Source organism: Phragmites australis, chromosome 9, assembly GCF_958298935.1.
Source record: "Phragmites australis chromosome 9, lpPhrAust1.1, whole genome shotgun sequence".
Taxonomy (NCBI): Eukaryota; Viridiplantae; Streptophyta; class Magnoliopsida; order Poales; family Poaceae; genus Phragmites; species Phragmites australis.
The window spans coordinates 18,938,906-19,010,994 of record NC_084929.1 but is presented as its reverse complement, the minus strand read 5'-3'; the positions used below and the strand labels follow the sequence as shown (position 1 = coordinate 19,010,994).

General features: G+C 42.6%; 3 protein-coding genes across 3 annotated transcripts in view; 2 read left to right on the top strand and 1 right to left on the bottom strand.

The window, feature by feature from the left end:
- LOC133928726 (ran-binding protein 1 homolog a-like) overlaps positions 1 to 383 on the top strand; it is a 3,580-nt gene extending 3,197 nt beyond the window's left edge. The window contains exon 4 of the mRNA XM_062375186.1: positions 1 to 383. This exon is cut by the window's left edge and continues 169 nt beyond it. Coding sequence (XP_062231170.1) covers positions 1 to 40 — 40 coding nt within the window. The 3' untranslated portion in view covers positions 41 to 383.
- A 42,322-nt stretch (positions 384 to 42,705) lies between these two features.
- Positions 42,706 to 55,660, top strand: LOC133928725 (uncharacterized). The gene is made up of 16 exons (XM_062375185.1): positions 42,706 to 42,908; positions 43,976 to 44,495; positions 44,752 to 45,004; positions 45,446 to 45,744; positions 46,036 to 46,212; positions 46,415 to 47,152; positions 47,225 to 47,319; positions 47,422 to 47,475; positions 47,571 to 47,659; positions 47,756 to 47,821; positions 47,985 to 48,533; positions 53,183 to 53,257; positions 53,394 to 53,464; positions 53,548 to 53,605; positions 54,240 to 54,441; positions 54,628 to 55,660. Exons 2-16 carry the CDS (start codon positions 44,098 to 44,100, stop codon positions 55,269 to 55,271), a joined length of 3,768 nt encoding a protein of 1,255 aa, XP_062231169.1. The 5' UTR covers positions 42,706 to 42,908; positions 43,976 to 44,097; the 3' UTR covers positions 55,272 to 55,660.
- A 3,842-nt stretch (positions 55,661 to 59,502) lies between these two features.
- LOC133928046 (transcription factor MYB77-like) lies at positions 59,503 to 60,691 on the bottom strand. The gene has a single exon (XM_062374336.1). It carries the CDS (start codon positions 60,689 to 60,691, stop codon positions 59,723 to 59,725), a length of 969 nt encoding a protein of 322 aa, XP_062230320.1. The 3' UTR covers positions 59,503 to 59,722.
- Between the last annotated feature and the right edge of the window lie 11,398 nt (positions 60,692 to 72,089).

Below are 72,089 nucleotides of genomic sequence, written 5' to 3'. Positions count from 1 at the left end.
AGAGACAGAAACCAAGGCTGAGGCAACCACATCGGAGTAGTTGGCACATTGCACCTGAGCACACTGATCTGCGGAGTGGCGAGTCAGTTTGTCAGTGCTTCCCTATGGTGGAAGTTGGTACCCGTTAGCCGTGCAATATGCTGATAACTTTTGGGGGAGGATGCTCGTGTCTGCAGTAACTTAGTGTTATAAAAGATCACTGCATGGAGTTCAAGGTTGGCATTTCGATCTCGTGTGGGGTTGGTTTTGTTTAAAACTTTGTAGTCCGTTGGTATGAGTTGGAACCTTTGTCCTTTGGGTTGTACGCTGCAAGTATTTGACGCATGGGTCGTTGTGGATTGCGTTATATTCATATAAATACATGTCATTTGTGTTTTTTTGTATGTTTGATATGCCAAAATTATTTGTCCGGATCACTTTTCTGTTCATGTCCTCTTCTGTCCGTAGAACATGCAAACGGGGAGGGTAGGGTACCATGCAGATGTGTATCTTCAACGTCAGTTTGAAAATCTCAGTTCCTTCCCAATCCTTTGATCTGCTAATAGTTTGATCAAACCAAAGAGCGTTTACTTTAGCCTTTGTTTCTTTAGTGGTTAAGGATTCATCCAAAGGATCCCCACTCCCTTTCTTTTGGATTTTCATTCTATTTAGATATGGTATAGACCTAATTCTTATACAAAGAAAACGCTTTCACTTCATTTTGTCTCGCTTTCCCTAGAATCTCTAGAAAAAAGAATTGATGATTTGTATACCTTACTTTAGTATCCGAAGGTACGAGTACATAATTTTTCTTCTGTCATTGAACAATTTCAGGCTCAGGTAATATGCCCTCTCGGTTGAGGTTAGGAAGTTCTCACGTACAGCTTAGTTGGGAGCCGCCTCACGCTGACATTTTGTTCTTGGTTTTCCAAAATTATTGATCTACAAGAAAATTGCTGACCTGTTCTAAATTTGATGAACTAGGTTCAAAAGTTGTTTTCAGGTTTTTTAAAAAAATTAAAAAAATAGATTCAGAAACTGTTGACAAATTTTACAAATTGATGCACTAGATTCAAAAACTCTTGCCAGGTTTCAAAAAGTCAAACTAGGTATAAAAAATTTATTACTTGGTTTTCAAATATTTTGAGGCAATGTTCGCTACATAATTATGTAAGACTGTCCCCAACAATATTCTCTTCATTTCGTTCCCTTCCCGATTCCCTTCCCCATTTTCATTCCCTTTATTTCCTCTCATCTCCAACAGCTTCCCTTCGAGGGGAATCGCAAAGGGAAAGGAGAGAGAATCCCGGGCTGGAGGGAATGATCCTGGGAATCCCTTCGCGACGAGAACCGTGAAGGGAATCCGTTGGAGCGTTGAAGGGAACAAAAATCCCGTCGTGAAGGGATTTTAGCCCCTGAAGGGAAACCGTTGGACACAGTCTAATGAACCACCAGATACAACTATCCAGTACATAGCATAAGATAGAGCCACCCTACTTTTATGGCTCTTTTATGTCATTACAAGCACACATACATATGACATCACAATGCATACAAATACATCACAAACCACTCATTGTTGTGGAAAGCAGTGCAAATTGCACTCGTTTTAATTGACCCACCGGCTGTCCATAAAAATGAGAGCTAGCGCCCTTTCTTTCGATGTACCACATGCTAACCCACATTTAAGTGGCAGCTCAATGATGGATTAGATCAATTAAAACAAATATATTCTGGTATTTCCCAATATGCACCTCAAGATAGGCTGAGGATCAATACACATCATTTACAACATAACTCTATCACAAGACATAATCAAAGTACAAATTTTAGAATAAGTTACTAGTCTTGATCCATAATATAAGTTCATGAGTCCAAGTGCAAATTATGAACTTAACCTGAGAGCATCACATACACAAGTTCAAGCTCATAACCCTATTAAACAAAAGCTAGATATTATATTACAACATGTTTTTCCCTAGCACTTGATCATATAGTATGATATGGAATTCATTGCAAAGTAAACAAAAGACCAATAGTACTCAGTCCACAAGCACTACCAGGGTTAGCATCACAAGGACATCCACTACTCTTGTCTTTCCCTAGCATCAGTGTGATCAAAGTAGTCAAATACGACTTCTCCCTAACCTGTAAAATCTCAAACATAGTACTGTGATTATGAAGATACTCGCAAAACTTACACATATTGATATACATAATTCTGACTCCAAGGAGAATGCATTTGTATGAATAGCAAGGAATCAGCCACAAGGTAACTATTTGCATAAAGGCGAACTTTAATTCAAACATGAGAACAACTAGACATGATAGACAAAAGCAATTAAAACACCTTATGGACAGCACATATACCTTCCTAATTTCCAAACATATTGTGACAAGTAATCATAATAGTTTCATCCACAACCATATCCACAATCTCAACAAGCCTCGTCATGAATGAAACTTGACAAACCATGATAAACACCATAAGATCAACACATGACTCTACAATTGATGTCCAATGTACAAAAGCATGTTTATGACTGAGAGCATGGCTATTCCAATAGTTATTACACCCTGTAAGAAGGTATATCTTTACCCACATGTTACGAGTCCAATCTTTTAGCCCTTAGACAACCTTCTCAAACCTATTACCACCTTACTTCGACACATGCCTATGGTGCCAAGGATACATAGGTCCACTCTCGACCATCCCTAGGCTCATGGCATCCCAAACTTCTCCATTTCCTTTTTTACACACCATAGGGCCATGAACCAAAAAGCGTAATGGTTTAAGATAATCGGCTCATTCGTACTATGATTGAATATGTGAAAGTACGAAAGTGCTTAAGAGAACTACATCAACGATTGTTGATTAATCGACCCAAGCGAAGCTATAGTGTTCGAGACTCCTTTCCCGAACACTCCTATCCTTTGCCCAAGTCTCATAATCCAACAATCATCCATATCTCAGAACTGAACATATCCCACGTTGCTCTCTAGTTTTTTTTTGTTTTCTAACAAATGAAAAAGTGTCACAATGAGCATAAATCAAATACTATGAGAAATGCACTATTCCAGAACCCCTCGTCATTGCTAGTTCAAAAACTATTTTACCACTAGTTTTTGAACTGTTAGTGATTAAACAACAGTGACAATCATAGATTATCACTGTCGGCTCCGGAACTTGCAGTGATGACCCAACTATCAATGCCAGTTTTATGCCTTGAACCGATAATGATAAATGGGTATGAATAATGCAAAATTGTTTTACGAGGAGATCTTCACTGCGTATGGGGATTTGAGATAGATCCCCATGCTGAAGAGCTCCTGATAGAGCAGTTTTGCACAACAATTTTACATCTCTTGCTATCTGAAGCTGTCGAACTTGAATGTCAATAGTAAATCTAAATGAATGACAAAAATACAATCATCTTAGAACAAATGTGTTTTCTACCACTCATTTAGATATCTTATTGCCACAATCTCGAATGAGGATAACAACGAGGTTGATGACGAGACAAGATGGGCCCGAAGGAGTGAGATGGGGAGATGGGGATGGCGGTGAGGTCAGCGTGGCGTGGCCTCGGTGGGCAACGGGGATGGCGGCGAGGTTATTGATGTAGAAGACGGGCCTGAGGGGTAGCAACGGTCGAAGTGGCGACGGTGACCATCACACCACTTCAATAGCCACTACCCGTCGGGATGGATATTATGGAGTGAGATAGGGAGTGGAGTGAGACGGGGAGTGGAGTGTCTGAGATATTTATAGAAGGGCGCCTTATCACTATTAGTCCATAATGGCTCAATCATTGATCAGTCGGCTAAGCTTATAGACCAACAATGATAAAGAAGAATCACTATCGGTCCATGACACCAACTGACACTGATGTATCACTATCAATTTGTGTCACAAACCGGTAGTGATAAAGAAGTATCATCGCCGGCACATGACACCCACACGACAGTGTTGTATAACTGTCAGTTCATAACACATAAACCACCAGTGATAGTGGGTGATGAGGACATCACTCTTTCGGATACACACACACCGAGTATTCCTCCAACAATAGGTCCATTGACACGAGCTCGTGCACATCAACTAAATCATGAGGTGAGGTCGTTCCTTAATGTTCCTTTATATTTTGATAAGGATGGGATGCTACTGAATAATTGTGATGTATTGTTACTTAGGAACACGGGAGAAGAACAGCAAGGGCGTCCAAGCCAAGGTGGAGGTCCAATCAAGTTCGAGTCCGTTTCGGAGTCCAGGACCAGTCGGTACTAAAATCGTCGCCCAGGACGCATACGGACTCCGTTTTCGATGTTCTACACATGGTTGGAAAGATAAGGAGATAAGCTTTCCAACGGGACTGGTCCCATATCCAAATACTATCTGAGTCAACAGAAATCATCGAAACAAGTGGACGTCCAGAATCTGTCAGGGTGCTACGCCACCATCTTTTGGGCAGTTGGGCTGTGTAACGTGTTGGAGTCCATTAGGGACACGTCCAGGGGTCCTTGGCCGACCCTAGTCTTTTATATACAGTAGCTGCCGCCCTAATTAGGGTTAGGTTTTGCTTAGATATTGATCTACACACAGATTGTGAGATTTTCGCTCTTGTTCCGGACCGACTAGGCCGCCGCAAGTGTTTGTAGAGCCCCAACTTCGAGTGCTTGGATTCTATTCGCAATATTTTAGATTGCATTTTCTACGTTCTTGCTTGTGTTCTCGATACGCCTGCAGGGATTGAGCCTACTTGGCGAGGTCAACCGTGTGACACGGTTGATAACCAACGGAGTTGTGGTGTAGTGATTGCAAGGGAGACGATCTGTTCGGATCGAAGCCTTTGGATCATCAACGTCGAGTTCTTCACCCACCGACTTATTGCTACCTATCGGAAGATCAGGCCAACATTACTCATCAACTGGTATCAGAGCTTCAGGTTGCCCGTTAGGTAATTTCGTTTTCCCCTTTGATTAGTCTGTTTTTCATTACCTAGAGTCCAGAAAAAGCCAAAAAAAATCCATCAATTTCCGCTGCCCTAGAACCCTTTGTGCCTTTGCAATTTTTGTTTTCAGTTGCGCGTTGTTGAGTTTGTGTCCGTGGTCGAGTCTTGTTGCTGGTTTTAGAGTCGTGTTCTTGGTTTTTAGTCAACACTCCAGCTGTTTTGATCACGCCGCTATCCCATCGCCACCATCCTCACCAACAAGTCGAGCCACCACATTACTCGATTTGCCACCGCAAGCCACCTTGTGTTACTTTCCGCCACGCCAACCCTAGATAGGTCGCAAGCCGCCTTGTATCAATTGCCCTGCCACCGCTGCCCTCCTTGTTCATCTCGTGATCCTATTGCTTGCAATACCTTAAAGAGGTCAATTTTTGCAAGAGATGCTTTGAAAAAAACCCTAACTCGACAAGGGTTCAGTAAAACGGCCATAACTTCATAACTTTCTCATACGCACTCGGAATCAGGCAAAAAAAAATTTCACGGACATCTACAGAAAAAGTTACATCCGTTGCTCCCCTTCTTCGTCGGGTTCCGCCGAAAATTTTTTCCCAAATTCGGCTCGGAAGATTGAGTATTCGAGCCGCGAAGTTTCCGCACGCTTTTCAAAGAACGTGCTTGATTTTCTATAGGCCACATCTTGCATCCGTTTGCGCTGAAAATTTCTGTGGTTGTTTCTTGTGTGCTCCTAGTTCAGAAAAAAATATCAGAAAAATACGAAAAAAAAATTCGTGATTCCTACTAGCGCTAAAAAACAAAAAAGAGGAGCACATAGAGAACACCCAAATCATTGTGCTATTTGCTGTGTTTTTCTCTGATCATCCTTTTTAGCTTTGTTTCAGCTGTTGTGCTAAGACTAGGGACACGTGATAGACCAGCAACTGTGATTCATACTTTGGACACTTATTTAGCTTTGCTCTTCTGATTACATTTATTGCTAATCCTTGCTACCATATTGTGCCTTCCAAGCTCCACCTCCTTTGATCCGAATAGGTTCACTCTTGCAATCATCCCACGCTTCCAGACTCATCACCGGTTGTTCCGCCTTGCTGCATTGGTAAGAACATTTGTAAGAGCGTGGTAAAACGCTTGAGTGTGTGTGATTCCACCTTCCACAACCTAGTAGTTGATAGGGATAATATTGTGTTGTCCTTTATTTTCTACTAACCATGTCAGGTGATGGCTCTCCGTCAGATTTTAAGGATTGTGTGTCCAAGAAAGAACTCAACAAAGCCTTGCAGGATCATACTAGACTATTGACAGACATTAGAACAAGCATTGCTAACCTCGTCACGCGAGTCAACGACCTTGAGTTGCGACAGCCACCATAGGATGATGACCATTCACGTGATGATGATACTAATAATGGTGACCAAGAAGATGGTGAGGTTTTTGTTGGGCAAGATGCGCGTGCTGAGCAACGTCCTCGTGCTGAACAATTACGTCGTGACCAACAACAATGTCGTCAAGGTAATGGAGGTAATAATGTTAATCGCAACGGTCGCGATGATCCTTATTCTAAGATTAAGTTTTCAATGCCTCCTTTTGATGGTGCATATGATGCTGATGCTTATTTGAATTGGGAAATGACGGTTGATCAAAAGTATAGTTCTCATATGGTTCCTGAAATGCATAGAGTTAGACTAGCCACTTGTGAGTTCACGAATTATGCTATTATTTGGTGGAATGGTTTAGTTTCTAGTGGCTTAGAATCTGAATCATGGCCTAGACTAAAGCATGCCATACGCAATAGATTTATTCCTCCTGATTATACACGTGAATTAAAAAAGAAATTGCAGCGCTTAAATCAAGGTTCTAAATCTGTGCATGATTACTATCAAGAGCTTCAAATTGCTATGCTTCGTTGTAGTATACAAGAGGATGATGAGGATACCATGATTAGTTTTTACTCCGGGTTGAGACGTGAAATTCAGGACCTTGTTGATTATAAAGATTACAATACTACCAATAGGTTGTTCCATTTTGCTATCTTGGCAGAAAAAGAACTGCAGGGTCGACAACAGGTGCAGAAATTGCGGAACAATTTTGGGAGTACATCTACTTCACGAGTAGCACCGGGACAAGCAACAACATTCCCTTCTACATCTACACGATCTGCTGCCCCCTCCTCCAACACGCGGGCGCATACAGCAGGAGCACCACAACCATCACGTGAGGTGAGCAAATCTATTGTTTCGCAGGTTCCAATGCCAAGCTCTTCTTCAGGTGCAGCTACCACGGGTCGTACAACGGGCATTGTGTGCCGTCGCTGTATTGGCCACGTCATGAAGGATTGCCCAAGCCAGCGAGCATACTCCGCAACAGCAGATGGTGGATATGTTAGTCATAGTGATGTCGAGGAAGAATATGCATTTGAAGCTAATCTTGCAGCCGATCATGACATGGATAGTGAGGGAGGGAGATTAGTGATACCGCTGCCACGGAGAGTTATGCAGCACGCACCTTCATTGTGAAGCGAGTTTTGAGTTCTCAAATGGGGCAAGCGGAGCAGCTACAACGCCATAATCTGTTCCAGACATTCCTCATTGTCAAAGATGCACGTGTTCGTATCATAATTGATGGCGGGAGTTGCAACAACCTCTTGAGCTCCGATCTTGTGAAGAATCTTTTCTTGCCAACACGTGCACATCCTCATCCATACTACATTCAGTGGTTCAATAACAGCGGTAAGGTTAAGGTAACACAATCTGCGAGAGTACATTTTTCTATTGGTTCCTACCATGACTATGCTGATTTTGATGTAGTGCCTATGCAAGCATGTTCACTTTTGTTAGGCCGTCCTTGGGAATTTGATACCGATGCTACACACCATGGTAGAAGTAATAAATACTCTCTCATACACGAGGGAAAGAAAATCTCTTTGCTTCCTTTGACACTTGCTGAAATTGTGCAATGTGATAAAGCTTTAGCTAAAAAAGAAAAGAAAGAACGTGTTTTGGAATCTAAAAATCAGCAAGTAGCTCAATCTATTTTTCCACCTAAGAAAGAGAAGAACACACCTAGGTCCGAAGGCATTAAGTTAAAGGGTGGTGTTATGCTTGCTACTAAATTTGATCTTGCTAAAATTCAAGATAATGATACTTTGTGCTATGCTTTGGTATGCAAAGAGGTTTTATTTTCAATTGATGATATATCTAGCTCTTTGCCTGCTGCTGTCACTAACCTTTTGCAGGAGTATAAGGATGTCTTTCCAGCTGAGATACCCCCGAGGCTGCCACCATTGAGAGGGATAGAGCACCGAATAGATTTGATCCCGGGAGCGACTTTGCCAAACCGCGCTGCATATAGGACCAATCCGGAGGAGACTAAGGAAATTCAGCGACAAGTCCAAGACCTTTTGGACCGTGGGTACGTACGAGAGAGCCTTAGTCCTTGTGCTGTTCCTGTTCTTTTAGTTCCTAAGAAAGATGGTACATGGCGCATGTGTGTTGATTGTAGATCCATTAATAATATCACAATAAGGTATTGTCACCCTATTCCTAGGCTAGACGACATGCTTGATGAGTTGAGTGGTTCTATTATTTTCAGTAAGATTGACTTGCGTAGTGGTTACCACCAAATAAGAATGAAATTGGGAGATGAATGGAAAACTGCTTTCAAAACTAAGTTCGGTCTATATAAGTGGTTAGTGATGCCTTTTGGTTTAACTAATGCACCTAGCACTTTCATAAGATTGATGAATGAGGTTTTACGTTCTTTCATAGGAAGATTTGTGGTGGTGTACTTTGATGATATTTTGATCTATAGCAAGTCACATGAAGAACACATTGATCATCTACGTGCTATTTTTACTGCTTTGAGAGAGGCACGTTTGTTTGCTAACCTTGACAAGTGCACCTTTTGCACGAATAGAGTTGCTTTTCTTGGCTATGTTGTTACTCCACAGGAAATTGAAGTGGATGAAGCTAAAATTGAAGCCATCAAGAGCTGGCCGACCCCTGTGACTATCACACAGGTGAGAAGGTTTCATGACCTTGCAGGGTTCTATCGACGTTTTGTGAGAGATTTCAGCACCATTGCTGCCCCACTCAATGAGTTGACAAAGAAGGGTATTCCGTTCCAATGGGGGCCAGCACAAGAACAAGCTTTTAATACGCTGAAAGATAAGCTTACGCATGCACCTCTACTCCAACTTCCGGACTTTGGTAAGACTTTTGAGTTAGAATGTGATGCTAGCGGCATTGGAATTGGAGGAGTGCTACTACAAGGAGGTAAACCTGTTGCTTATTTTAGTGAGAAATTGAATGGGCCATCTCTTAATTATTCGACTTATGATAAGGAGTTGTATGCTTTAGTGCGAGTTTTAGAAACATGGCAACATTATCTTTGGCCCAAGGAGTTTATTATTCATTCTGATCATGAAGCTTTGAAACATATTAGAAGCCAAGCCAAACTGAACAAACATCATGCTAAATGGGTTGAATTTATAGAGTCATTTCCTTATATCATTAAACACAAGAAAGGTAAAGACAATGTCATTGCAGATGCGTTATCTAGACGTTATACCATGCTGTCCCAACTCGATCATAAGATATTTGGTTTAGAAACAATTAAAGGATTATATGCTACTGATTTGGACTTTAAAGATGCTTTTGAACATTGTAACGAAGGAAGAACTTGGAATAAATATGTGCTGAATGATAGATTACTATATCGTGCTAACAGGCTATGCATCCCAGCTAGCTCTATTCGCCTATTGTTCTTGCAGGAAGCGCATGGAGGTGGTTTGATGGGACATTTTGGACTGAAGAAGACTGAGGATGTATTGGCTGCTCACTTCTTTTGGCCTAAGATGAGGCACGACATCAAGCGCTACGTGGCACGCTGCACTACTTGCAATAAAGCTAAGTCTCGCTTGAACCCACATGGACTTTATATGCCTCTTCCTGTTCCTAGTGTGCCTTGGGAGGACATTTCTATGGATTTTGTTTTAGGATTGCCTAGGACCAAAAGGGGGAGGGATAGTATATTTGTCGTTGTGGATCGTTTTTCAAAAATGGCACATTTTATACCTTGTCACAAGAGTGATGATGTTACAAACATAGCTGATTTGTTTTTCAGGGAAATCATTCGCTTGCATGGAGTGCCTAACACCATTGTTTCGGATCGTGATACAAAATTTTTGAGCCACTTTTGGAGGACACTTTGGAATAAACTTGGGACAAAACTGCTGTTTTCGACGACATGTCACCCTCAAACCGACGGACAAACGGAGGTTGTGAACCGCACATTATCCACCATGTTGCGGGCTGTTTTGAAGAAAAAATTGAGGATGTGGGAAGAGTATCTACCCCATATTGAGTTCGCTTACAACAGATCAGTTCACTCCACCACCAAGGTAAGTCCGTTTCAGGTAGTGTATGATTTTAACCCCCGTGCCCCTATTGATTTACTTCCTTTACCAACATCCAAGAAATTGAATTTTGATGCTAAGACACGTGCTGATTTGATTCTGAAAATGCATGAGTTGACTAAGGAAAATATTGAAAAGATGAATGAGAAGTATAGAACTTATGGTAGCCAAGGTCGGAAATATATTACTTTTGAAATTGGTGATCTTGTGTGGTTACATTTGCGCAAAGATAGGTTTCCTGATTTGAGAAAGTCTAAATTGCTGCCTCGAGCTGATGGTCCTTTTAAAATTGTGGAAAAGATCAATGATAATGCATATAAGCTTGAGTTGCTTGCAGATTATGGGGTTAGTCCCACATTTAACATTTCAGATTTAAAGCCTTACTTGGGAGAAGAAGATGACATTGCGTTGAGGATGACTCCAATTCAAGAGGGGGAGGATGATGAGGACATCACTCTTTCGGATACACACACACCGAATATTCCTCCAACAATAGGTCCATTGACACGAGCTCGTCAACTAAATCATGAGGTGAGCTCGTTCTTTAGTGTTCCTTTATATTTTGATAAGGATGGGATGCTACTGAATAATTGTGATGTATTGTTACTTAGGCACACAGGAGAAGAACAGCAAGGGCGCCCAAGCCAAGGTGGAGGTCCAATCAAATTCGAGTCCGTTTTGGAGTCCAGGATCAGTCTGCACTAAAATCGTCGCCCAGGACGTATACGGACTCCGTTTTCGACGTTCTACACATGGTTGGAAAGATAAGGAGATAAGATTTCCAACGGGACTGGTCCCATGTCCAAATTCTTTCTGAGTCAACAGGAATCGTCGAAACAAATGGACGTCCAGAATCTGTCAGGGTGCTGCGCCACCATCTTTTGGGCCGTTGGGCCGTGTAATGTGTTGGAGTCCATTAGGGACGTGTCCAGGGGTCCTTGGCCGACCCTAGTCTTTTATATATAGTAGCTGCCGCCCTAATTAGGGTTAGATTTTGCTTAGATATTGATCTACACACAGATTGTGAGATTTTCGCTCTTGTTCCGGACCGACTAGGCCGCCGCAAGTGTTTGTGGAGCCCCAACTTCGAGTGCTTGAATTCTATTTGCAATATTTCAGATTGCATTTTCTACGTTCTTGCTTGTGTTCTCGGTACGCTTGCAGGGATTGAGCCTTCTTGGCGAGGTCAACCGCGCGACACGGTTGATAACCAACGGAGCTGTGGTGTAGTGATTGCAAGGGAGACGATCTGTTCGGGTCGAAGCCTTTGGATCATCAACGTCGAGTTCTCCACCCACCGACTTATCGCTAACTATCGGAAGATCAGGCCAACATTACTCATCAGTGGGTATCACTACCGGTTCTTAACGGATCACTAATTGATTAGCCGTTGGAGCTTGTGAACTGGTAGTGATACCTTATCACTGTCGGTTATTTTCAAACCGATAGTGAAAAGAGGGTACGGATGACTTATTCTGTAGTAGTGATGCTCCAAATGCATAAAATTTGGTGGAGATGTAGTTCATAATGTTATGAGTACAATTCAACAAGAGTTACTGAAATTGGAGTTCACATGCTAATGGTATAAACATTTAGTGCAGCTTTGTTCAAAAGGACAGATTGCTAACCTAATTGTTTCGAAAAGCATAAATTCTAATTTAGTTGATGTTAGGAATGAACTTTTCATCCTAACCAGTATTTTTATTGTGTAGAGCATATCTTAAGAGGATTTTTAGAAGTAGTTTGTATGAATTTTATAAGTTAAGGAAGCTTAACTAATCATAGCTATTAAAGGCATGTTAAATAGGTGTAACATGGAAGCTGGTATTTTTCATAGATGTTAAAGATCATACAAAGAATAAAAAAAATTAGTTTTACCAATTTTGGATATGGCATGATTTAATTATGATTTATTGAAATTGCAGCACTTTTAATCAAGTACATGCATTTCAGTAGCTATTTCATAAGTCTTAATATTTTTTAACATATAAAGTATGGCATTACAAAAATAAAAAATATTGGATTAACAATTTTTGGTATACAATTTATTTTCTATGATTTATATAATTTACTATAATTTCTAATGCAACAATAATCTCTTGTCTAATTTTCTAATCCTTTTCCCTAAACTTCTTACACGTAGCCTTAGCTAGCCACAAAGATAAAATGTGAGGCTCGAGCCCAACTGAGTTGACTTGGTCAACTTGAGCTCATGTAGCTATAACAACCTCTGTGGCGAGCTTGTCAGCGGTGAGTGACAACGGTTCGGTCCATGGTGATGGCAACTGTTGGGCAGAAGAGGGAGGAACAGGAGGGGCGTTCGAGCTTCAGTGCTCCACGGGGATGCTCACCATGGTTTTGGCTTGGGTCGAGCAGCACTGGGTTGTGCCATCATCCTTGTGCTTCCCTCGACTATAGATGGTGACTTTGTAAGGCAAAAATAGTTGTCACAATGGTAAGACAAGGCGAATTGCCTGACTACCTTCACACATTTTAGGTGAGGTGACAGCATACTCACATGAATGTACAAGCACAATTTTTGAAACAAGAATGTTGAATAGCATCCCTTGATGAATGATGGCATTGTCCTTTCTTTGCTCTTCTCTCAAGTACCATTCATCCCCCCCCCCCTCTAACAGCAATGTTGCCATGAAAAAAATTGTATTACCAAACTATCAACATGCAGCAAGTAAGCATCACTCTTTCATAGTTTGGCTCACAACGACAGTAGCAAAGAAACTTTAATACAAGTACATAACAAATGGCACCACAAGTCTATAGCTATAACATCAATAGTTCAACATGACATTTTAAAAGAGAACTAAATAAGTAATATTAGAGTACTAGAGTAGTTTAGACGTCACTCCACAGTGCACACAATCCAAAAGAGCAAAACACCAACAACCAACCCAACACTCTCATCTCTCAATATTCATCATCATCAAGGTTGAATTCATCCAAATTGTTTCCATCCATATTCTCTATGTCACTCTCTTGAGTAGTGCCATGTAGAGATTCACCATAATCATAATCATCATCATCATCGTGACGAATAAAATCTTCATCCTCATCTTCACTTCTCTAATCTGAGTGTGGCCCATTCTCTTGAACCATCCTTTGTGTAGAAGTAGAAGTTGGATGCCGAGAATAGCTAATGAAATCACCACAAGCTATTCTGAGAAGATTGCAACTTTAAAGAATGTGTGATGCACCAATAAAATCATCAACATGTTCCCATATAAGGTCATCAGACCCATAGTGACCTTGAACCTATTCAGCCAATGGGTCCACCCATTTATTATCCCAATCAAATTCCTTTATGACTAAATGATCATATTTGTGGCCTTCCTCACACCGTTTTAGAAACCTACTTTTCATTTTCTGGTTATATTGAACATAGACCAAATCACTCAATCTTTTGTGCTTCAATCGGTTCCTTTTCTTGGCATGGATCTACGAATGACAAATGAAGCAAAGAAAATAAATACATTAGATATATCTAAAAGGTGCTTCATCTCCACTTACAAACTCAAAGGTAGTCCGATTGTGCTCACAACCTAAGGATGAACAATAAATACTAGTGACATGCTTTTCAAATCTTCATAGTTCTATGGCTCGGCTAGCATATGAATGCCACCAATCAACTAAAATGACAATAAGAGATTCAAATTCAGAAATTTAAGTCATGCTGAAATTAATTTTGAATAATGAACACACAAAAAAGTTTGTACAATACTATAGCACCTACGGGGATTCTTTGATTCTTTTTTTTATTGCTAATTTATTTGAAAATGTGTCTCCTTGCTGGTTCACATAGAGAATGGCTACTCCATCAATATTTTTCCAAAGATATACATCCAACACACCATTGAAACACACTCTTAGCTCACCAAAATATGCACCATCTCCTCTTTTTATGATGGGAAAGAACTTTCTTGGATTCAAGAAGATTGTAGCCCCATACAATTTTGCTCCATTTACTTCACCCAACATGTGTCAACAATTGTCATGATTTTGTTGAGCAATCATGACTTGTTTTGGGTAGGGAAAGCTGCTTTGATTTTCTCCTTCATTTAAGCAATAAATGTTGCAACCTCTGGCGTGGTTGGCTTCTCGTCTCTATCAACCACCTCAACACAACAAGTAGAGGTTGAGAAGCCCTTAGGCAATCTTCAACTGAATTCCATAATTCCTTATAAAGCACAACTCATACACACTTTTTGTATGCCTTAGTGTTTGCCAATTTGGACCTAGTCCAATCTTCACCAAGAAATACATATCTTGAAGTATCTTTGTGTTTGTGCAAACTCCACAAAGTTAAGAAAGATGTGGCAAAATGAGTAGCTACAGGTCTCATAAGATCCCTCCCATCTGTCTTCTCCCTCATTGCACTAAGAAGCCTCCCATGCCAATAAATAAATGTGATGATTCGTTTGGCACGTGCAATAGGCTTCTTAAATTTGTTTAGCTTCTCAATGTCTAATAACATAAGTTCCAAGCAAAGTGTAGCACAAGAAGTCCAAAACAATGCAGGTGTCCTCTCCATTAGAAGCTTGTCTCTTGTCTTGTAGTTGGTACCATTATTGGTGACAAATTGAGCCACTTTCTCTTCGTTGATGTTCTTAATTATCTTCTCAAGCAAAGCTGCTAACATCCTTACATCATGTGCTTCATTTGATGCATCAATGGACTCCATGAAGAAGGTTCCCTCTGGACTGTTGATAAGGAAATTAATCAAGTGGTATCCCCCCCTATTTGTCCATTCATCTAACACGAGTGTGCATCCATATCGCTTCCAAGCCTCCTCATGCTTCTCCCTCAATTTATCTATTTCTTTCACTTTCTTTGCTAGCAATGGCACCCTCAGCTCATGGTAACTAGAAGGCTTGTATCTAGGACCGTACTGTCCAATGGACTCACACATGATCTCGAAGTTCCTTGAGTTTGCAGCATTAAATGGTATGGCACACTCATATAAGAACTTTGCTATATGCATATTCATGACATGTCTTTCTTTCTTAGTTCTTAGCTTTGACTCAATGGAACCTTGAGAATAAATGCTATTGGGATGCCTTTGCTGAACAACATCTTCAGGGCTTGTTCGAAGCATAGTAGCAATAGACTTGTTTTACTTCACTTTTGGTGCTCCAACCATGAAATTAAGGGCAAATTGCTTCCTATTGGCTATTGTCCCATAACATGGCACACCAATAGAGGCAGCGATAGATCCAACAATGCTTGCTACCTCAACTATATCATCCCATGCTTCATCATCATCTAAGTTGGGTGGTATGTTTTTTCTGTTCTTGTTTAGATAATCTGGCATTTCTTTCATAATTTTTGTTATAGTCTTGGCACATTTTTGTGCATATACATATCCACCTATGAGATGTTGCTTCAGTCTCTTGATTCCTCCTGATAATTTCTTGTCACAAAATGAACATTGTGCCAAATCTCTATTACCAATCTTTGGCCAAAATGCATATTTCCATCCTAGGTCTTTAGACATTGCCTTCCTTGTAGGATCCTTCTTTGGATCATACTTTCAAATTTGCCCTCTCCATCTACACTAGCCATGGCACTTGATGCTCCTGTTGCTACATCACTATCATGCATCTCTGAGAGGCTGCACTTGTGTCTTTCCTATTCATAGAGGACCCCACAATGTATACTAATAAATTGCTCATCATAGTGGAGGAGAGGGAGGTGACGACATACTCACACTTGAGCATGGAGCAGAGGAGGGATGGGGAAGGGGAGGCAACAATGGCAGTGCTAGTCTACTGGAGGATGAAGTAGAGGAGGTGGTGGGGAGGTGGCAATGGCAGCGATAATAGAGCAACGAAGGAGGTCGGAAGGTGGCAACAGTAGCGTGCTAGAGCAGAGGAGGTGGTGGGGAGGGGCAGGCGATGGCGGTGCACCAGTGGTTCTGGAGCAGAGGAGGTAGTGGAAGGTGGCGACAACAATGATGTTGGAGTAGAGAAGGCAACAGGGAGGGGGAGGCAATGGCGGTAGTGGGGATTAGTTTTTCCTCATGCTGTCGCACGCTTATACTTCCTTAGTTGATTTCCCCCGCGTGCGCTCTCTCTTCCTCTCCCCCACATGATCTCTCTCTCTCTCTCTCTCTGTGTGTGTGTGTGTGTGTGTGTGTATTCCTTTTCCCTGTGAGCGCTCCATTGACTTTGCAGCATTCACCTTGCACATTACGACGTCGATGGGCGATAAAGAGATGACTAGGCGATGCCATGCTCGACAAGGGAGATGCCATAGTGGAATTAGGCAAGGTGAAAGTTATGGCATTCACTAACGAGTGTCGCAACACCAAATCAATTATTTGGCGATACCTTAACAAGCATGAGAGCTATAATGCAGAAGGAGGTGGGGTCAATGGTCAGGAGGGCACGTTAGGTCATGAGGAAGCCATGGACACGCTGAATCGTCTTTCGGCTCACAGTGACAATGTGCTTCACGGCAACAGTGAACTTGGTGTAGCATCGGGCTTTGGGAAGATGGCTACGCATGAGCAAGCTCAGCGACAAGAAGGGGGAGATGGAGGCCAGGGATGGATAGAGAGGCTCCCAGGGATCTTACTACAACGGATCTTGGTGGTATGGCAAGCGAGGAGGATGGAGAGGCTACCACAGTGATTGGGAGAGAGAGAGAGAGAGAGAGAGAGAGAGAGGAGAGGGTGCTGGTCTTGGGAGCCTTGAGGCCATACATTGACAGTGGAGTGACGGCGATCGATGACTGTGGTGTGTCATCTTGTAGGGGAAACGAGTCAGAGCTCATTACACGTAGACAGCATCGAGCTCAGGTAGAAACTGGTAGAGGCATGTCGCTACACTCCTGCGCGTGGTTAGGAGGTGGAAGAAAGAGGTCCCAGAGGAACAATACCGAGTATATTCAACATCTCCTCCCTCACATTCTAAATTAAATTGAGGCATCTATAATGCTTCAAAAACTATGCAATTTTAGTGGTGATGCAATAATTAACAATGACTTCATTTGAGTTGGTTTGACTCAAAAATCTTGAGCCGTTTGGTAGCAACTTGTGCAGAAACTCTCCGATAACTACGGGTAATGTTTGGTAGCAACTTATACAGAGCCTCTATGACAACTTTAGGTAATGTTTGGTAGCAACTTAAGCAGACTCTACAACAACTTCAGGGAATGTTAGGTGGCAATTTCAGAAAAGGTAGCAAGTTAAATCAATATTTCCTATCAATTTATGTGAAGTTTGTGTTGCAACTTCATTGAATTTTTACAACAACTTATATGGAGATTGAGTAGCAATTTCATACGAGGTAGAAAATTTATGTGAATATTTTGGTAGCAACTTATATGAACACCTTTATTAGCAAGTTTATGCATAACTTGCTAGTACTATGACATGTAATTTGTTATAACACATAAAATCTCTCCGAAATATATGTAATGTGGGTCTCATTTTGTAGCTCTCGTTGTAAGGAACACAATGGTACAAACAGACCTGAAAAATAGACACCTAATGAGAGAGTTATGATCATTTAAAGTAGAGATGATAAACTACTACAACAATGAAATCTTTTCTTGCTCGTCTCCGAGTGACAGCCTGAACTACCTTTTGCCATCTTGTGATTAAGGAAAAACATATTAGGGTAGATGACATTCATCCCACATCCTATGTCAGAAGAGCACACCATCCAAGTCGCTTATCCATTAATGTGCATCCCAGCATCAGCCTGTTGGGCCAGCGTGACCCATCGCCCAGGTGTGACACCCCATGCGAAGTCACGTGATTGCTTGGAAGCGTGACCCATCGCCCAATAGACTCATGTTTTCTCAAAATTGCAAAAGATTGTGGTAACAAAAAAACACGTGGTATTTTACATCTGAGTTGAAAATTGTGGTTTGAAACTCTATGGTTTGTAGATACGATAACATCCAAACATGTTGTAAGGATTTGACTAAGGTTTTATATTGAAGTAGCCAGTGGCGAAAGCCATAATTTTTGGACAGCATGGGCGAACTTTTAGAGAAATATTTATTAATAAAAATATGCTCTAATTAATAAAGCAACATTCAAATATTAAAATTTTGAAAAGAAGGAAAATATGTTCACATGAAAAAATATAAAGGAAATGCTAACTAAACAAGCCTACAATTATGCTGCAATTGCATTTTTTTTTTTAGTCTTGATGCCTTGGAACCGCCAAAGAATGGATTCTTCATCAAGTGATTTAAATAGATCTCACTAATTGTAAAAATCATCGAATCATTGAACCATTTATCTGACATCTTATCGCACAATTTATTATTTTCATTATTGAGAATGCTCTTTCGACGGTTGCCATTGACACATGCGATACTAAAACAAACTCAATTAGCCTATAAACTAATGGGCTCCCAAGGCTTCCTTACCATTGTTGATCAAAAGAGTCCAAGACAGAATGAAGGAGAATAATGAATTATGCAGCAAGTACAATCATTATGATGTATATCATGTTGGAAATGGTACACTTGAAGCTTTTTGGGTGTATTCTTTTTCTGTAGCTGCCCTTTTCTCCTACAACTAAAGCTGATGAGGCCACTAAAATTGTTGTTGCTACTTAGCGTATCACGGCCTCACCTCACAACAGATGAATTTTGTGATGACAATTCTAGGTTAGAACACATGCATTGGATCTCGCTTGTTGGTGATCAAGGTGGGAATGTAAGGAGAGAATGGTTGAGACAAGGAACAAGTGGACTGACCACAATCCACACTTATTATAAGGCATTGCTCACAGAAATAAAGATTGTTTGCAAAGCTTGATCATTTTTTTGGCCAAGCTCTCTTGTCTTTGAGTTCTTGATCTCTCCTACACTGCACTAGAATCACTCCATCTTCCATCTGATATCTTCAAAAACTCCAATTGCTTTCCCTCAGTGGCTGCTATAACCTCACAAGTCCATTCAGCTTCCCAAATATAAAAACAACTCTTCCTAAAAATAATAGCAATAAAAAGATCAACCTGCTCTGCCTGGATCTCTCCTATTCAAATATAAACGCTTTCCAGTGCGACTTCTTCCACAGCATGCCTAATCTATAAGGGCTTATGCTTGTCAAGTGCTCCAACCCTGCTGAGTTGCCACCCTCCACAGTTGCGCTATCTAGTTTAAATACACTAGAGCTGATAGGGACCCAGATAAAATCTTCCCATTGAGAAGGACTAAAAAATCTTCGACCACTGAAGCTAATTGACAACAAGAAATAATAATTCTCGCTCACAGGGTCAATGTCTAAAGCACGTGGCTTGATCAATCAATATATTGAAGGGTGTGAGTAAAGTGTGGAGGAAGAGATAACATTAGAAGGGCATTCTATCCTGAGATCATTCTCATTAATTAATGTGCTCCTCCTAAGGTGATTTTCCATGCGTAGATGTAGAAAGCTAGAGTGTGTGGACATTAATGAGGTTGGTGGTTTCGCTTCACCCCTGCAAGGTTGTAAGACGAACACCTCTCAAGCTCTTCACTCTAAATCTGTCAATCAGATTCAAGAAACCAAACCAAGATCCCTCACCTTGGCAAGGTGGAGCCACGGCACATGCCCCATCCTCGACTCCTCGGAATCCGGCTATAGGCAACTCTGGGGAGCTCACCTCCTCTCCACCTCTGACCTCTACCACCAAGGACCCAATGCTGTGATTTTGTGAATGAAATGGGAGATTGAATCTAAGCTCCTGCATGGGTGATTGCCAACAGCGCATGGCGGGCTGGTGCCTCGGCAGCGGCACAACTTATGTGCAGACTTGGGCCTGGGCGGCCAATGGTCGACAGAGCCATGAAAGTTCTGTGGCATAGTGGTAGCGTCGTAGTGCCTGGGCAGATCTAGGCCTAGGTGTCTGGGCGGAAGCATGGCATAGCGGGAGGTTTTGCAGGGTGCCAGTCTGCGTTTGAGGCCTTCCCATCTTTGCCTAACTTTTTCCTGATATATCAGAGCTTTTTTTATTTTTATATTCTTTTGATTAAAAATTTAAATAAATATATTCTTCGTAAAAAAATTACAAACTAGATGTATACCAACGGGCGGTCGCTTACCGCCTTTCATGAACAGTAAATATCAGTGAACAGTACTCCGAAGTTCAATTTACCACCTATCTTCCCTATTCAAAACAGTAATGTTCTGTTACTCCAAAAATCCTAAAACTTTTTTTAAGTGTTACATAATCCATGTGGAACCCATTTTAATTGAATTCACCCAAAAATCCTGTGTAGAATTTAAACTAAAATTCTCCAAAAAAAGGCTACTTTTATAACTTCTAGCAATTGTTAGGGCTCAAATAAATTTCTAAAAATCTGGTACAATTCACTAATATTATTCTTATGTGATGTGATAATTTCTAAAATTATTTTTATCCCTAGATTATATGGTAAAAAAGTGAATTCCTTTGTAATGCACCATTTATATGTATTTTTATAATTTCATGTGATATTCTTCTTTTTACTTAATTTGAATTCAAACATGTATAAACCTAGTGCTAAAATACTTTTATAAATCATCACATCACATAAGAAAAATATTAGTGAATTTTAACAGATTTTTAGCAATTTATTTGAGGCCCTAACAATCGCTAAAAGTTATCAAAGTAGTCTTTTTTGGAGAATTTTAGTTTAAATTCTACACATGATTATTGGTTGAATTCAATTAAAATGGGTTGCACATGAATTATGGAACACGTACAAAAAGTTTTAGAATTTTTGGAGCAACAGAACATTACTTTTTTGAATAGAGAAGGTATGAAACGAAATTGAACTTCGGACTACTGTTCATCGACATTTACTTTTTATGCACTGTAGCTTATCCTTCGGAGTGCTATAAGCCTACCCGCGGTGGTAAGAGTCTGTGTGACTGTTTATCGCTCTCTCATAGGACGGTTAGTTCCTTATCGTCTCCTGAGAGGGCGGTAGGCGTTTAGTTTTATAATTTTTTTCATGAGAAATCTATTTATTTAAATTTTTAATAAAAAATATAAAAAAACTTGATATATCAATTCCACCTCTTGGGCTATGCATATCATCCATTGTGGGCCGAGGCGGATCCCGAGCAGCTGCATAGGGTGGTCAGGCTTTGACTTCACCCCTAGAAGTAATTGTACTTAGTTTTTCTTAGTAAGAATGTTTTACGTTGAAATGTGTTGCAAGTTTTGAGTTATCCAAGCTCAAATCCAGCTCACTAATTCAATGTCTAGCAAACTGGAGGTCAAATCATCACACACAAGATTGCATTATCCGGACATTTTAGCAAAAGAATGGGTCAAATCGGAACTACGGTTGACAAGTTACGGCTTACAAAAGATTAAAATATGATAAAAAATTAACTACAGATGAAATTATGTGATTAGAAATTTATCTTCAATTCGAGAGCAATCTAGGATTTTTTAGAATTTATTGAATTATAAAAACATTAAACATAATTAAATAACATTACTAAAACTATTTTCTAATGTATTCCTATTTTCCAGAATTATTTTACTAAAGGAATCCAAAACATTAACATAATTAATCCAATTATTTAACTCTATTTATTATGTCACTATTGATTATTTTGACGTCATCAAACACAAAATAAATAAATCAAAAATCGATGTGACTTTGTATGCCACGCAAGCAGCTCTTTCCAACGTGGCACCACCACATGGCTGCCACCTCTATCATAGCGCCTACGTGGCTCTGATGTGGTCGGATGACGTGGCCGATGGACGGCGGTAACACCCACTGATAGCACCGTCATCTTTATTAAATCTAGGCGGTCGAGATTGGATATAACGGCTCAGACTTGTTTCGTGAAGGGGTATGGGATCTAATCTAATCGTAGCCATCAAGAGTAGATCGGGCGGTTTGACTCACCTCCTTGGTCTTCGGTGAAACCCGACAGCGGCGAAGCTTCACTCCGCGGTGGCGCTTGGTCGGATATTCACCAGAATCATGTCGCGCTGCATGATGTTCTCGGATGAGTGGCAGAAGAGGTTCAACAGATCATCGTGACTCCTTTTTGCACACGTGTCATCGGCGGTGGCCTTCAGAGTGGTCTAGCGACGGCGAGATGCAGTGGCAGACTTTTGAGCTCGGCGACACTTGGCTTCTATGGTAATCTTGCCTTGGTTCAATGGGGAAAGGAGCGGTGTGTCAAGAGGAGGGGCAGGGGGTGCACATATATACCCGGGAAGCAAGAGCGTTCGAGTTCGAGTCCAATTAGGGGTCGGGTGAAGTTCGTCTTACGCACAGCTCGATCGAAGTCGATCTCCCTCGTTTGAACTTGAATCTGGCTTGGCATGGAGGCCTTCCACGGTGGTGTCCCCGTACAACACGATGATGCTCTTCTAGAAGACTTCATCCATCCGAACCAAATCGTATTTTCCCGGGATTTCCGATGGGTTTCGGACCATGAAAAGTAGAGAGGAGGAGAGGAATGGCGGGAGGAGGAAGATGAGTTCATCTGTGCTTCGATCTCACATGCGCGGTGGAGTGGGCCGGATCGGCTATTTTGTCACGGCCCAGCAGAGAAAGAAAGGGGAGAGGAGAGAGAGCGGTCGGGCTGGCAGTAGAGCGGTCGGGAAAGAGAAGGAGAGAGGGAGTGGGCTGGCTTCGCGAGTTTCGGCCCGGTGCAAGTTTTATTCTTTTTCTTTTCCTTTTCCATTCCTTTTCCCATGTTTTTCCTATGTACTAGTATACATACATGTATATTATACTATACAACATGTATACTTTATACTTATATCCTATAACTCAAAAACAAACATATATATAACAGCAAGGATTTCAATCAACCACTTGTGTGTGTGTGTGTCTATATATATATATATATATATATATATATATATATATATATATAATATTTGTAGTCAGCTATGGAATAGCATATTCTATGGCCAGGCTGCTGACCGTGCCTCCCCTAGAACGCCTGGTCGAGCTGCTCTTGGTTCCTTTCCCTCGTTGTTGAGCCGAGGCGATGAAACCTTGGTGAGCCAATGCATGGTCCTGATCGTAACTGAAGGGATGACGGGAAAATCGTATCTGATTGGACGGTTTCTCCCTTATTCCCATGTCCATGGGCGGAAGGTAAATGGCATCCCTGGCGCGTATTGAAACAAAATCGTGCTAGCATTCATACAAGGCCAATCGTAATTGGCTTCCTTAGCCAATATGATCGGCACGTAGGCCTAGATCGCACGCGCTCAAACTAGGACACCGCCGATTCCTTCACAACTTGGTTCTATTGTGACCTGATCTTGCTGCGCCGTCTGGTTCAGCGACGAGCTCCAATTTCCTATGCGATGGTGGAAACCGCTTCCACCAGCGACGCGACGCCATCGTCTCAGATCATAACTCATGCGGTGACCTCACAGTGCCTGCAATCGGTGCAAGATCAGTCATTGGCAACACCTGAATCCTCTCCCCACGGTACTGATGTGGTTGCTATGACATCATGAATTTAGCATATTAATTAAATAGCAAAATTTAGTGCAAAATTAAAATTTAATTAGTAAATTGAAACCAAATAAAATCAAGGAAGTATGTGTGTGAATATTAATACTAGTATTAATTGGCTAAGTATTCCCAAAATGCTCCAAATTTATTTTAAGGTAATCCCTGCCTTAAGTTGATTCATACACATTTGGTTTATGGTTTTTATGCATCTTTGAGTGGAGATTTGAATTGAATATCTCTCAAATTCAAATCTTTTCTTAAAATTCTTTCCAACTCAAGTTCAAATTCAATTTAAATCCTTTGATTCAAATCATATTCCCAAATCTCGGAGCTTTACCTCTATCTCATAATTCAAATATTTCCAATTGAATTGATCCTAATCCAAAGTCAAATTCAAATTCAAATCTCTCTTTTGAATTTAAATCCATATCCATTTTCTGTTTCCTTTTCACCCCGGGCCGAATCTCCTCTCTCTCTCTCTCTCTCTCTCTCTCTCTCTCTCTCTTCAACCCGCCAGCCAGCTCATTCTTCTTTCTCTTCTTCCTCGCTTTTTCTCCCGCGCACGGCCCACTAGCGCACCAGTCGGCCCAACCGATCGGTCGCGCGCGCCAGCGTTGCCCGCACCCCGCTTGTGCTGCGTCGTCCACATGTCGCACACGCACCCAGCCCCCGCCCACGTGATCTCCTTCCTCCTCCAGCTCGACACCGCGATTCGCTAGCGCTCACCACCGCGGCACCAGCGAGCCACCTGCCCTCTCCCCCATACCACAGTCGTCTCCATTTTTTCTCTCCCTCTTTTCTCTCTCTTCCCCGCAGCTCGAGGGCCGCACGACTTTCGCGCCCCGCCCGCGCGTGGTCGGCGCAGAGCGCCCACGCCGCGGGAAAAATGGTGGGCGCCGCTCCGCCACCTCACCGTCGTGCTACCAGGGAGCTTCAGGACCTTACCGTCATCCATTCGCTAGAAGCCCGATGAGAGCCTGCTCGCGCCAGTAGCCACACAGCGCCACCACCACCTCTTCGGCGAATCACTGGCCTCCATCCCTCTCCTTGTCGTCCTTGAGCACGGTGAGCACCCCAAGCCCCTAGTGCCCCCTCCTAGATAGCGCGTAGACGCCCCCAAGCTCTCTCTTGGTCAGCTGCCGTGCGCCGCCGTGTGCTTGACTTCCGCCGCTGTGCTCTAGCTCAACGCCGGCGTGTTAGTACTCTGTGTGCGTCGCCGATCGTCGTGTCGTGATGCCTAGAGGCCTTAGGCCCCTCTTCATGTGCGGATTGGCGCCTCCCAGTATAGGGGAGCGCTGCCCAATTTTTGGCCACGCCAGTGCCCCTCTTCGGCTGCTGACTGGTATTGATTTCATTGTCGGCCGTCGTCGACGTGCTCCTCGCTACGTTCACCATTCTGCGAAGAAGCCCGGCATCGACTTCCCGTTGTGAAACCCCATCAGAATCCCATGCCAGCGAGCTTCCCCGTGCGCGTCGCCGTGGAATTTCTCGCCGCCGGCCACTCTTTCCCCTCCCCTCCGCTGCTCACGCTGCGCCAACCATCGCCGCGCGCCCACACGCTCACGTGGGCCGGCCAAAGGCCGCGACCCGGCCTGGCCAAGTGGGCCACGACTCGGCCCGAGCACTGTTGGCCCTCCAGGCTGGCCCAGCCGTTCAAAGGCCGCACCCCAATGGGCCGGCCCAGTTCTCACAGCCCGCTAAGCCATTCAGCCTGACAGTGTGCAACCTGACACTATGTAGCCCGAACCCTGCCCAATCTGGGCCCATCTTGACCCAACTGGTACTGTTCATATGGGTCCCATCAATTACTGTTCAGTGGGACCCACCTGTGGGTCCCACTCATGAACAGTGCCATTTGGTATTTTTTAGATTTAATTTAGATTAAAACTTCTGGGAGCTGTAACTTCTCCGTTCTGGCTCCGATTTCGACTATTCTTTCGCCGAAATGCATCTAAAATCGAGATCTACTCATATGTCAAATTGTGATGTCCATTAGAGCTCATTTGGTTTTTCATTTGGTATTATTTGGTTATTTTCTAGTATAGACATTATTGATCGTGGTCGCAATTGCAGAGCAACGAGAGTTCAGTGAGTACTGCGCAGGAAGCATCAGGAGCGAGAAGGATCCTGACTACAACCAAGACTCTGAAGAAAACTTCGGAGAAGACAAGTCCTATCTTCTTGATCATACTGAACCTATGGTTTTCAAATAATATACATGATCAACAAAAATCGGACTTATTATCGTATGTGCTATATATATCGTTTTCTTTCAAACTACTTGTAGTAGTTAATCCTATCAACACTGCCATGCCTTACATATCATCATTCAAAATACATATCACCCTAGGAATACTTGTTGTTAAATATATTAACGATGGGTGACGCCTTGATATCTAGCATGTTTAGGATAGAATACGTCTCCTCGGAGACATCGCTTTTTAAAATACTTTTCCTCGGAGACAAGATTTACTGTTATCAATGTTAACTCATATACCATGAATCCTTGATGGTTATGAATTCCGCGATGGTTGTAAAATCCTTGACATCGTGTGGGATATGGTGGGAGATGTGTAAAAATGAGTGAAAACTGTTTTGGCGGGGGCACGTGGAGTAGTACTCTAGACGAGGATGCTCCTAAGGACTTGAGTCACCTTTGTGGTGTTCACTACTAGAAGGTACCTGCTCTGGCCGGTTAAGGACCAAGTCATTGCGCCGTCATGCTTAGCCACCCCCGTGCAACCATGCGTCCTGAATGGGCAGGACTTGACTCTTCTTTCACTGGACTGGGTTGGACATAATACTAGACGGCTGAGGAGCAGCGAGAAACCAAGTGTCCAATTGGCCCTCTGTTGGATATTTTGAGAGACGGCATAGCCAATCTGGTATTTTGAACAAGGTCTCTGGTACTTGGGGTGTCTCGTAGAAAAGCCTAGGAAAAGTGATTGAAGTGTCTCGGTACGATTCGCTCCTCCGCTTGCAACGGTTGGAGGCTGAGCATATCACCTGGGTAAAGTTGTACAACCTCTACAGAGTGTAAACCTATTCGAATATCCATATCCACGGTTATGGACATGCGAAAATAGTAACCCTGATGACTAGACTCTGGGTGCGTGTGTCTTGATGAGTGAGTGTGTGGGCTAGATATCCGTGTAATGAGGTTCCTGGCTCACTCCGCCAGAAACTGTGTGGTACTAGAGGTACACCAGATGTGATAATAGGGACTGCAGAGTGAGGTGTAGTCACTCCTAGAACCGAAAACCCCCTAGATAAAGCTTGTTACCCTGTTTTAAACTACTTAAAATGGCTTTAATAAATGATACAATAGAATACCTGCATAAACCACTTTACGCATAAAACTAAACCGTAAAACCTTATCCTTGAATTACCCATTTATGCATCTATCAACACCTTGAATTAGTATAGGGCTTGCTGAGTGCCTTCCGTACTCACTCTTGCTGTCATTCAGATGAAGAGGCAGACCCTGCCAATGCCGGAGGCGAAGATGGGGTTGAGGAGTAGTCTCTAGAGTCATGTTTGCACCCTAGTTGCCTGTGGGTTGGGTTCTATTTTCCGTTGTGCTTTTGTTGGCCATTCGGGCGGGTTTGTAATATACGCTATGGTTTGTAACCTTTTGTACTATGTAATCTTAATACTTATGTTCAACGTTTGACTGTGATACTACAACTGTTATACTGTGCGTATCAGCTACTTGATCTAGGAACTAATACAGGAGGCACAGGAGATCTTGAGAAAGGAGTCTTACAGCAATTGCTATGGTAACTCGTGTGATCGTGAGCGCCGAGACTCCTCCCCAAGCAGTCTCTTCAGCAACCATGGTGACACCAGATCTACAAAAGACATATGAGCATGTAAGTGCGCAGAATTGCTGTAAGGGATTTCGTCAATTACGACATCTTGCTGTCAAATTTTCTACAAATTTTGTTATGCATCTATTCATTTAATTTTAAGAGCATTAGATGTTGGTTTCTGATGTGATTTTACTATAAGTGTTTTCTTTGTGTAGTGCCAGAAATATTAAACATGAGTTACTATATATTAATTGTTGATTCACTCTAAAAGTAGAAGACACCAATAATGATTTGTTAGAGTGGTTAGGATGTAGAATGAAGTTGTCGGGCATACAGTTTCTAAAACGTCGTGTAGAAAAAACAAAATTTGAGCGGGCTAGTTACTACATTTTATGTAATTCCAACTATTTGTACCCCGGTTAATTACAAATATTATGTAGCATATTACAAGGGGTTTTGTGCGTAATGATGGGTGATTCTAGTTGAATATCATGCAGATGTTGGAAGTAATCTTGGGAATCCATTAATAACGCTGAATGATGCCTTAAATTACGCTCAAAGCTGCCTGAAAATGTAGTGATTGTTGGCTTATTTAATTGCAGGATGAGTCATTACCACCTACAATTGTGCCCACTAAGGACTTGCATTTTTCAAACGGAGATGAAGCATATGAGTTCTACTGCTACTACACGTTCAAGGCAGGATTCGATGTGCGAATAACGAAGATAAGGAAGACGGTGGTAGAGTTATCCTGCAATAAACAAAAGTACTGGAAGTCTACAAGCCTGATGAAGAGAGGATCATGAGAAGATGACAAAGAGATGTAACTGCAAGGCATTTGTAAAGGTGAAATGGAATGAGAAAAAGGACTACTAGTTCTTTGAGAGAATCAGGATAGAGCACAACCATCCATTGTACCCCTCACCTAGTAATACATAGTACATGAATGCACACAAGAAAATGGACCCAGTAATCATGGAGGTTGTTGACACAATGCATCGAGCAGATGTTGGTCACAATGCAACAGTTAATGTTTTATCTGACATATATGGAGGCAGGCAAAACATAACATTCACAGAGATGGACTCGAAAAACAGGTATTAACTTTTGAGTTATTCATTTGTGGGCATACAAAATAGCTTATGTGCATAGAGTGTCTAAATTGAGCATATTTTCCAGGAGAGCTGTTGCTGCTAGGGCAGAGAGGGAAAACGATATACCAAAGCTGCTAGATTTTTTCAGGGAGATGAAGACCCATAATGAACATTTTTACTATGAGTTACAAGTGGATGATGAAAATGTGATCAAGAATGTATTTTGGAGTCATGCAAGCCATAGGGCAAATTATATTGATTTCGGAGACGTGATCACATTTGACACAATGTATAAAACTAATATATACTGCATGCCTCTAGCAATGTTTGTAGGTTCAAATCATCAGCTGTAGAATGTTGTGTTTGGGTAAGCACTTTTGCAGGACGAGCGAGCTGACACATTCGAGTGGTTATTTAGGGCATTCCAAACATGCATGTCCTGCGCCGAGAGAGCTGACCCGAGGTGTATACTAACAGGTTAGTCATCGAACTAATTGCTGATTTGTACGTAATAGTTATTAATCAAGCAGATGTTGAGTATGGTTACTTCAGTGGAGTGTGGGTGTTTGTGTTTGTTGACGGTTTATATATGAAATGCTTGTGGTACAGATCAAGATAGCTCAATGGCTGCTGCAATCCCTAAGGTGTTCAAGAACACTGTCCACAGGCTGTGCCGGTGGCACATGCTTAGGAAGTATAGAGAGGAGCTTAAAAAACTGTACAAAAAGCATGATGGTCTGAAGTTGAAGCTGGTGATTGTAATCAACCACCCACTGACACCAGTTGAGTTTGAAGTAGCATGGAAGGAATTGGTGTATGAGTATGAATTACAAGAAAATGATACTTTAGAGAGCCTTTGGAATGATCGAGAATTGTGGGTTGCAGCTTACTTCAAATCACAGTACTGTGGGAGGATGACATCAATGCAACGGAGCGAAAGCGTGAATAAGATGGTCAAAAGTAAAGGATTTGCGGGCCATATGACATGCATGAGTAAATTTGCAAGAAGGATGCTCGATATTCTTCAGCACACGAATCATTCATCAGCCGGAGAAACCCATTGGTCATAGGTAATTGCGCATGTTGTTGTAATTGAAGCATCAAGATAAATTTTTTTTGCGTGCAGTGCCTTGCACAACTCGTCATCCGTTAATTGTGTATAGTGCAGTAAAAAAATTTTTAGACTTGAAACGGGCAGAGAACATCAGAGCTACAATGCAACCATTTGATGCTCATTTGAGTAGTGTTTACACAAGGGCAATTTACAAAAAATATTGTAAAACTTTCATGTACAACAACGCATTCCGTATGGATCCCGATCTGGACCATGAGAATTGGTACCTTCTGACCCACACAGATCAATCCAAGACATATGCATGGTGCCAACATTCATTCAAGGTGTATGATGATGTGAGCGTGGGCATATATATATATATATGTGTGTGTGTGTGTGTGTGTGTGTGTGTGTGTGTGTGTGTGTGTGTGTGTGTGTGTGTGTGTGTGTGTGTGTGTGTGTGTGTGTGTGTGTGTGTGTGTGTGTGAGTGCCACACATGGGAGCACACAGGTATACAATAGTTGTGCAGGTTGTTTCCTATATGCTTGTGGGTATTTATATATCAATTGTTAGCATTCAAATATGTCTAATATGTGTGTAACTACTGATTATAGGCATATTCTGTATCCATCTTCTGAAAGCATTCAAATACCTACAAATAACAAACATACCTTCTGATTACGTGTTGAAGAGATATACAAGGGACGCGAGGATCATACTTATGTGGGACAAGCATGATATAGTAATTGCTGGGGCGAACTGCACAACCGAGCAATACAGAACAACGAAGCTAGTAACACTCGCAATGGCTGCTGTGAGGGCTTGTCGGAAGTCAAATATGGGGTTTGAGAAAGGTTGTGAGCACCTGATTACTTTAAGGGAGTTGGCTGATACTATTCCGAGCGACATTGGTCCTTCTGCTTCAAGGAATGAAAACAATGGACATATAATGGAAAATGAAATGGGAGATGTTGCTTGTGCACCCCTCGTTGCCTGTGATATGCATGTATCTGCAAGCGCTTTGAGAATGGCACAAACCAAGGGGAGTACGAAGAGACCAGGAGTGGGAATTGATCATGATGTTGGTCAGAGCAATGGATAGGGTGGAAATACGGGAAAACAATTTTGCAGGTACTGTAATCTGGTGGGATACTATTCAACAACATGTGCTCTGAACCTGGAAAATGCAAACAGAAGCAAGGGTAGTTGTGGGGGGGAGAAGAGGCAAGATGGGTCGTCAAAGGGGGAGACCACGAACTGTGTGGCAGCTACAAAAAGATTTTGACGAAGTTGCAGTAGGAGAATTAGTTGAATCAGAGAATGATGATAGGTGAAGTAGGGATACAAGTGCTCAAATATTTATCCCACTTTTTTTTCCTTATATAGATGTAGTAATAGTGCTAACAATGATATATTTGCTACTACATAAGTGTTGATGCTTTTAATCTCAAAACACAATAGTGCCTTTTTAGTCAAAATAGCGCAAGGACAATAAATTTGTCGCATCTGTTAACATGGGCTGATTGTAATTGAAAAAATGCATTAGTGCTTTTTTGAGTCAATCTCTTTTGGTATAAGTATCTCACCTCAATTTACTGTAACAAATGAATTGAATTATGAAATTGTAATGCATACATGAAAACAATAAAAGGTGGCATCAATTACCAAAATGGAGTGTGAAATTAACCACTACCGCGGATATGAGTTGAAAAAGGAGATACTACGATTAACATGTTGAATTACCCTAAAATGAAATATCATTAACGTGAAGCCAAGTTGTTCGAAACAAAGCAGGACTACTCAAGGGTAGTTATCGAAAGTGAAAGAAAGTTTCTGATAGAAGATCATATGCAATTTTGAACGTCATTAGATATTTTAGTTACCACATAATGTAGTGCATCGATTACAACAATAAGAGAATAGTGTGGTTTTTACTACATTTTTAGTTGCGTATGTATTCATGCAAGATGCGTAGGATATCGCGGAAATGAGATGGAAAAAGAAAGGGTCAATTGCATGGTTGCCCTATTTTGACCTTTAATTGCTGGACCTGATTCCCCATTGAAGGTAAAAAGTAAGCGATACAAAAATAGAAATGTGTGAGGGGAATTATAGCAATGATGGTCATTGTAAATGACACAGACAATTCGAAGGGATTGTGGCCAAAATAAAGTGATTACACAAAGTTCTGGAATGAAAACGACACACAATAAAGTAACTAGGAGGGTGCATTACAATAACATGGATGTTTTAGATAAAGTTATGTCATGACAATTATTGAGGGATCTTGAGCACTAATGAGATCAAGGTCGGGGTCTAGTTGTCTCCAGGCCACCAGGTAGCTTCTTTATCTCGTTTAAGGGCTGGTAAAGCATGTAGAAGAGAACCTCAGCCTTGTACAGTGCGGCCCTACCTTGTAATGGAACAGTGAAGTAACTATATTGAGATGAATGTGAATTAAAACTGAAAAAAATAGATGAATATGAACTTTGTAGATGAATATGAACTTTGAAGTAACTGACCGGAATTATTGGTTTCTCAAATCGTCACCATTCCACAGGTCCATGAATCTTGTAGCAAAAAAACCACTATCATTTTCACAGAAATGCTTGGGCACATCATGAATAGGGCGTCTCCATCTAACAAACTCTTTCACAGTGGCATTGGTGACCTTATGGAACAGATCATTTACGTGTGGAACAATCCTAGCACCCACCTTGTCATGGTACATTATGTGGTCACCGGGAGAAGAATCGAGTACATCTATTCTTGTATGCATCATGTTGATGCAGTACACACTCCATTCTCCTTTCTCCAACACAGGCAACAAGAACTGGTATAAATATTGCGCACATTTAGCAGCATACAGAAATTGTAACAATATGGTCATGAGAACAATATATATTGTAATTCTAAAACAATGATATTCTTACAAGTTTGACTTTGTGGGGGGCAACCCCATGGAGGTCGCGTTCTAGTACGCCTTGAGCAATTTCAACTGGGAATGCACCATATGGAACAACTATGTTGAGCAGATCCTGGAATTAGCATTAATAGATGCCAGTTAGTGATTCATTCATTGCAATTTACAAAAATAAGAGACCCTAGTAGAGAGATCAGAGAGATTGTAGCAGGTTAATCATGTAGTGCATATGCAAGAGGATGGATGGAACTCACCCCTAGGTCCTAAGAGATGAATACCCTATATCCCCCACCATAAGGCATATGGGCTTCTTCATCGTGCCTAATGAATGAGACATAGGTGGCCATGAATTTGCTTGATAGCATTTTTCCATCCGCAAACGAGTCAGAAATTTCAGTTCCTTTGAAGATATTTGAGTCAGCGGAGATGAAAACGTCACTGCATTATGCCACATATTCAATATTGAGGGTGTTGTGAACTAATGAAAGTAAGGTATTCTTTGAATGAGGATGAATACCCGCTAGAGCTTAGGGTTTTGCAGAACTTTTGTCTGAGAGAAGATGCTTTTGTCAACTAGATTTTAGGGCGCTTGCAACTACCTTTAAATGGTGACACATACATTTCTGGGACCCTTGTAAGCCTACTGGAACGTCGAGTAATAGGTGCAGGTAGCAGGTTGTAAACCTGGGTACTTTGCCATAGTATAACATGGCCCAATGCATCATTAGTGTTGCTAACTTTGCATGCAACCTGCACAAAACCAATGATGTAGTAAATCAGTGGAGAAGCAGTGGAAGTTAGTTACTAAATTTGTTGAAAATCTCATATAAATGACATGTTCGACATTAGAAGGCCCATCTTTTCTGTGAGGGTCATCTTGTACATGCTGACCAAGGGACAACCTGTTCAATAGAGCAAAAATGCTATCTACATTGGTGTTTTTTGCCTGAAGAATCGTACTTACCTGTTGGCAAAGTGAATGAGAGGCAACAACATTATGATACATATTGGTGGCATCCAACTATAACTGAACTAAAGTTTATCAGATAGTATAAAATACCGGGTGCAATGTAACATAAGGCCGAATATTGGGAAGATGGTGTAACATTAGCAAGTCCAAGCATAGCTCTGGGTCGGTTGATGCCTCTATGGTGTCAATTAGAGCATCCAGACCTGATATTGCTTATGCAACATCAACATGCCTGCCTTCACGTGGCCTCACATTATGGTGATCCAAGGTAGTATCCACATTCGATGACGCCTACAAGTTTGGAAGTAGAATTATTATGTAAAGCTGCACATGGCCTATTAATATATAACTGAGTTACTGTAATAGAAATGCCATGATGTAGTATGTTACCTCATGAATGGCAGGGTTGGATGGAGCATCACATAAATTAGCAATATCGTTCTGCACTGGCTCCATTTCTGGTGCAACCTGAAATGCATGGAGTACAACATCCTGATACACAGGCAAGACCTAGTGTATCTCCTTGTTTGGCACACGATCTCGAGAGTAATGAACTAATTAGTAAGAAATATAGTTTTTGGTATGAAAAGGTAATTATCATAAAATGCAATGCCATTTAAGCCGTTACCATTTGGAATATGAATAGATCAGTCCATTTCCATTTGTTCTGTCGGTAGCATGACCTCCGGTGCACCATCTTCATTTATTGTATCATCGTTATCATTTCCACAATCATTCAATGCATGATGAGTTGTTACAAAAAGAATATATTAGTTAACATACAGGCAATAGTTTGCATTGACGATAAGGTTCAATTACAATAATAGAAAGAGTGACTTACTCGTGCTGTCCTTCTCTGGAGCATATGCTTTGTGAGTGCGCGATGTACTTGCAGCATGGCGTGTGTTAGGTCTGTTGAGTGGGTTTTCATCGGGTCGTTCACAATTCCTTGTCACCAACTCCTCTATAATCTACCTTAAAGTGCGAATTACTTCATGGTGCACATCCCTAAGCATCGACTAGCCCCTCTATATGGTAACCAAGGCTCTTTCATCTTCATGATAAAATTTGGCCAAAGCCTCTATTGCCTCTCTTTTCAGTGTCCTGCTAACAACCTGAGCAACCAATACACCTAGCTCAGCTTGGATGCTAGGGAATGAAGAAACATGCATAGGTTCTTCCGCTACTAGGTCTTGTGGAAAAATTGGAGCACTAATGTAGTAGAAAGTGTTGACGTTGTTCCGAAGCAGTATGCAAAAACAAAGAAAAGTCCAGGGAATAGATAATACAAGTAAGAAAACTCTGTAATGGGTATGCATTGAAGAACATGGGTGTCAAGGATTGCTACTCACGTGCATGGTGCCAAATGTAGGCTTCCCATCTTTATCCTTTTTCTTGTCTGTATTTTTTATTTGATCAATTATAGTGGAATCAAAGAACTTTGCGCGTGGGGTATCGGTGTGTGTAATCTGATGGGCGCATCTTAGGTTGTCCAAGTAGAAAACCTGGAGCAAAGTAAAAAGAACAGAGCATGAATTTAATTAGTAATCAATAATCTTAAAAACTTATCAATATTTACTATAAACTGTAACACATAGTGCAAGAACTCACAATCAAGAAAATTACGCAACCCGAGATCGATTTGATTCGTCTCTTTTCCCTATCCACCCTCCAGGAAAGTGTAGTGTCACATAGGTCATCCACCACAGCCTTGCACCAATTCATACCCGGTAATATGGACAAGTCAAGAGACATATATGCATCCTTCCCCCTGATATAGTTGTTTGTGCCTGGCAGCAGCAACCTTTTAAAAGCTACCATAAAGAAAACCTGGATTACCGTTTCATCATCTAGCTCACCAGTTTCCAAAAGAATCTGGAGATACTATGCCGACACCTGGTCATTGTTTTCTATACATATGAAATCCCTAAAATCATTCAGTGCCTTAGTTGATTTGGATTTTGTCGAAAGAGGTGGATCTCCTCCACCAAGAGGTATGCCAAGAACTTTTTTCACAGCCCACTGGGTGATTTGCAGATCCTTCTCTTCCCCAAATTGAAGCTTCATATTGTTGGGGTTCAACATGTCCATTAAGAACTTTAATAGGTTCCTACTCTCCAAACCATCTGCCGATACCTGCAGGAAGCCTCCAAATCCCATATTCCTTATTTTGGTGCGCTGACCCATTGTGAGGTGATCAACAAATCTGTTGAAGATTGAAGGGGCACAACATGCAGTAGGTAGGTGAACATATTTGACCTCATTTTTGGAAGGCTAGAACATGATTTAAAAACAAGTTATAAATCCATGCTGACATGCATGAAAAATAGGAAATATGACATTTGAAGATGACATGAGGAGAAAGTATAAGATCACAAAATAGTACCTTTACAGTAGGCGTGACGGTGACTTGCCCTTATCCTTTGTTGGTTTATTGACTGGTTGTGAACTAATGCACTGTTTTTTGTGCATAGGACCCATAGAGGGGAGGTCGATGAAGTTGTCCTTGTCGTCAGTTGGCGTAGGATCCGAAGCAGTGGCACGCTTGGCAGCAGGTTGTTTCTAAACATTAACATGAGGGTTTGGGTTGATCCTAACCACTGGGCATTTCTCCAGTCCCGGCTGTGCTTGTGGACCACCAGACTCCGCTGCAGGAACAACCCCAGTGATTGAACTAACATCGAAACACCAAGCCTCCTGGGTGGTCTCTACAGAGAAAGCTTTGACCTTGCCATGGAGCTGCCGTGGAGAATTCATCACCTAAAAAAATCATTAAATTAATTATAGTAATTAGACTGCATAAATATAATCTCAAGCTTTATCAGTGATCTGCTTGACCAACATTTGGCACATTGCAGCATCTATATTTTGGTATAAAAATTACCACAACAAAACCATGATCTTTCCAATAACATAAGCTTGGATTTACGACAAATCAAAACTACTAGTACTGAATAACCTGTAGCATACATTTACTATAAACCTAAACAAAATTATGATATCTTTCAAACATTAGCTTTCCCAGCAACACTGAACCAATTAGTCAATGAACTTAGTGGACATGCAACTAAATAATACAAAAAACAAACCACTTAATGAAACCTAGTGACGTTAAAAAGGGCAATTTTATGAGTACGCTCCGAATTACACATTCATCTTGCCGTGTAGTAATCAAGTCAATGGAAAACCTTGCAAGATGAATGATGAACAGTGAAACAAGAACCCTAACCAAAGGAAATCAGCAAAAAGAATGGGGGCTATTGTGAGGGCTGCACCTATACGCACCAGCTCACCTCGAGATGGTTCAAAGTGTTGGCGACATGGGGATGGGCCGGGCTCCCTGAATCCAAGGACATCGCACGCCATAGGGGAACGAATGCAGCGCTGGAAGGGGATGCAGAGGGGAATCAACTCCGATGGCCAGATGAGGCAATAATGGATGCTGATGGGGGAGGATATGGGGGATGGAAGGTGCGTCTCCTTGATCGATCATCTGTGGTGGCGGTTCCGAACGAATCGAGGAGTCTAGGTTTCACGAAGGATTAAAAGGAAATAATGCTCAATTAATGGATCGTTGTGCCATATATATCTACTGGGGGTGGCTCGCAGGATATAAAGACGAGTGGGAGAGCCAAGCCGAGCTGAGGGATTGACTGGATGCTAGCTGAGCCAGTGAGGGTGGTGCAGCATTTGAATGATCGGTTGGAGGCAAATTGGGCCCAGTTATAGAATTGCCTATTCTATAGACGATTGTGTGTGTATGTGTGTGTGTGTGTATATATATATATATAAATAGTATACACATCTCATAAAGTAGTATATACTTCGATTATAACAGGATCAACTATGGATTGAGCTAGGAGTATGTACTCTAGGGAGTATAGATTAGTTTTCCTATACATACATACATACATACATACATACATACATACATACATACATACATACATACATGCATGTATGTATATAACTATGTGTGTGTGTATATATATACTTTTATTTTATGTTCAAATTAAAAGGTTTAAACATTTCTATATGTATATGTGTGTATATATATTTTTCTATATATATATATATATATATATATATATGTATACCATACCCATATGTACACATACACACTCATATACATATACTGTCTCTTTAGCTTTTATTCACTGGCATGTTATTTATTTTTATAAAATAATTTTTTATTTATTTTTAGAAATTGAGTCGTTACATGTTTGGAATGTCAAGACACTAGTATGGTAGCCCTCACCCACCTAAATTACCAAGGTGATACTAAACCATCATACAACAAACCTAGGTTACATGGGCCAACACCACTACTAGGTTGCTAATGAGCTGAGGTATTACATTCACCTCCCCTTAAGGGCTAACTTACCTAGCAGCACACCGCATATATGACAGATGCCCAAAACTAGCCCTCAGTGCAACGGTCGTGCCGCAAGATGATCCACGCGCACATGAGCATGTGCAACGAGGATTGATGCTCTGATATCACATGTAACACCCGCGTCCAAAATCCACTTCTAGCCCAGCCCACCTATGGGGCGAGCCCACATATGTATAGTACATTCCTTATACTTTCGTCATCGCTTCATGTGAAAGTATTAACCCAGAGATGATATGTTTGTAATGTCAAGACTTATATGTTGGCCCTTACCCACCAAAACTATCAAGGTGGTACTAAACCATGACACAACACACTTAGGCCAGATGTGTCAACACCACTTCTAGGATGCTAATGGGTTAAGGTATTACATCCCATCACTGCTACTCGCTGCCAGCCACTTGCGCCATGTGTAGGCCTATGCGCATCCTCTAACAGTGCTTGCCTCCAACAGCGTGCAGCTGGTGCTCACTCCCAACCACACACAACCCTTGCTAGGCAGAGATCTATCCGACTTGATGAGTGAAAGAACTATCTAAGACTTGTTTGTATCCTGTGTAAGCTGATCTATAAGATATCTTTGATACTATTGATCTTGCTTGAGAGGAATAGATTGGAGTCATTTATTCATGTTGTAGAGCACTTTTATTTTGTCTCAGATTACTATTGTTGATGGGAATAATGAAACTAGTCTCTTAGTCCTAGTCATACTGTTGTTGCTTAGTGGAATATATACAACTGTTCATGCTTAAATTCATAAGTGCAGATACATAGTTAAATATCAAGTTGTTGCTTATGACTAATTTTACTTAACATTAATATTCTTGGCTGATGTGTAGAATAAACATGGCATATATCTACAAGTAGCAATGCAAGAACAAGTGCCACATCTCCAACATTGCCAATGTCACATCCTCTTGCCTTTGATCCATTTGAACCACCTAATGGTGGAGTAATAGTGCCAGCAAATCAAATTATTTTGACTGTTGAGGAGGAGCTTTCCCAACATATTGCTACGAAGAGGGCAAAGAAGATCACCTCTGATGTGTGGGAGAACTTCATCAAGTGGGGAGAAAGAGGTGATAAAACCTGATGGCACTACAATTATAGAGCAGGATGCCAAATGCAAAAGGTGCACATATGTGGCTAGATGTGAGAGTAGCAGAGTCTTCTCAAGGCCAAGCATACTGATGAAGGCTGATAATGGTAGTGCATCAGTTTAAACTTATATGTATGATGAGGAGGACGGTGTGAAGAAGTTTTATTTGGCAATCATTATGCATGAATACCCCTTTAATATTGTTGAGTATGAGTACTTAGTCGATTTCATCAAGTCTTTGTGTCCTACTTTTCTAATTAAGAGTTACATTACTGTAAGGAAAGACATATTGAATATGTGGGCAGAGAAAAAATGTTATATGAGTAGTTTAAAACACTCCCATTCCACTTTAGTACAACCGTGGATATGTGGATCTCTAATCAAAACAAAGGTTACATGTGCATTACAGTACATTGTGTAGATAATGATTAGTCCATGTAGAAAAGGATTATTAAATTCATGCTTGTAGAGGGGCATCATTCGGGAAAGAACTTATGTAAGGAGTTTTGTGACAATATAGTTGACTGGAATTTGGGTAGGAGATTGATTGCACTTACTTTGGACAATGCATCTATTAATGATGCTTGTGTTAAAGGGGTCATACACAATCTCAAGCAAATATCACACTTAATTTGTAATGGTATTTTTCCATGTGAGGTGTTTGAATAACATTTTGAACCTTGTTGCCCAAAATGGTTTGAGGAAAATTGCCTCAACTATTACAAATATCAGAAATACAATTGCAACTATGAAGAACTCTCCATTTTAGTGGGAGGAATTTAAAAAGTGTACCTTAGAATGTAACTTGGATCTAAATAATAATGCTCTATCCTTAGATGTCCCCACAAGGTGGAATTCCACATACCTTATGTTGACCCAAGCTGATGTGATCATGCTACCTCCGGATACGACCACTCATGATGAACGACATGTGAATTCGTTTATGAAACTTTTATTTATATTAGGTGAGAATATACTACTGTCTAATATTGGAGAATTGTATGTTGTCAGATTATTATCCTCGATATGCTCTTGTGGACTCTAAGACAAGGAAACTTCTCCAACCTTTTACAAGTCATCACATCACCTCCAAGCCAAGTCAATTCAAATTGCAATCCATGTCCCACTCGGATTCAGAATTCGAATCAAATTCAGAGTCTGCTGATCGGCCCAAATAAAATTATTAATAATTCTTTCATCCAAAATCCAATGGAGATGTGTGAGCACAATATGGAAAGTGGACTTCATCCATGTTCCAATGGATTTGGTCCCACCTCAAAACTCGTTTGGGAAGTAGAAATAAAGATTGTAAGAAGCCAACTCAACCTCAGGGTTCGATTCAAATTCAAATAGACAACTATTTGGCAATACACACTTGAACATTTAATGTTTTTTCTTAGATTATTTTGCTACATTGCAATTTCACCACTTATTCGGTTTGAGGAACCCAGAACCCCACTTTGTGAACTTTATCTATATTCACAATAGTAATTTAGATTTAATTTTCTGTTATCTTGCTTGTGTTCTCGATTCGCACGCAGGGAAAGCCATCATGGCGAGGTCAATCGCGTTCGACACGGTTGATAACCACGGGGTAGTGGTGCAATGGTTGCGATAGATTCAATCTGTTCTGGTCAGAGCTTTTGGATCATCAACGTTGAAGCTCCAAATATTGACATATCACATTATCTTTCAAAAGATCGGGTCATACTACCATCAAGTGGCATCAGAGCTTCGTTGCCCATTAAGTAATCTTGTGACGAGTACCGTGAATTTTTACTCAATTTTGCTAACTTGAATTCATTATTGCTATTCCCTAATTAATGCTAACAAAATTGAGTTGGAAGTGTAAAAGGAGCAACCAAGGATGCCATGGTGTGAAAAAAGAGATGGGCCGATCCAAAATTTTGATATCCTAGTATGGTGGAAACTCAAACAAGGCAAGCTTCCTACTATCTCTCAACTTGATCATGATATATTATCTATTCAAGTGTCAACAATTGCTTCAGAGTCAACTTTCAGTGTAGGTGGACATGTTGTTGATCCATTCCACACTCGCTTAGATCAAGAAATTGTGCAAGCTTGGATATGTACAAAAGATTGGTCTGCACATTCTAGAAAAGGTAAGCACATATTTAATATGTAGTCTGCATGCCTGTTAAAGTTAATAGTGATTACTGATTAGTACTTAATTTTTTTTTGCCAAAACTTGTATGCGCATTCTATCTTTTGGGGGAGTAGTACCATGTTAACTCTTATTTGTTGACTTCGCCACATCAGCTAACCCCAAAGGCAAAGTATTAAGACTAATATCGTAACAGAGATGTTTTCACTAAAGGGCAGAAGCGGTAGCAAAGCCCAAACGCGAGGCGAAGGCCGAAGCCCAAGTGAAGAGCATAGAATGAAGCCCAGAAGACGAAGGGATACGATGAAGCCCGAAGGACGAAGATATACCATGAAGCCTAGAGGACGAAGGGATGCGATGAAGCCTGGAGGATGAAGTGATGCAACGAAAAGAACTTCGATAATAGAACGAAGGCCTATCCTAAGAGGAACTTGCGGGTTAACAACGATCTGGTGAGAAGATAACTAGAAGGAATTCACTAGCAGTCCCGAAGGGAGATACGACGCAGGCCCCTTGGGACACGTGTCAGGCTCAGTTAGGTTAGGGCTTTGTAAATGTATATTGACTGTAATACTCTAGGAATATCCTGAGATTATTCTTAGTGTCAAGCAGAATATTCCTGCAGTAAGAGATAGAACCGTTATTACACTCATTGTTACGAGCTCATTGTTTACTGTGTTACAATCAAGATGCCAACACCATTATTGTTTAATGAGTTGGATATGGAGGGTGTCGAGCGGCATTTTGCAAGCTTGATGACATTGGTTCGTTATTTCTTATATTTGGATTCATAGTTGTGTGGCTTAATTTCTACTATATTTGATCTCATTGAACTTAACCCTAGAGGAAGTTCCTAAGGAACAAGAGAACTTGGATATTGCTGAGGATGTGGAGGTGGAGGACGTTAATGAGAAGCCTGGCTGCTCATTGTACTTTTAAGTATCTATGTTGAATTCGTGATCTTAACTATTTGGGCTCTGATTGTACTTTTAAATATCTAAGTGTTGAAATTATAATCTTAACTATTTGGACACCTTTGTCTAGGTCTGATAAACAATTTAAGAGGTTTTTGATTCCAAAAATATCCGTGACCATATTCGTTTTGATTTGTATTTGTTCCTTATTTATATTCAAGACTATCCATATTTATATTTATATATATATATGTATTCGTTCTGAATCTGATAAAAATAAGAAAACAAATATGATAGATATATTATCTGTCCGTATCCGGATTATTTTCACTCCCTAGCTGTAATGCTGCAAATACATTGTTCTACCCCCAAAGTTCAGATAACAGAAGCACAGAAGAACATCAGCAACTCTCCCACTGCCACGTGGTCCTTGACCCCATCTGTCATCCGCACATCACCCGCCGCCCTTTTAACCAGGCTCGTCCACCCTCGGCTCGTTTCAGACGGACGGCGACCCCACCTCCCCCTTCTCTCTCTACGCCCCTTCCTCCGGCTTCGCCGAAGCTCTCTCTCCTCTCCATTGTCCATCCAACTCGAGCTCCTCCGAACCTCGACGCGAGCGAAATCCGGCGCCCGCTTTGCTCGTCGGGGCCCCACCGGCCCCCTCCCCCGCGCTGCCGGATTGGAGATCCGGATCTCCACGCGCGCGGTAAGCCCAAATTGCCCCTTCCGCTCAATCCGTCGCCGGCGAGCAATCGCGCTGGTTCCGCGCAATTCCGGCATCCGTGCGCGGTCAGGGTAGCTACTGGAGCTTGGGGGCAGGGTTCTTTTGGGGGGGCGCGTGGCCCGATGTGTGAGGTCCGCTTGGGGTGGGTGGTGAGTTTGATCCGCGGCAAGGGTTTAGGGAGCAGGATCCGGCGGGTGTCGGTCGGTGGCGCGTGGGGGGATGGGATTCTCGGGCGAGCTAGAGCTAGTCCGTGTTGGAGATGGTGCTGGATTGTGCTGCTTGGATTGGTCGGATCTCTGTTGAGATCCAAGGCGGTGACTCAGCCCTGTGGATCGAACTGGGTTTGGTGGTGGCAATTTTGGTGTCTTGCTCTGCTTTGCGTGTAGGGAGGGGATTCTTGATCGTAGCGTGGCGTGTGGTGGTGTGACAGTTAGCGGCGGGGCTTGGCTAGTGACGTGTGGCGAGGTTTGTTTATGTCTTGAATGAAAGGAGAGCGGTTTAAGCTGCGACATTTGTGTAGAAGAAGGAAATAGTGTTGCATGGATCAGGGTGGTTTTGCATTGGTAGGATAGAATGATGGATCTAGGTGGTTTTGAATTGGTTATTACTTAGTTGGTGCCTTGCTGAGTTGCTTGCGCAATTTCCCACTGTGCTCCTGATCATATTTGTTAGTAATTATGGAATAGAGCTGGTCTCATTTAGTAAATACTGTTGCATTGATGGAACAAGGATCGGTAGAATCCAAGAACTTCATTGCTTTACTGATTCATATATAATTGATATTGGCATATCAGAATGGATTCAATTTATTTTTGCAGATTATGTGATATTTATCAATAGTATGTAGTTGGAAAGGTGTAGACAAAAAAGGAATAAAATAAGATATGGCATCTGCTACATTTATATAAAAACTTAATGGTGGTACAATACCATAAAAGCTATTTTTAAGGCTAAAAGCTAGCTTTTTACTCCTTACTTTGGGCATGTGATATGCTCTGCGAATTGAAAAGTTGAAAATGCAAAAACTTGATTGAGGTTTGTATTAACAGGTATTTCAGTGATTTGAGATTCCATGCAGCCTTTAGCTCCATGGTTGCAAGACCAGGTTGTTGTCACCTTCTGAGTTCGTGTCCGACATGTTAATTTTTTAAAAATTGCCAGAACTGGGACAATGGCTTCTGGTACAAAATCTGATTTGGTGTCTGGTAGCCCAGATGGGCATGGATACTTCAACGCGCAACGCAGCCCCTATGCAGCTGCTTCATTGGAAAGGTCAGGAAGCTTTCGTGAAGGTGGTGATGGTTATGCAATGTTCCCAGCACCAAGCTCTTCAAGATCAACAGGAGTGGACTCTGCCACTCTTCTTCATTCACTTGCTGTGGACTTAAGAACTGCAACTGTGGATCACAAGACATCTCGGTTAGATCTAAAAAAATCAATAAGTTCCATTTTTGGAACCTCCCCCGAAGATTCGACGCCAACTCCATCTCTAGGAAGAAATCTATCTAATTCTGTTGAAGAGATCAGACGCATGAAGAATAATCTTAATGATAACTCAAACAAGGCTAGGTATTATTTCATCACTCTCTTTGTTGTCTTACGATGAATTTATCAGATGAAAGGGGGTAGCAGATACTTGAACATAATCTCCATTTTAGAAAGAAAGGCAACTGTTATCAGTGTCATACTTCTCTTTAGTGATGCAAATTTTACCCTTCTAGAGGAAGGCATATGGGGAAAGTTTCCAAGTACATAGGAATTTATATGTGGATTCTATTTTGTGTGGTCCTGTTCAGCAATTGTTCATTTCTGAGTATCTTTATAGGGAAAGAGCCAGAGCTTTTGGTGGTGCTGTAATGAAGATTGAGAGACTTTGTCCTAATATTGTAAGAAAACGTTCCCGAGGAGATGGTTCATCAAATGAACGATCCGGTGCATTATTGTCTGGAGGAGTTATCCCTAAAAATGTACCACAAAGCCATTTAAATGCCGATGATGTGGAACTTGGACCTCAGAGGGGAGAAGAAAGGACAAAGAATGCAGGACAAAACAGGAGAATACGTACATCCATGGTGGAGGTTGTGTCTTGCATATGAAAATCTTTATTTAGTCTTCCGTTTTTTGTTCTTATCCTTCTACAATGGCTTTAAATAGATTTTTTTTTCTTCTGAGAGGAGGTGTTAAATAGTTAGTTGCAACAATATTTGGTAGAATGGTAAGAATTGAATTCTGGGATAAGCAGAGAACAAGTTGCCTGCTTTGAAGTCATTTATCTATTTGAACTTCCCTGTGTATCAACATAAGCCTTGTGTTATTCTGACATATTTGTCCATTTTGTCATGTGGCTTGGTTGTTGATTTTAGCATGTTCAGTCTATTCCATTGCCATTGTTAATTTGCATCTGATAATACTTCCTTACTTCCTGTGCATAGAGATCATATCATTTGATGCCTTGTATGACCTACTATGGATTTGTATAGCATTATAAATTTTTGCCTAATGCATTTCGGATTTATTAGATGGATGCAAGGACAGCTGGTCCATCAAGGGGGCTGGGGCCTACTGATAGAATCTCAGATCCTGGCAAAGCCACCAATGGTGGTTCAGCAGTCCCAGAAGAAAAAACAAGAGGTTTGGCAACTAGTATTGATGGTTGGGAGAAGCCAAAGATGAAGAAAAAGCGTTCTGCTATTAAGGCAGATATGTCCCTTGTTGGTGCTTCAAGGACTCCTGATGTAGACCGGGAGTCAAAGCAAGGCATGCAACACAAGTTTAGTAACGATGGTAGGGCAAGAATGGCAAGTTCCTCTAGTTTCAGGTCAGAAATTCTAATACCCTAGGCTTGGCTTTTTTTCATTCCTCTAATTCTATATTGAAGCTGAATTTTTTTTCCTTTTGAGGTTTTTTTTAATGGTCAACTTAACTGTTGTAGCATGAACATAACAATTGGGAATTATGTCAATAGATTTCTTTCTAAATATTATGCAATTTGATTAAATTGATCACATTCTGATACAAAGTTTTGTATACCACCAATTGGAAAGTTTATTATGCACCACCTTTTCCTTTCTATCTTCTGGGTACCAATTATGTGAAACTGAATGTGCAGGTCTGGAACTGTTGCATCTGGCACTAGTAAAGCAGATTTACTTTCAGCACAAAATGGTCTTGTTGGACGATGCTTAAATAGGAGTGACCAAGACAGTAGTGGTTTCCATCCTACTAATAGAAGGGATCGTCAAGTTCTTTTAGATAAAGAAATGCCTAATCCAAGAACCATTAACAAGTAAGATATGCTTTTCTACCTATTTCACTCTGTGATCCTCTACTTCCATCATTTATGACATAAACTAAGGTAGTTATACTTCTGCTGCACGTTGAGGCTTATTATTATTATTTTTTCATATCTGTGCTTTGCATTCCACCACCAACCCAACTCACTCACCCAATCATGCACAGAATCAGGGCTTGACACATAGATTTTTCAGGCCAAATGAAGATGACGGAGGAGGTAATATCTCATCATTGCCGAAGGCGAATGGGTCTGCCAGGGGACCCCGATCAAATTCGGGTTTATTATTGAAATCATCTCCAAACATTCATCGATTACAAGCTAGTTCTGATGATTGGGAACATCCTTCTGGTACAAATAAGTTAATTTCTGCTGGTGGATCTGGAAATCCTAAACGTACGAAGTCTACACATTCATTATCTCCTCCCACCCAGTGGGGTGGGCAGAGGCCTCAAAAGATATCCCGCTCGGCAAGGAAGTCAAATTTAGTCCCTATTATCACAACTACCGATGGTGCACTGGTATCAAGTTCGCTAGACAGTCCTGTCAATGAAGATTCTCCAGGGCTACCAAGGCGTGCATCTGTAAATGGTCTTCAACAAACGAAACGGGGAGATCATGGGCCCTCTACTGGATCTGAAGGTGATGAACCTGTAGTTGCTGAGAAAAAGCTAAGGGACAAAAGCAAAAGGGCTGGTGAACTGGATGACGGGCATGGCTCTGGTTTTCAGAAAATAGCTATGCTTGGGCATCCTTCCAAAAGGAATAAGTTGTTTGCTGATGAGGATATTGGAGATGCTGCAAGGAGACAAGGAAGGGTTGGACGGAGTTTTACTCCAACCAGGCCTGGCACTCCTGTATCAATTGACAAGCTTGAAAGTGCTCCGACTACAAAACAAAGAAGTGTGAGGACAGTTTCAGAGAGAAACGAAAGGTGATTTCTTCCTCAGTTAACAAGCTGTTGTATTTAGCTCATCCATATTCTAACTCCGACTTTTCCGTGTAGTAAATCTGGAAGACCAATTTTGAAAAAGATATCTGAGCGCAAAGGCAATGCACGACCTAGACATATAAGTAGTAGTGTGCAATCAGACTTACCTGGTAGGTGCTCAACAGTTTCTCTTATTATTGATTATATTATTCTTTGCAATTACAACAGTTCTATAGGACCATACCATTGAACTTGCCTTGTTCACTTTTCAGTGCAATCGGAAGATGATCATGAGGAGCTTCTTGCTGCAGCAAATGCTGCCCTAAGTATTGACTTTACTTTCAAATTCTGCATTCTCTCTCTCTCTCTCTCTTTTTTTCTCTTTTTGGGAATCGTTGAATGATATTTTTGCTTGTTGCAGGATCTGCTTGTGCAAGTCCACTCTGGCGGCAGGTTGAACCTTTCTTTGCTTTTTTGACTACAGAAGATGTAGCCTATCTAAGTCAACAGGTAACATCTGGTAATTTTGTGTTGTATGAAAAGAAGTATATTTTACTCTTCAGCAGATTGATTTATTGTTTCATGATCAATACTTGAATTGGTTAGATACATCTGCCGGATGACTCCGCCTCGAGCAGGTCAGTGGAAGGAGATGAAAGCCAGAAATATAAGGTAGTCTATGTTTTGCCTCACTCTGTTTACTGTGGAGCGAAATTGTTGTCCTGTTGGCAATGCATTCTTGGAAAATTACTGTATGTTGGAATGGTAGAAGTCATTTATAACTTCATTTAAATTAGGTCCAGTTTATTATGCTTAAGATTTTTGCCCTATATAGGGTGGTCTTGAATACATTTCACAGCCATCAACTCCGGCTGGTAGCAACAAAGATGATCACACCGCCCTTCCAAATGGTTATGGCTTGAATCAGTTGGATAATGGCATAGGGGTTGCCTGGGAGACAAGCTGCATCGAACCTATCCTGGATCAACTTGTCCACGGGATTGGGGTAAAAGGAGGTGCTTCAGTTGGCCAAAGACTTATTCAAGCTTTGATTGATGAAGATAAGGTTGAAAGTATTACCAACAACATTTACAGAAGTGAGGGATATCCATTTGATACACATGAAATCCATTTCAATGGAGGATGGAAGTCTCATTCACATGATTATAAGTTAGAGCCTTTAATGAATTTTGAAGCTTCAGTGAGGGGCCCAAATGGTTTGATGATGGATTTTGACTGGAAATGTAACAATGAACTTCCACATAAAAGCGGGAATATCATGGAGAAAGCCAAGGTGTGGCCTGACTTTCAGTATAGTGAGTTGTGCTTCAGTGATAGGATTATCATCGAATTGAGTGAAGTTGGTGTATCTGTTGAACCTGTGGTAGGTTTTCTTTCCCACTTCAATTGTAACATTTCCTACAATTTGTCTTAGTTATTGTGGTATTGTTTTTTTAATGTTATTTTAGTTCTCCTCATGCTTATATTTTATACACTTAAATGCATTTTCTGCTCCCAATAATGGTCTTACTTTTCAGTCTGTTGCTTTCTCGTAATCAGATGATTAGCATTGGCCTTAGAGCCTTAGAGGTTGACAATGATGATTCTCTTATGGTACATAGAAATTTGTAAAGTAATTATTTGACCTTGACTTTTCTTCAGTGGCATCCTATTAACATCTAAACATTGTTCAAAAAATCAGCCGGGGAGTAGGGATTAATCTGTTAATCAGGGATTAACTAAATTAATCGGTTGACCATTAATCGGTTGGTATAAAGTACTTATCTAAACATGTATAAGATGCTAAGAACTAACTAGGACAGCAAGGTGTTACCTTGATGGCTTGATATTGTAGTTTTGATGACGAATGCTTAATTGGAAGGTGATAAATCTGCAAAATAAATAACAATCTATGAGTATGTGTTTCAAATATAAACTATAAATTCCAAAAAAAAAATGGTAGCAATCATTCTCATTCAACCAAACACATTAAAAATAGACTCAAAAGTCTCAAATACAGATAAAAAGGACAACAGTTCAGCACACATGACAGCAGTTCACACATGATAGCAGTTCACACAATCACAATTCACACATAGACACATAGTTCATCTAACTCAAATAAGTTCTATGCAGCAAAATAAATAAGTTGACAAGTTGTAGGCTCGAATATCCATTCGTTCATCCTCTTCATTCTCTTTGGTTGAAACCACCCCACCATCATCGGACTCAAATTCAATCTCTTCCTCCATATTGAACTCTTGTTCGGAATCATCTTTAGAAACAAATTCTTCTACTTCATAGAGCTCTCTCACTCTTTGGTTCCTACGAGATTCCATTGCTTCTGTGGCCCCCATTGCTTCATCAATTACATCATACGACAACCCTATTGTAGGATCAACCTCTTCATCACATTCACGTATCCAATCATGTGCATGGGAAGCATCTTCACCTAGAAGGACATCACTATAGATAGAATGCTTCTTTCTTTTGTCCATCATTCTTCCATTGAATTGAACAAAGACTAGATTGCTCACACGACACACATCTAGTTTATTTCTCCTCTTTGCATCTACCTTCAAATTGTAAAATAAAAACTACTTAGGAAAATTTGGTGAGGATTTAGCAAGCTAAAGATTTCAATAGTGGGATTGTGAGAGTTACCATTTCAAATGCGCTCCAATTTCTTTCACATCCGGATGCACTTGAGGTCAAGTTTAGTATCCTGATAGCCATTCTTTGCAACGTAGGAGCTTGCAATCCGTAAGTTTACCACCACAACCCTACAATTAAGCAAAATGCATAAATATGTATATGTATGATAAGTTTGCAAGAACACACAAGCTTACCGGCAACAGTATTATCATTGTGAATTGCTTTTGTGGCCGTCACCTTCCCAAGCATGCCTTGTTGATATCTATACATAGGCAAGTCTACATTAATAGCAAGATTTTGCTTATCATCATCTCCATGATAAAATATTTCAATAACATCCATGAAGCCAATCATGATTTCTACATCTCCAAAGATCGATGTATCCACATAGCTATAATGGGGATTTAAGAGGTATGCCGCCATGTGCAATGGAGAATCAAGCCTTCCACGCATCTTGCTTTCCATGGCTCTAATGATCACATTATAGTTGCATTTCCCACAACAAGCTTGATGGCCTTCTTTGCCTCTAAAAGTTCTCCGTACATAGAGGCCATAGATGTACCATCACTATCAGCTAAGCGAAGCAATTTCACCAATGGCTCAAAAACTTTGATGCAAAGAGCAACATTGTTCCAAAAGCCCCTACTAAATTATGGCATATGTTGACTTTCCTTTCCTTGACCTTGTGTGCTTGCATTGTTCCCAAGCCTCACTACAAGCCATTTCTCTTAGTTGCTTTTTCTTAGCAAGCAAACTTTGCAAGGTAAGAAATGCGGAAGCGAATCTTGTCACACCTGGCCTAACAATCTCTCTCTTTTTAGTATGAATTCTCATCAAGGACAATGTAGCATGATGCGAATATATAAAAATTGTCATTTCCTTGGCATTAGTGATTGTAGGAGAGAATTGTTTCAACTTGCCAATTGCTTCTACCATTGAGGGTGTGAGTTCCACATGAGGTCCATAATATGTTCGGCCTTTTCTCCTTTAACATCTCCTTTGCTCCCATGTTATTGAAAGCATTATCCGTGACTACTTGCACAACATTTTTGGGACCTAGTTTCTCAATGCACTCATCCACATAACTAAATATGTATGCACTTGTGTGTGCATCAGCTGAAGCCTCTTTTGATTCTATAAAGGAAGTCCCCAACTTGCAAAGCACACGCAAGTTCATAATGCTCCTCCTTTTCTTGTCTGTCCAAGCATCGGTCATGATAGAGTACCCTGTTTGCACCCTCTCTAGTTCATGTCGATTCAACAAATCCTTAGTTCTTTGTACCTCCTCCAACATCTTTCCCTTAAAAAAATATTGGGAAGGTTGCTTCCAATTTGGACCATGCCGACCAGGAGCCTCCCAAAATTGCTTGAAGTCATCATCATCGATACTATTGAAAGAAATATTTCTCTTGTACATCCATCTTCCCAAATATTGCCCCACCTTATAAGTTCTCTCCTTGTCAATAGCATCATTTATATCTTGTTGCCTCACAAAATTATCCATAGGCCCTACCTTCTTCGGTGCACTAACACTAAAACTAGTTTTTACCAATCTCTTCTACCTCAGCTCCATCTTTTTCAATGGTGACCTCCTCTCTTAGCTCTTGGTCACGTTGAACCTTAGCCACCTTCTTAGCCTTTGCTTTGTCAAGAGACTTCTTACACTTCTCTTGGTACTCCTTTGTGGCCTTGCCACAACTTGTCACCTACCCTTTGACTTGAGCAACATGACACTTGAGCCTAAAAATCCCTCCACCCATTTGCTTTCCACACAATTTGCATTATACTCTTTGTAAATTATTTGCATCAATCAAGCATCCAAATTCCCATCCTACATCTGAATTTCTCTTAAGGACTCTAGCATTTGCACTTTCACCGGTGCTCGTCATTCTTAGTTGCTTCCTGTTTTCAAAAACCAAAAACAAAAGGGAGGCTTAGTTCCTCACGCAGTCGGTCTACGGAGGCCACGATGCTAATACAACTGCTACGATGCTATCATACCTGGCTTTGAGATTGTTGGGCGCGAGGAGGGGTGGTGGCCTACTGTTTGGACTGACTAGGCGGCTTACTGCTAGTTGACGACCTGCTGCTGCTGGGCGGCTTCTTCAAGAGGGGCAACGGCTTTTCTAGGAGGGGCGGTGGCTTCTGCGCTGGGCGACCTGTTGCTGGGCTTGAGGGGAGGCGGCGGTGCGAGGGGTGGGTGCCCGAGAGTCCTGCTGCTGGGCTTGAGGAGGGGCGGCGGCGTGACGGGCGAGCGCACGAGCTGCGGCGCGAGGGGCGAGCGCCGCGAGGGGCAAGCGCCCGAGCGGCTTGCTATTGGGCTTGAGGAGGGGTGGCGACGCAAGGGGCGGGCCCGAGCGGCGGCGGCACGAGGGGCTGTCACGAGACGTTGGCGCTAGTGGAGGTTGCGACGACTTGTTTTGAGGGAGGGGATTAATCGGTGGTCAACCCGATTAATAGGACTGTTATACCAATTAATCGGCCGGCCAATTTTAAAGCCGATTTCACCCTAATCTACTAGTTGCCCTGCCGATCACCGATTAATTGGCTTATCGGTCGATTTTTTCATCACTTCATCTAAATTAGTCAAAGGTCATGTACTAATAACTTGTTCCAGTTGCTGTTCTAAATTCATCTCGCTTTGCCTGCATTTCCCTGATTGTTAGAATGTTGGGATGTGAAGATCATGTGGATCTATTTAAGCAGATTGGAAGTGGACCAGATGTGCTTGCAACCATATCCATATTTGATAGCATGACATAAAGAATATGAATATTGGATTACATAGAAGAGCTAGGTAAACTTGTCTTAGCGTTGGAATATAGATATTTACATGTAGTTCTATTCATTTGAAAAGTATTTGGATGTTGAACTATTTGGATAGGAGTATATTTACAACCGAGGTTCCATATTGTACACATCATCTTAAGATGTGAACAATTTCTGTTAGGCTTGTTCATTGGCTGAGCCAGATGTTTTGCTATTTTTTTCTGGCTCTATGTCCTATTTAGTGAGCTGAACTGTCTTTCCCTTAAAACTTGACATTGTCCTTTTGTTTGTATTGATTAAAGAACATGGAGTCATGGACTATTACATGGAAATTATTGATTAATAGCTGCTGTTTCCTGTGATGGATGTCCAAAAGGTTTCAGGATATTTGTTAATGTTTTATTGATTCTTACTTGAAACATGTTATTCTTAAAAGTATCGTAAATGTGAATCTCCATTATCTCACATCCCATAGTTTGATAAATTAAGTTGAATCCACATTTTCTAACATCTTAGTTTACTCAAATAAAAGAATAAAGCATTTCTTTTTTATTTATTTATTGAGATCAAGCATTTCTACTGTTTTGATTGCTTGTGTTTCCATTTCAGCCTGATCTTACACAGAGTGAGGACGAGGATATTAATGCTGAAATCTGTAAATTAGAAGGCCAACTTCATAAAGAGGTACTTATAATTCACTAAGTCTATGCATATGTGTTTCATTTCTTGATCAACTTGTTTCACTTTTTTTAATGTCTTCAACCCATGCCTTCGATATAAAAAACCAAGTCTAACTGTAGCACTTTTACTGATGTGATAGGTTGTGGAGAAGAAAAACTTGCTATTGAAACTGGATGGTGTTGTTAGAACTGCAAAAGAGTCTCAGCAGAGGTACTTTCACATCATTTTTACCTTTCATGGACACAATTGCTTATGTTGCAAGCTCTTATGTCTACTTGGTGCACTCTTAACAGTGAATTTTCACGGCGTGCCATGGACAGACTTTTGCTGAGAGCATACGAGAAATATATGGTAACTCCCACAAATCTCCAAGATGTAGCTATTTCTTATTTTATCAGTCGGGCTAATGATTGATGCGCTATATGTATTTTTCCTAATTCCAATATAGTTTGGGTGTCAACTTTATTTTGTTTCATGCTAGGTTTCCTGAAACTGTTTGCTCTGTGAATCCATTGTCTTTATCGTGATCTTTTTCCTGAAAAAAGAAAATGGTTTATTATTTGTAAATATTTCTTTTACACACCGAACATATAAAATTTTATTGATGTGTTAAAATTTTTTTTGTCCTTATCTTGCATCTCTTTCCATTGAAACCAGAAGCTACTCAAAAGAAAAAATTTGTAGGCAAAAAAGGTAAGTACATTATTACCAGTAATTCATCAACATTGTAAGAATGCAGCTGGTATGGTTCTAATTCATGTTTATTAACTTTCTCTGTCATTTTTTAAAAGTATTTTAGTCTACTTAGCCCTGGCCTACACACTGTTGCTTGGATGATTTATTTGATACTAAAACAATGACAAGTAGTAGTTTTTTGAGACATTTGTTTCCTCTGAGATCATCGTGCTGGTTGCTTTGTGGATCCTCAAGTTTGCTATTTTAACATCTTTCATTAAATGATTAACCTTTTCCTTCCAATCACCAGGCTTTCTGTGGTCCAAATGTTTCAAGCAGCAAAAATGTTAATCGAGCTGGCAGACATGCTGTGCTAAGTTTTGTCAAGCGAACACTAGCACGTTGCCAAAACTATGAGGAGGTAGGAACAAGTTGCTTTGATGACCCCATTTTCAAGGATCTGTTTGTGTCAGTTACCTCTCACAGAGGTGGCCCAGATGCCGCTTCACAAGGTATTGTCATCGTCATACTCATTTTTGGCTTTATGTTAACTTTTAACTCAAGGTAGGAACAAGCTGCTTCTATATATGTTTTGATAAATATGAGGTTGCATTTGTCTGTAGCAGTTTTTGTTTTGCCCTGTTTTCTTTGTCACATTGCCGCATCATCAGGGATCTGATTGATTGTCTTGTTTGCAGATAATAATACAATAGTGAAATCAGTCCATTGGGCCAGTGCCTCAGATACTTCGCGAGCAAGCATTCACCTGTCGGATCTGTCATTTGCAAAGGAGGATCCCTGGACAAATAATGTAAAACAAAGGGAATTGTTGCTCGATGAGGTTGTAGGTAGCATAACAGGAGGAACCCTGAAAACCTCGGGCCTTGGTAATCCGCTTGTCAGCAATACAAAAGGAAAGAGAAGTGAGAGAGATAGAGAAGGGAAGGGGCACAACCGAGATGGTGTTAGATCCGGTCGTCCATCGTCATCCAATGCAAAAGGAGAAAGGAAGAATAAAACAAAGCCCAAACAGAAGACAACCAACATCTCTGCTCCTGCGAGCAGTACTCCTAGGGATACACAGTTGCCAGCCAAAATAACGCCTTCGAACAATGGCAAGGACAGCACGGCTGCTGCTGCTAGACGTGATGATCCAGCAAATGCTTCAAATGATGCTGAAATGCCAGACTTGTCTAACCTCGAGCTGCCAGGAATGGACATCGACTTTGGTGGCTGGTTAAATATAGACGACGATGGACTCCAAGATCTCGACTTGATGGGCCTCGAGATCCCCATGGACGACATCAACGAAATCACGTTTCATCTCAACGGCCCCCCATAGAAAGCTCCCTATAGTGCACAGGTAACAAGGTGATTTTCTCGAGATAACCACCAACCCAGCAGGTTAAACGACAGGCCGGATAGGCTTCAGGTAGTTTTGATAACGTTTATAGAGACCTCTTCACAGTCCCCACCCACATTTCCCCCTTTTTGTACCAGCGTGTAATTTGCCTCCCTACCTTGTACCATATGTAACCCTGTCGTATAGACGTGTACATATCTATTTTGGTATTGTACAAGGTAGGGGAGCTAGTTGCTTCATTTATCCAGATGTACTGAAAAGGTTGTATATATCGTCATCCTAGCGCTGAAATAAAGCGCGCCAGTTATAGCAACTTGTTTGTTGTAAATCCCGTAACAGTGGCGCACAGCCGCACACCATTTTTGCTACCTGTTGCTGTGTCACTTTGAGACGTTTTGCATGCTTTCCAAGGAGCAATATCTCATTGTGTTATTTTATTTGTTAGGAAATATGTCATCAGCGGAAGCAACAGATGGATCTACCGAGATGATGCGCACGATCACAGACGACACCAGAGGCACGATATTTGTTAACGAGGTTCAGTCGAAGTCTACATCCCCGGGGCATAACTACGGGCGCTCCTCCCCAACTAGCAACACCGGCCGCTTCTCAGGGTTCCCGCATACTTGCTGCCCCCTGCGAACCTGTCGCTATGCCGTCATGGTTACAAACAGCGACCCTCCTCTCATATTTATGAGGAGGCCTGGAGACAGGAGTCCTACTAGAATTCCACTAGAGTCCTACTAGTATTCCACCATGTATCGCTAATACAACTCTAAGTCCTACACGTAACCAACTCCGTACAATTATTCGACACATATCCAACAAACTCCACCTTGGCGAATAATTTGCCATCTTGAAGCCGTCATGCGTGAACCTCCATGTACACCGGACTTTAGTTGTCACCTTTGCCGCTCAACAAGAGCTGCCCGATGAGTTTTACTCAGACTCACCGCCTTCCGGAGACTCTGCTATCCCTGCAACTTCAGACTCCATGACTCCACCTGCAACTGAGCACCTTTCTCTTCTATCAACACAGTCTCCTTGAGCGAAATCAGATTCCTCTTTGGCCTTGACACATGCCTGACTCCTCGAAGCACACAACTTCATTATAGATCTTGATTTTGATAGCACCTACTCCAACAGCATGGTAGCCCGCATCGTCACATAAGTAGATACAACCAGAATCACCAGACTTCATGAAGAAAACTGCTCCCTGATAGGTGTCACATGAAAAAACCAACTGAATCCGACATCCACGCTCCCAATTGACTGCTTCTTGATACTGAGAACTTTACTGTTGCTTTCTGAGTCACGCATAGAAATTGACACATTAGCATTACTCCATTACCTGACTGTTTAGGTTACGATTCTCTGACGTCTTACACCGTAGCCTCCTACAGTCTCAGACCAACCAGATTACTCCAGTTGCAAGTAAAGATCTCCACAATCTATACTTCTTTCCAATTCAGCCCTTGAAGCTTCTTCACGCCCATCGATCCACACTTCAGAAATCCGTACGCGTACAACTCGAATCGATCCGTGTCCTTGCTGATTTGGAAACACGCAAGCCCTCTCCAATGCCATCCTGCATCCTGAGCTCGTGCCATGTATTGCCACGCCACAAAAATAATCACCACCGGCCCTCACGCTTCTATGTTGTTGTTGCCAGTCTCATCATTTTTGCTACCCGCGGTATGACTGGCCTGTCGCCACCAGCCTGTCCGCCCTGCACCACGGTATGTTCACCCTCCAAGTGAACTGTCCGCCAGCCTTTCCTGGACCGTTTGCCATGTGCCCGCAAACTGTCCGACCACCACTGTCGAACTCTTATCAGTCGCTTTGTGCACCACAACCAAACACCATCGACAGCCCATACTCATCACTGAGCACCGCAACACGTGTAAAAGTCTGACTCCCTGCCGTGCGTATCTCTGCACTAGCCGATCAGCATGCAAACACCCAGACTCGAACGGCTGTCTGACTCTTTTTTTTCATGCCGCCGAGAGCACTTGACTTGAACAAACATACGTGAGCCATGGAAACAGCCATGCATGCCTCTTTTTTTATTCTACCTCATGCATGCATGCATGCACCTCCATAGCAACTCACGCACATGCATCTTTTGCTTCAGTCTTGCCATGCGTCCTCGGCCCAGCCGCGCTGCACGCCCTCGAAGCCGCTCCACAAGTGCCCCTTGGTCGGCCGACAACAGGCCAGCTGTGCCCCTAGGCCGAACCGGCTCCACAGGATGACAAAAAACGGCCAGAACTCCAGCCGATCACATCCCTGCAGCTGACCGATGCTTCATGTACGCCTTTCGACTGGATCACGGCCACATTGGCCAGCCTCTCCAGAGAAGGTCACCAGCTCACAGCTCCACCACCTTGGCTCCTGCATCGCTCAGCTGGCCACCCACCGATGCTCCCACGTGGGACGTGGAACACGTGCCTGATCTGCACGGCCTGCTAACACGCGAGCCACCGGCCTGAAGCCTCCAGCCATCCATCGCTCCCCACGCGGCGCAAATCCGCGTGCCTGGAGCTTGGCTTCCTCAGCCGATCGGGTCTGCTGCTGCACCGCATGCAAGTCGACAATGGCCTGCGACGCTGCACACCAAAACCTGCACCCATGTGCATCCGATCCAACCGATCTTCGCGCCGTCCTTGACGGCGTCATCCGGCTAGTAACCATAGCCGTTGCCGATGCTCCCGTACACGTTTGTTCATACCGCATGTCCTGCGATGGCTCCGCGCCGCCTACGCATGCATCGACCCGTCGTAGCCATTACGCGCACCTCCTATACGCACCAGCCACCGTCATGCTCCACCTTGCGTCGTATCTGCCCGCACCGCCCGTACGTTGTACGATGCTTTATAGAGCATAATCCTCGCGCCACTGCGTGATCTTCCACGTAACGTCTCTAGATCCAATTCAACCATAGCTCTGATACCACTTGTTAGGAAATATGCCATCAGCGGAAGCAACAGATGGATCTACCGAGATGATGCGCACGATCACAGACGACACCAGAGGCACGATATTTGTTAACGAGGTTCAGCCGAAGCCTACATCCCCGGGGCATGACTACGGGCGCTCCTCCCTAACTAGCAACACCGGCCGCTTCTCAGGGTTCCCGCATACTTGCTGCCCCCTGCGAACCTGTCGCTATGCCGTCATGGTTACAAACAGCGACCCTCCTCTCATATTTATGAGGAGGCCTGGAGACAGGAGTTCTACTAGGATTCCACTAGAGTCCTACTAGGATTCCACTAGAGTCCTACTAGGATTCCACCATGTATCGCTAATACAACTCTAAGTCCTACACGTAACCAACTCCGTACAATTATTCGACACATATCCAACATTATTCATTTGAATTAGATGTATGAATGTGTTGAACGTGCTTCTCGATCGGCGAGAGGTAAGTCATCTCCTCCATTGCTTACCTTTTTGCTGTTCGATCTTCTCCTTCTGTGCGCGCGCGATCTATTAGCAAATGAGCGTGCTGATGACGTGTTGTAAAACGATTGAGACAGTAGAGTGAAAAGAGAGAATCGATCATTTCCGTTGATTTGTTTACAGATTTATACATGGTGAAAGGGTGGGTTTATGCCCGTTCAGAAGGGACACGGTTGTTGCCGGCGGTTGATCCATTCGTTATTTTGTTCTTTTATTCATTTGAATTAGATGCATGAATGTGTTGAACGTGCTTCTCGACCGTAGTCCAAGTCCAATAGTATGCCACAGTATCGTTTCATGTGTTTAAGTAATACAGCCTAGGATGACATACCGTTATTACTATTAATTGCTAAATATAGATGATACTGCTTCAATTCTGACGGCGATGCTCTAAACACTGCAATGTCATGCTAGTCAAACAGAATTTCATGGACTACTAGTCCTAGTGAGAAGGAAACACACATCCACCAGACCGAAATCTCCCATGTCAACGAAATAAAGAAGAAGAAAAACAAGTTCCTAGCAAGCAGAAGCAAGTTGCAACGGAAGGCGTGAGCCATTAAACAAAGCAGTAGCAGTGGAGCGGTTTCGTTCAGTTGGGTAACGCCGCGGCCGCCCAACAGAACACGCACCTCAACGGCACCCATCACTGCCCGGAGCCCCGGCCGATCGATGAATCAAACCCTACCAACGAATTCCCAAGAAAATCGAAACTTTATAATCTATCGGATAGTTACATTCTGTAACTAATTACTTGCAGATTTGCTGCTAGCTAGAGTAAATCGATCGATGAGCTACGCTAATTAACTTGATCCTATCGAGGCATGACGATGCACATGTAGCTGAGTAGTTCATGCGATTAACGAGCCAACAACAAGTTGGATGATGAAATTAACTTGCAGTACGTCGTCTCTCCTCCTCGTCGTCGATCTCTCAGTCGATCGGTCGCTCGCTGCCCGTCCGTCCGTTCATCTGAAGTTGCACGTCGGATGCCATTGGTCGGTCGAGCAATCTTGGCCGTTGGCGGCCCCGCCGGCGCTGCTCGCCACCAGCGAGTAGGCCACGTCCTTCCCCTGCATCGCCCGCTTCACCTCCTCCACGACCATCTCTCGCATCACCGGCAGGAACCACGGGTCCTTCTCCAGCTTCGCCCTCACCTTCGCTTTCCCCTCCTCTCTCGCCACCTGCGTTGCCGGGGTCGCCTCCGGGACCACGGTCCCACCGCCCGGCAGGCTGAGGGAGAGCGACGTGAGCGGGTCGGCCGGCGCGGGCGGAGGCGAAGGCTTCGTGAGCTCTGGCTTCACCGCCAGAGGAGGATGGCGAACGCACGGCCGCAGCTTCTTAGGCGGCGGCGCCAGCACCGAGTCCTCGCTGCTGCCGTCCTCCTCGTCATCCTCCTCCTCATCGTCGTCATCCTTGTCCTCCTCCTTGAGATCCAGAAGCTGGAACGGGACGGAGGTCGACGACTCCTTGAGATCCAACAGGGGCTGGAGCGGGACGGCCGCAAGGGGCCGCAGCAGCGCGCACCCGACGACCCCGCCGCAGTTGGCATTGGCGGCGGCGGCCCTGCGCTGGCGCCGCAGCGTGGAGTTCCAGTGGTTCTTGACGGAGTTGTCGGTGCGCCCGTGGAGGAGCCGCGCGATAGTCGCCCACTTGTTGCCGTACTTGGCGTGGGCCGCCACGATGACGGCGTCCTCCTCGGGCGTGAAGGCGCGGCGCTCCACGCCGGGGCTGAGCTGGTTGCACCACCGCAGCCGGCACGACTTCCCCGACCGGCCGGGGATCTCGGCGCTGATCACGCTCCAGTTCCGCGCGCCGTGCCGCTCCACGGCCCGGCGCAGCAGTTCGTCCTCCTCCGGCGTCCACGAGCCCTTCACCCTCCCTCCTCCCGACCTCGAACCACCGCTGCCCTCCACCCCTCCGCCCGGCACCACCATTTCCACGCCGCTCGATCTAGTACGTCTCCCCCTCGTCGGCGGCCGGCGCTGTGTATATAAGGACGTGGGCTGTGGTTGGGGCGCAGCGCTTTGCTTCTGGAGTCGGTTGGTTGGTTCGTGCGATGGGTTCGGTGGACGGGCGGTTTCGGGCGCGCGCGAGGGGCGGCTGTTTGCGGTGGGTTTTGGGCGTTTTCGGTGGGGTGGGGAGGCTAGTAGAGTAGTGGGAAATGGGTGATGCGCGGCGTGAACCGCCGGGCGGGTGCTTGGCGCCTTGGCTCTCGGGACAGCGCGCGTGTGTGCCGGTCGCCGTGAGGTGTGGGCTGGTGGCGTCGCGCGCCGGCCGGGTGCCGCTGGCTGCGGTTTCGCCGTCGTTTTGCGTTCCTCCACCGGCTGCCGTTGGAGGGCTGCGACGACTGCGTGCGGGACGTGACGTCGGGAGGGTCGTTGGTTGGCACACGCCCTCCTGCCTCACTGTCGGTCGTTCGCGCTGATCCCATCAGAACCGGCTCAGCACAACAGAAAGCACTAGAATAACTCACCGCGAGCGATCAGCTATCAAAAGTTTTTTTTGTCAAGTGCTCCCAGCCCAACTAATCAAATCAAATACGTAGTATTTTGGACTTGATGTCCAAGTGGCCCAACTCATAGTTTGAATTGAGCTAAATTGACTAGGTTAGAATTTGCAAACATAGTTAACTTGAATCAAACACGGCATAAAGATTCAGGGGTGACCCAGATAGGGTAATATCTAGGTACTAGTGCAATCACCAATCAGATTCGATCTTGCTTATTTTATATCATACCTCACATTTTTTCTTAGAGGCGGAGAGTGCCGTATACGAATACCAATGCAAATAGCCTTGGCCATAAATACAGAAAAAATAAGGGTCAAATATAGCACTAGCTAAGAGAGATCAATCTTGCCAAATATTGCGAAAAAAAGAGTGATCACACATATGACATATTTTTTCTTCTAAAATACCGTGTAAAGCATAGACCTATGTCAATTTTCACGGTTTAAATGAATTGTGTATAGACTTATATGCAATTTAGAAAGAATTTAAAACAAACAAAAACAATACAAAACGAGCTACCATTAACCTGCCTGAGAGCAATGACAAGGATATATATAACTATTCCATATATTCCGTATGTCACTAATGGGGTATATGAGGATCGCGTGTACCTTATTCAATATAGAGCTGATCGTAGCTGTTGCGGAGTATGGTATGCAGATATAATACAAGGAAGCTAATGGTTTCGAACCAGGAAACTATCTCTTATTCGGCAAGAAATCCTAGATATTCGGGAGTTCAACAATCCGAGTAGATTATGTCTGGAGGAGTCCAGATAGGTTACGCCGAAGTATCCTGTCTATATAAGGCGGGGAGAGGGGCATGTCTAAGACATCTGATCTCACATAAAACCAATTGAAGCACAAGCAAGTCGCGTATTCAGATCTTCGAAGTCACGAAACCCCGCAAGACTAGTCGAGTAGAAGATCAACACCCATTGAAGAGCCACGGTAGAAACAATCCCCTAGTCGATTAGATCTTCAACCCTAGACAATCAAATTCACCTACTTTTAGGGTTAGATGCCCCATATTTCCATATTTCGTCTTTGTACTCTATGATATGAGAATAATTAAGGCAAGACAGGACATAGGGCTATTATCCAACCTGGGAATCTGAACCTGTATAAACTCTGTATCTCTCTGTTCGTGATATATTTCTACGGCTACACAGGTATCTCTATTTTCATTACCATAAAATAATCACCGTCCGTGGGGATACGGGCAATGCGATCGACATCAGAAGATATCATGCTACCCGGCATGGTGGATTTAGATTCCAAATACCTCAGTGATTTCAGCCCTGACATCTATGCCAGGCCAGAAGAGTTACCGAAGATCACCGATCTTCGAAGGCAATCTACGACTAGCCGACTTTTAAGAAGTCGACCGGCCAAGGCGTTCTCCTAATAGATTGCATTGAGAGACCAGGCCATCCGATCTCACCATATGTCCCTGCCACTGGTAACATGGGTTCGAGGGCTCCAATGAGAACATCCCGCAAGATGAGCCCTGATTTATCGAGTTCGATGTGTCTTCCTCATACTCATTCGAGGACGAGGAGTATCATGTCATCAATGCCCACGAAGATGGAGATCAAGGAAACAGGGAAAATCCTGATACCCCCACTAACCCGACCACAGAGGAAGTCCCGCCTACTCCTATGTGAGGAACCGTCCAGATAGTAATCTAATTAATTACTAAGTCGATCATTAACATGACCACGACTGCAGTGATTAACCAGAATAGCACATCGGTAGTCCCGGCATGTGTTTACTTTCAGGATCTGAACACATGACTTTACAACTAGCACATCATGGCAAGACATAATAAAGCGCGAGTATTAAATTGAGTTACAAGTCTTTATGTAGATTAAACTTAACATCAAAATACATAACCCGAACGTTGCTAGAGTAGCTACGCGAAGGAATAAGTAACATAACGATAAAAGATGGGTGGCACCATTACCCTAAGGAGACACCCCAAAATATCCACATACGAGTAGTTGGCACTATTCATGCCTGTCGTCAACATTAGCGGGTGTAAAGTAGCTAAAAACTAAATCTTTATCACATGAAAAGCAAACAAAGCACGTGAGTACGAAGGTACTCATAAGACTTAATCCATAATGAGCACTTATAAATAGCCCGACTCCAAGGAGAATGCAATTGGATAAATTAGCAAGGACTCGACCAAAAGGGGTTAAATAAATTTATAATGCAAACACGATTTGGACTCAAGTGTGGGCATATACACCTAACCAAAACACCCTGGTATCCAGATATCATCAACATATCTTAACTGTAACTTCTATCATATCAACTCTTCATCAACATCACCATCTATGTCCCAACATTCCATCACAACATCCCAATAACGAAACTCTATGATTGATGTAAATGGACAGAAGCATGCTCACAATTGATAGCATGACAATTCAATCTACAGGGAGTACATCTTTACCCACACGACACGAGAACCATGTGACTTATGTTACCCGCTAAAGTACACACAAGGGGGTACCCGTGTCAACCTTTTCCAATTAAGCTCTGACCATTTGAACATACACCTATAGGTGTAGAGGTCCACTAGGGCTACTCCCGAAGCACCCTAGTTATGCCTAAATGTGTGGAGGTAACTAGAACTACTCCTCGAGCAAACTAGATACCTCTACAAGCATATTATGTACACAACACCTTTACGACGTTACCTCTACACGCCTATTATGCCCACGACACTATAGGCCCACAAGCCAAAATATCACAGCTACAAAAGGTATCCGGCTTATCTATCATTATATCGACATGTGGTAAGTACAGAAAGTGCTAAAGCCAACTACACAATGGATGATGCTTAAACGATTGAAACGAGAATATAACACCCGAGACTCTCTTCTTGAGCCATCCCTATTACCCGCCCAAATCTAGTCTCATCCTCCCGAAAATATGCATCCCATCATCATCATTGTCTTTGTGAATAAAAATAAGCCCTAAGCTCGCAAATGATGGTCGAACCACCGCTCGACTTCTACCGATGACCTAAGCCTTGCTAAGAATAACATATTCATTTTAAGTTAGACCATTGAGTGCTATACCCAGGGTTACAAGGACAACGATACCAAGGAAGGGTAATGCAACAATTAGGATCTACTCCCAAAAACCTGACCTCGATTAACTATCATGCATGACATACATATAGCATACTTTATCAAATTAAACACAACATATAATCCAAGTAATGGGTAGAGTATGCTTAGATGCTTGCCTTGGTGCTTAGCTTGATCACAATCAACAACAATGAAATTCGGTTCACCCTCGATCACGCCCGCGTTACCCTCCAATCCTTCATTCACTAATGAAGAACGCGTGCAATGATGAGCATGAAAGTGATGCCATGAAATATGCTACATGATGCATAACCATAAAAGATGCATCATAAAAACAAGCTAAGAGTACAAGACATGCAAAGGAACAACTGATAGGCATCTAGAAGTTCCGGGTCAGGCCGGAACCTCCAGGTGAGCTTTCGAGTAGAGGTTCTCTGGTAAATCCTAACTCAAATCAATCGGGATCTTCCGGGCAAGGCCGGAACTTCTGGGTTGGGTCTGACCCCTTCCCAAACTGTACAAGCTTCTTCCAAAGCATACGGCTTTCTAGATGTATATGACGATCTCTAGACAGATGGATCTTTGATCCAGACTTGGATGCTCAAGTGGAATTTGGAACATTCCAAAAAACAAGCGCAACCCTCGTGTTTAGTTGCCACTATGAGTTTGGAACCCTGAACAGACCGCTGGTGTTAAGCCGGAGGAAGGAGAGGATGAGGCCAATTATATTACTCCGAGTGAGGGTGCTCGGTTACTTCTAAAATGAATTACCTGGAACCTCCGGGTATAGCTAGAACTTTCGGGTTCTAGCAGATATGAACTTCGCGATGATTCTCACGGTCAATTCAACGTGCATGTAAAATCTAACCCACCTAAACATAGTTAAGCACTAGTACCAGGGTTCTAAACTTAAATTACACACTAAACAACACAAATCTTTGGGTAGAAAAGACTGGGCTCACCCGGAACCTCCAGGATCTTGCAGAAAGGGGTTTTGCAACGATTTCTTTGCCGATTCATGTTGGATGTCAAAATTCAACCACATAAACATGCAAGGACACTAAAGCATTGGTTCTAAACCTACCTTGCTCACTCCACAAGTTAACTTGCAGGTAGACGCTTACCGCGAAGAAGGAGTTGAACATAGAGTTTGGCTGCCAGCCTACACTCCCTTCAACCATGTCCCCCCAGGTCACGCCCAGAAGAATCCTGTACCTTCACTGTACAGGGGCCGTGGCAACCTCTGGACTTAAGATCTCCAATTCCTAACTAGTGGCCTCTGATGCCAGGGGCCACCAAGCTTTCTTCCATCTCCTTTAGAGGAGTTAGTGGTTGGAGGTTGGGAAGGTCAGGGCTTAGGGGCTGCTGGCGACATTACAATTAACCTGTGGGAAAGACGAATTCGAACAACACATACCAAATAGCATAAGGCGGGTTTACTCAAGTGGCGCACGCAATGTATATATGATTGCACGTAGTTTGTCTAATGAATGACATTTTTGATGATTCTCGAAACGTCAAGCAAATATGGTAAACTATAAAACCCCACTTGACATATTTCAATTTCCAATTGAGATATCAGTCTTGGGTATAATTCTCAGCATACCTGGGTCGTTTCTTGGTCCGTGAAGGCTTCATCGGGATCAGGAGATGTGCCTTTCTCTTGATGTCCTCTCGGGGGCGCCTCCTTGGCTCCCTAACGCTATCAGGGCCAAGGGAGCACTGCCCGATGAACTCAATGGGATGACCGCCTTCCCATGGTCTTGAGCCGAAGGCTAAAACATGCCCAAACAATTAAGAACATGCACGATCGCTAAAGATCTGGGTAGAAGTTCAACTTACCAGAGTTGGGGCCATTGTCGAAGTCAGCACAGGGTCGAGAGAAGCGGAGGAAGAGGGAGCAGTCGGCGGCCTAACACCACCTGTTTTTGAATCTACTCCTGCGAAGTTGTCACCCTCCAGAGCCATGTCACTATTGAAGGATGTGATTTGCAGCACGCCACCTAGCGTGCCATAATTTCTTGTCAGGGAAAAGATTTTCACCACTACCAAAAATTTCCGACACGATGATTCAACTTCCAAACTCAACCAGTGGCGAATGATTTTTCCCTCCTGAGGACGAAGTAAACAAAGAACCTACCCAGATAGGGCACCAAATCCGATACTCTCTTGAGAACTTGGAGGCATTTGAAATCTTGAGTAGGTGATTTGAGGACCCAGAAAACCCAGTTAGATGCTTCACCCTAATCGGAAATCCAAGTCTTACTCGATGATACGGTCGGACAAAATGCTTATCTTTGTGGGCCATGTATTTGAACCGTTGAAGCCTCACTTCATGTACTGATGGGGGGCTTAACGATGAATAGATAACTACCATATCTGGGTATCCCAGTGTTTTCTGTAAATCTCGAGGCATACCTATATCTCCAGAAGGGAATCTTTGGATGGAAAGGAAACTACCCGTAAGAGCCTAGGATATCCTGTAAATAGGGAAGTTTATCTCAGAGAACGGGAAGGAGGATTCTAGAAAGCGTACGACACCCCCTTATATATATACAGAGCCTGGGGATTTGTGCAGGGGAGGCCAAACCAAGGCCCATCGAAGCTATTAGAAGCGAATACAAGCAATTGCAATCAGAGCAAGGAAGTCATCGACTAGGTTTAGACCCATCTAGGCTAGCCACATACCCCCTTGTAATAGGCTCAAGCAATACAAGACAAACATAATGTAGGATTATTATCCTCTTGGAGGCTCAAACCTGTATAAAAGCCCCAGTGTGTTCTTTTGCAATTCATCTACTCAAAGTATCCCCTAATTCTTCAACAAGTTCATTGGATAGGTGGTTCACAAACAGTTGACAAATATGAATATAATTGATGGTGCAGGTACCTGAGACTATCGAGGGCCAACTAGGGTTGAAGCCTCAAAAGCAAAGTTGAGTCCTCCGAGGCGCTACCCGGACCTACTGCCCTCCTCGATCAGACCGACCTCTGGGTCCTCCCCTCATATGGAGGGAGAGCAGAGCCTTGAGGATTCAGCAGCTGACTCACCTCTAGTAGATGACACCCTCCCTGGCTCAAAAACTCATGTTCCTGAGTTCTCCCGACTCAGAGAAGCGGGTGCAGGCAAGATCAGAGCTAGTGCCACCGGGTCTGATGCTTGGTCCATAGGTGTGTCCCCCTATTTCACAGGGGCAGGGGTGCTCGTAGACCGATCCGCCTCAACCTGATCGTCCCCTAGGGCCCCTAGTACATGTTGACGTACAGGGTCACTGGAAGAGACCATAGAACTACCTTGGCGATCTGCCCCAAGTGACATGCGGTCACCTTCTTTAAGCACTTCAGGGGGCGTTGCTCATCAAGACTTGGGGATGAGTGTATGATCGTGACTTCCTAGCCCGATTTCCCACTGGCTTCAACGGTTCTGGCTTGTGATGACATAGCGAGCAGGCGTAGAGCCTGCAAGGATTCAAACGACTAGTACTTAGTTACCAAATCCCATGCTAGTTCATGAGGCAAGGTGTTGTACCATAATTCTACGTGCCAAGAGTTCCCACTCGCAAACATATGGAACCATGTCGCAGAGCACCTTTGGGACATCGGGGCAATCCCCTAAGTACTGGTCTACGAGCAGTAACTTAGCCTGCTGAAACGAGGCCCCACTGGACAAAACTATGCCTAGGAAGAAAACTCTATTGAAAAACCACAGTAAAATAAAGGACTAGGCAAGTGATACTTGGATGATATCTTACCAACTGGTGTGTCGTGGGTTAGATCAAAGGAGCTACAATAGTCCTAGGCCTGGTGGTCCCTAGCCTTAAGGGAATTGAGGCGATGCAGATGAAGTCGAGCGTCACAACCAAGGTGGTCAACCTCTGATCCCTCAGGTCCTTGATCTTATCGAGGGTGACTTGGATGCCACGAGTGATCTGGACCTTCATGTTCTAGCATGAGTTCCTCATCACCGCAAGGTTTTGGTACTCCAGGCTGCACCTGACCTTGCATTGGTAGTAGAACCAATGAGAATGCCACTTTGACTGAGAGGTCTTGGGTGAGATGGGAATGTAGTTTCCCAAAAATCCTGGATGGAGAGTGAACCCAGCGGAACCAAGAATTCTGTTGGAGAAGTTCTTTAGTTTGTAGAAGCACTAAAAGACCTCTAGCACATGCCACACCCTACAAAACCCTCACACAAATGAACAAATACGCTCATCATGGTGATGGAGTTGAGGTTGAGGTAGATGAGGTGTACGTCATAATAGTCGAAGGCTTATGTGAGGAAGTCGAACGCAGGGAGTTGAAGCCCGTAGTAAGAAAAATCCTCGAACATCATGACTTTGTTGGTGTTCAGGGTGGGGACCTCCTCTCCCTCTGCCGCTCTCCATGGGATTAGGCTGGGGGGGGGGGGAGGAGACCCTCGCTGGCCAACTTGTTCAGATGGGCCTAGCTCATCTCAGACTTCAACCACCCGTCGCCAGCACCAACCATGAAAGCCAGTCAGAACGAAAGGGTTTGGAAAAGAAGACAAAGAGATTTTTAGCCACGAGAGGATTAAGTGCAAAAGCCAAAGGGTCATTTATAGAGAACGATTAAAAGGGAAGTGAAGAGGCAACGAATCCTCCTTGACATCGAGATTCTAGAAGAGACATGTAGATCGTGGGGGAGTGGTCGCGATTCGCCTTCCTTTGGAAGCCATGACCTGGCGCCTCGAGCTCCTCAAAATGCTATGTGCATTTAATGCGACGTGACACGAGGAGAAAAATGTGGGTTCTGATTACTTTTCTCTTACCTGAAGACGGATTTGACCTTGTCTTAGGCTCCCATTCGATCGAACATATTCTTCTCGACCAGGAAGGACCTAACTTGGTGAAAAATACTAGTACTCAGGTAAGGAAAGAGAACAGGTGTTCAAGGTAAGTTTTTAACAAAAGTCTTCTTCATTGAAAGATAAGCTAAAATACTTTATATGACAAAGAAGCTTATTTAAGGATTGTTACATCCCTAAGTCCAGTTCTTCAGACAACTTAGGAGAAGAAAATAAGAGAAAAAGAAAGAAGGATCCTAGTGGAAGAGTCTACGCTTCAGGTTTCTCCTATCAGAGCAGCCGATGTAAAAGTTTGCCACTCTGCCGTTGCCGTCGTCATCATCATTGGAGGGGGAGGAAGAAGGTGATGAGGAGTCGGTGGCCTCCCACTCCTTCTTTTGTGTCTCCAAAAACTCTTCATGGCGCATCTCTTCCTTAAGAAGATCCTAGTCAATATCTTCTTGGCATGGAGACAAGGGATCGATAGTGGGAGTCTCACCCAGCTGCTCGAGCTCAATGGAAATTGGTCCACCAACCATCTCCTCTTCCATTGTCTCTTCATTGGAAGAGATGATGATGAGCTCAATGCAGGAATGTGACTGCGCTCTAAGATGGAGCTTAACCTGAGTCTTGGTTAAGAATAGCGATGATCTATGTTTCACAATAGAGGAGGTGGTGTGAGTAGAGGCGACTTGGGTGATGGAGGCAAGGGTCCTAACGGCTAAGTTGGAGGTAGTCCCAATGGTGGAGTTCTCAAGTCTTTGGAACTAGAGGAGGACGAGGATGCCGTGATCAAACACAAGGAAGAAGAAAGGTTTCTCAGATCAAGTGAAAGCAAAGGATTTTAGGTGACAACACCCGTGGCTTGACATTTATAAAGACTCTCGAGTCACAAGCGCGCACCTTGTATGAAGTGATGGCACCATCAGGATATTAACAATGGGCGTGACCCTTCATTTCTTGGCACTATATGATGGGTTTGATCAATTAATGACCCTTAGTTTTTAAAAGAATCTTCTAGATGCAAAACAAGCCAACTCCCATCAGAAGTTGTATGCATCTAATGCGATGGATAAGGATGGAACCTTGATGATCTCCCTGGAATTTTCGATGAAGTGGTCTAAACAACTTGGAAAATTGAGAACTATTCCTATGGAACTCGATCTATACAGTTGGAGATTTTCCCGACTAGGAGGAGTGAGTCCCGCAGGAGGTCCTCGACCCACTCAATCGACTAGCGGCCCTATTCTGAGCAAAGTTGGAGGGCTAGCCGATGAGGATATATAATTCTTCCATATATTCCGTATATCTCTAAAGGGTATATGAGGGTTGCCCATACCTTATTCAATACGTGGCTGATCTTAGCTATTGCAGAGTAAGGTATGGAGATATAATACAAGGAAGCTGATGGTTTTGAACCAGAAAACTATCTCTTATTCGGTAAGGAATCATATATATTCAAGAGTCTAACAATCCGAGTAGATTACTCCTGAAGGAGTTCGGGCAGGTTACACCCGAGTACCCATGACTATATAAGGTGGGGAGAGGGGTACGTCCAATACATCTAATCTCAAATCAAATAAATCGAAGCACAAGCAAGTCACGCCTTCAGGTCTCTGAAGTTGTGAAACCCCTCAATACTAGTGGAGTAGAAGACCAACACCTATTGAAGATCCATGGTAGAAACAATCCCCTAGTCGATTAGATCTTGATCCCTAGACACAATCAAATTCGCCTACTTCTTAGGGTTAGACACCCCAGTTTTTTATCATTGTGCTTTGTGATATAAGAATAATCAAGGCAAGATAGGATATAGGGCTATTACCCAACTCGGGAGCCTAAACCTATATAAACTTTATGACTCTGTTTGCGATATACTTCTATGGCTACGCATGTATCCCTACTTTGATTATCATAAAATAATATAAGACTGAGTATCAAATCCTTGACAAGCAACATCTTGCTGATAATGTGTTTCAATTCGGTAAGAGATGATTTAGCTATAACAATAAATAAGAAGTAGACGCAAGATGTCATCAGAGTCTCTCTCAACTTTGCTGATATCAATTGGTTGTGTATACAATGGGATCTTTGCCCCACATACATGTAGAGTTTTTCCACGAGTATAGATCAAACACGTACACACCATATGCACGTCCACACACACTAATGTCACTACCTCATCATAGATGGATTTTAAGCCCTATAACATATGGTTATGGATTCTATCTTTGCAAAAGTATCAATGATATTGAGCTTGTTACAGATAGTAACAACTCTGTTTATAACAGAGCTACACACAAACATGTCTAAATAAGATCTGCATCTGATATATAGCTACACATAGACGGATTTTTTTTGAAAAACCATATATGAGTATTAAGGGTCATAGACAGTTTTGACATCATTGACACCGTCTTCCAGAACGATGCTATGATTGACATCATTGATGACGCCGTCTTCCAGAAGGATGAGATGATTGACATCATTAATGACACCTGCATTTCACCATAATGTCAACCCAAGCATCATCTTCAATCATCATCTCACTGTCTTCTGAATCAGGCTCCATCCTGACTAGCTTAGTCATGTGCCAAAACCAAACAACACTGCTTCCAAATCGCCATACCTTATTAACTAAGAGATGATGATTCAAACCAGTCTTGTAGTTCACAAAAATATCTCAATTGTGACGAGCAACAATATAGAAATTTCCATCTAAAAAAAGAGAGAATAGAATATGATTCACAGCAAAAACTGGGTCCACGATGGCACCCTTCATAGCAGTGAAGAACACATATTCCACACGACCAAAATTGATGCCAAGAATTCAAACCGTGGAAGTAGTCACAAGAACAACCCCATCCTCCCAACAGTTTATATCAGTGAACAAAGACATTACTGATCTAGGACACA

Coding starts and splice junctions, on each gene's coding strand:
- LOC133928046 (XM_062374336.1), bottom strand. CDS start 60,691: ATGGTGGTGCCGGGCGGAGGGGTGGAGGGCAGCGGTGGTTCGAGGTCG.
- LOC133928725 (XM_062375185.1), top strand. CDS start 44,098: ATGGCTTCTGGTACAAAATCTGATTTGGTGTCTGGTAGCCCAGATGGG. Junction 47,320..47,421: donor TGTGCAATCAGACTTACCTG/GTAGGTGCTCAA, acceptor TTCACTTTTCAG/TGCAATCGGAAGATGATCAT. Junction 47,822..47,984: donor ATGAAAGCCAGAAATATAAG/GTAGTCTATGTT, acceptor TGCCCTATATAG/GGTGGTCTTGAATACATTTC.